General features: G+C 34.7%; 6 protein-coding genes across 6 annotated transcripts; 5 read left to right on the forward strand and 1 right to left on the reverse strand.

The window, feature by feature from the left end:
• Positions 1–29,283: 29,283 nt before the first annotated feature.
• On the reverse strand, positions 29,284–31,212 carry LOC146915501 (uncharacterized). The gene has a single exon (XM_085716438.1). The coding sequence runs from the start codon at positions 31,051–31,053 to the stop codon at positions 29,674–29,676; it is 1,380 nt and encodes a 459-aa protein (XP_085572564.1). The 5' UTR covers positions 31,054–31,212; the 3' UTR covers positions 29,284–29,673.
• A 5,128-nt stretch (positions 31,213–36,340) lies between these two features.
• LOC146915502 (zinc finger BED domain-containing protein RICESLEEPER 2-like) lies at positions 36,341–40,213 on the forward strand. Its single transcript, XM_085721362.1, has 2 exons — positions 36,341–38,041; positions 39,191–40,213. Exons 1-2 carry the CDS (start codon positions 36,341–36,343, stop codon positions 40,211–40,213), a joined length of 2,724 nt encoding a protein of 907 aa, XP_085577488.1.
• LOC146915503 (zinc finger BED domain-containing protein RICESLEEPER 2-like) lies at positions 40,201–42,030 on the forward strand. The gene is made up of 3 exons (XM_085717876.1): positions 40,201–40,913; positions 41,015–41,324; positions 41,828–42,030. The coding sequence occupies exons 1-3, from the start codon at positions 40,371–40,373 to the stop codon at positions 41,923–41,925; spliced, it is 951 nt and encodes a 316-aa protein (XP_085574002.1). The 5' UTR covers positions 40,201–40,370; the 3' UTR covers positions 41,926–42,030.
• A 587-nt stretch (positions 42,031–42,617) lies between these two features.
• Positions 42,618–43,748, forward strand: LOC146915504 (zinc finger BED domain-containing protein DAYSLEEPER-like). The gene is made up of 2 exons (XM_085717877.1): positions 42,618–42,956; positions 43,460–43,748. The coding sequence occupies exons 1-2, from the start codon at positions 42,725–42,727 to the stop codon at positions 43,555–43,557; spliced, it is 330 nt and encodes a 109-aa protein (XP_085574003.1). The 5' UTR covers positions 42,618–42,724; the 3' UTR covers positions 43,558–43,748.
• A 2,133-nt stretch (positions 43,749–45,881) lies between these two features.
• On the forward strand, positions 45,882–47,011 carry LOC146915505 (zinc finger BED domain-containing protein DAYSLEEPER-like). The gene is made up of 2 exons (XM_085716439.1): positions 45,882–46,219; positions 46,723–47,011. The coding sequence occupies exons 1-2, from the start codon at positions 45,988–45,990 to the stop codon at positions 46,818–46,820; spliced, it is 330 nt and encodes a 109-aa protein (XP_085572565.1). The 5' UTR covers positions 45,882–45,987; the 3' UTR covers positions 46,821–47,011.
• A 500-nt stretch (positions 47,012–47,511) lies between these two features.
• Positions 47,512–48,642, forward strand: LOC146915506 (zinc finger BED domain-containing protein DAYSLEEPER-like). The gene is made up of 2 exons (XM_085716440.1): positions 47,512–47,850; positions 48,354–48,642. Exons 1-2 carry the CDS (start codon positions 47,619–47,621, stop codon positions 48,449–48,451), a joined length of 330 nt encoding a protein of 109 aa, XP_085572566.1. The 5' UTR covers positions 47,512–47,618; the 3' UTR covers positions 48,452–48,642.
• Positions 48,643–71,680: the final 23,038 nt, after the last annotated feature.

Here is a 71,680-nt window from a genome sequence, read left to right on the forward strand (position 1 = left end):
ACAAGGAAATTAACCTAACCCCCATTTTGGCCGTTTTTGAAAATTCTAAAATCAACCATAGAGGTAATAGATATGCTCGTTAGGTTTCCTAGGAACTATTACATGCTTCGATTTGATAAGGCTAGGCCACTTTATGTCTTTTTTAGTGAAAGAAAAAGGGTCAAAAACGAGTAAAATCCGTAAATTAACAAGGAAATTAACTTAACCACCATTTTGGCCGTTTTTTAAAATTCTAATATAAATCATGGAAGTCGTAGATATGCTCGTTAAATTTCCTAGGAACTATTACATGCTCCGATTCGATAAGGCTAGGCCACTTTATACCCTTTTTAGTGAAAGAAAAGAATCAAAAACAAGCAAAATCCGTAAATTAACAAGGAAATACACTTTACCACCATTTTGGCCGTTTTTCAAATTTCTAAAATCAACCATGGAAGTTGTAGATATTCTCGTTAGATTTCCTAGGAAGTATTACATGCTTCGATTCGATAAGGCTAGACCACTTTATGCCCTTTTTAGTGAAAGAAAAAGAATCAAAAACAAGTAAAATCCGTAAATTAACAAGGAAATACACTTTACCACCATTTTGGCCGTTTTTCAAATTTCTAAAATCAACCATGGAAGTCGTAGATATTCTCGTTAGATTTCCTAGGATGTATTACATGCTTCAATTCGATAAGGCTAGGCCACTTTATGTCCTTTTTAGTGAAAGAAAAAGGGTGAAAAACAAGTAAAATCCGTAAATTAACAAGGAAATTCACTTTACCACCATTTTGGCCGTTTTTCAAATTTCTAAAATCAACCATGGAAGTCGTAGATATGCTCGTTAGAATTCCTAGGAACTATTACATGCTTCGATTTGATAAGGCTAGGCCACTTTATGCCCTTTTTAGTGAAAGAAAAAGGGTCAAAAACGAGTAAAATCCGTAAATTAACAAGGAAATTAACTTAACCACTATTTGGCCGTTTATTAAAATTCTAATATAAATCATGGAAGTCGTAGATATGCTCGTTAGATTTCCTAGGAACTATTACATGCTCCGATTCGATAAGGCTAGGCCACTTTATGCCCTTTTTAGTGAAAGAAAAAGAATCAAAAACAAGTAAAATCCTTAAATTAACAAGGAAATACACTTTACCACCATTTTGGCCGTTTTTCAAATTTCTAAAATCAACCATGGAAGTTGTAGATATTCTCGTTAGATTTCCTACGATGTTTTACATGCTTCGATTTGATAAGGCTAGACCACTTTATGCCCTTTTTAGTGAAAGAAAAAGAATAAAAAACAAGTAAAATCCGTAAATTAACAAGGAAATACACTTTACCACCATTTTGGCCGTTTTTCAAATTTCTAAAATCAACCATGGAAGTTGTAGATATTCTCGTTAGATTTCCTAGGATGTATTACATGCTTCAATTCGATAAGGCTAGGCCACTTTATTCCCTTTTTAGTGAAAGAAAAAGGGTCAAAAACAAGTGAAATCCGTAAATTAACAAGGAAATTCACTTAACCACCATTTTGGCCGTTTTTCAAATTTTTAAAATCAACCATGGAAGTCGTAGATATGCTCGTTATATTTCCTAGGAACTATTACATGCTTCGATTCGCTAAGGCTAGGCCACTTTATGCCCTTTTTACTGAAAGAAAAAGGGTCAAAAACAAGTAAAATCCGTAAATTAACCAGGAAATTCACTTTACCACCATTTTGGCCGTTTTTCCAATTTCTAAAATCAACCATGGAAGTCGTAGATATGCTCGTTAGATTACCTAGGAACTATTACATGCTTCGATTCGATAAGGCTAGGCCACTTTATGTCTTTTTTAGTGAAAGAAAAAGGGTCAAAAACGAGTAAAATTCGTAAATTAACAAGGAAATTAACTTAACCACCATTTTGGCCGTTTTAGAAAATTTTAATATAAATCATGGAAGTCGTAGATATGCTCGTTAGATTTCCTAGGAACTATTACATGTTCCGATTCGATAAGGCTAGACCACTTTATGCCCTTTTTACTGAAAAAAAAAGAATCAAAAACAAGTAAAATCCGTAAATTCACAAGGAAATACACTTTTCCACCATTTTGGCCGTTTTTAAAATTTCTAAAATCAACCATGGAAGTCGTAGATATTCTCGTTAGATTTCCTAGGATGTATTACATGCTTCAATTCGATAAGGCTAGGCCACTTTATGCCATTTTTAGTGAAAGAAAAAGGGTCAAAAACATGTAAAATCCGTAAATTAAAAAGGAAAGTCAGTTTACCACCATTTTGGCTGTTTTTCAAATTTCTAAAATCAACCATGGAAGTCGTAGATATTCTCGTTAGATTTCCTAGGAATTATTACATGCTTCGATTTGATAAGGCTAGACCACTTTATGCCCTTTTTAGTGAAAGAAAAAGGGTCAAAAACGAGTAAAATCCGTAACTTAACAAGGAAATTAACCTAACCCCCATTTTGGCCGTTTTTGAAAATTCTAAAATCAACCATAGAGGTAATAGATATGCTCGTTAGGTTTCCTAGGAACTATTACATGCTTCGATTTGATAAGGCTAGGCCACTTTATGTCTTTTTTAGTGAAAGAAAAAGGGTCAAAAACGAGTAAAATCCGTAAATTAACAAGGAAATTAACTTAACCACCATTTTGGCCGTTTTTTAAAATTCTAATATAAATCATGGAAGTCGTAGATATGCTCGTTAAATTTCCTAGGAACTATTACATGCTCCGATTCGATAAGGCTAGGCCACTTTATACCCTTTTTAGTGAAAGAAAAGAATCAAAAACAAGCAAAATCCGTAAATTAACAAGGAAATACACTTTACCACCATTTTGGCCGTTTTTCAAATTTCTAAAATCAACCATGGAAGTTGTAGATATTCTCGTTAGATTTCCTAGGAAGTATTACATGCTTCAATTCGATAAGGCTAGGCCACTTTATGTCCTTTTTAGTGAAAGAAAAAGGGTGAAAAACAAGTAAAATCCGTAAATTAACAAGGAAATTCACTTTACCACCATTTTGGCCGTTTTTCAGATTTCTAAAATCAACCATGGAAGTCGTAGATATGCTCGTTAGAATTCCTAGGAACTATTACATGCTTCGATTTGATAAGGCTAGGCCACTTTATGCCCTTTTTAGTGAAAGAAAAAGGGTCAAAAACGAGTAAAATCCGTAAATTAACAAGGAAATTAACTTAACCACTATTTGGCCGTTTATTAAAATTCTAATATAAATCATGGAAGTCGTAGATATGCTCGTTAGATTTCCTAGGAACTATTACATGCTCCGATTCGATAAGGCTAGGCCACTTTATGCCCTTTTTAGTGAAAGAAAAAGAATCAAAAACAAGTAAAATCCGTAAATTAACAAGGAAATACACTTTACCACCATTTTGGCCGTTTTTCAAATTTCTAAAATCAACCATGGAAGTCGTAGATATTCTCGTTAGATTTCCTAGGATGTATTACATGCTTCAATTCGATAAGGCTAGGCCACTTTATGTCCTTTTTAGTGAAAGAAAAAGGGTGAAAAACAAGTAAAATCCGTAAATTAACAAGGAAATTCACTTTACCACCATTTTGGCCGTTTTTCAAATTTCTAAAATCAACCATGGAAGTCGTAGATATGCTCGTTAGAATTCCTAGGAACTATTACATGCTTCGATTTGATAAGGCTAGGCCACTTTATGCCCTTTTTAGTGAAAGAAAAAGGGTCAAAAACGAGTAAAATCCGTAAATTAACAAGGAAATTAACTTAACCACTATTTGGCCGTTTATTAAAATTCTAATATAAATCATGGAAGTCGTAGATATGCTCGTTAGATTTCCTAGGAACTATTACATGCTCCGATTCGATAAGGCTAGGCCACTTTATGCCCTTTTTAGTGAAAGAAAAAGAATCAAAAACAAGTAAAATCCATAAATTAACAAGGAAATACACTTTACCACCATTTTGGTCGTTTTTCAAATTTCTAAAATCAACCATGGAAGTTGTAGATATTCTCGTTAGATTTCCTAGGAAGTATTACATGCTTCTATTCGATAAGGTTTGACCACGTTATGCCCTTTTTAGTGAAAGAAAAAGAATAAAAAACAAGTAAAATCCGTAAATTAACAAGGAAATACACTTTACCACCATTTTGGCCGTTTTTCAAATTTCTAAAATCAACCATGGAAGTTGTAGATATTCTCGTTAGATTTCCTAGGATGTATTACATGCTTCAATTCGATAAGGCTAGGCCACTTTATGCCCTTTTTAGTGAAAGAAAAAGGGTCAAAAACAAGTGAAATCCGTAAATTAACAAGGGAATTCACTTAACCACCATTTTGGCCGTTTTTCAAATTTTTAAAATCAACCATGGAAGTCGTAGATATGCTCGTTAGATTTCCTAGGAACTATTACATGCTTCGATTCGATAAGGCTAGGCCACTTTATGCCCTTTTTAGTGAAAGAAAAAGGGTCAAAAACAAGTGAAATCCGTAAATTAACAAGGGAATTCACTAAACCACCATTTTGGCCGTTTTTCAAATTTTTAAAATCAACCATGGAAGTCGTAGATATGCTCGTTAGATTTCCTAGGAACTATTACATGCTCCGATTCAATAAGGCTAGGCCACTTTCTGCCCTTTTTAGTGAAAGAAAAAGAATCAAAAACAAGTAAAATCCTTAAATTAACAAGGAAATACACTTTACCACCATTTTGGCCGTTTTTCAAATTTCTAAAATCAACCATGGAAGATGTAGATATTCTCGTTAGATTTCCTAGGATGTTTTACATGCTTCGATTTGATAAGGCTAGACCACTTTATGCCCTTTTTAGTGAAAGAAAAAGAATAAAAAACAAGTAAAATCCGTAAATTAACAAGGAAATACACTTTACCACCATTTTGGCCGTTTTTCAAATTTCTAAAATCAACCATGGAAGTTGTAGATATTCTCGTTAGATTTCCTAGGATGTATTACATGCTTCAATTCGATAAGGCTAGGCCACTTTATTCCCTTTTTAGTGAAAGAAAAAGGGTCAAAAACAAGTGAAATCCGTAAATTAATAAGGAAATTCACTTAACCACCATTTTGGCCGTTTTTCAAATTTTTAAAATCAACCATGGAAGTCGTAGATATGCTCGTTATATTTCCTAGGAACTATTACATGCTTCGATTCGCTAAGGCTAGGCCACTTTATGCCCTTTTTACTGAAAGAAAAAGGGTCAAAAACAAGTAAAATCCGTAAATTAACCAGGAAATTCACTTTACCACCATTTTGGCCGTTTTTCCAATTTCTAAAATCAACCATGGAAGTCGTAGATATGCTCGTTAGATTACCTAGGAAGTATTACATGCTTCGATTCGATAAGGCTAGGCCACTTTATGTCTTTTTTAGTGAAAGAAAAAGGGTCAAAAACGAGTAAAATTCGTAAATTAACAAGGAAATTAACTTAACCACCATTTTGGCCGTTTTAGAAAATTTTAATATAAATCATGGAAGTCGTAGATATGCTCGTTAGATTTCCTAGGAACTATTACATGTTCCGATTCGATAAGGCTAGACCACTTTATGCCCTTTTTACTGAAAAAAAAAAGAATCAAAAACAAGTAAAATCAGTAAATTCACAAGGAAATACACTTTACCACCATTTTGGCCGTTTTTAAAATTTCTAAAATCAACCATGGAAGTCGTAGATATTCTCGTTAGATTTCCTAGGATGTATTACATGCTTCAATTCGATAAGGCTAGGCCACTTTATGCCTTTTTTAGTGAAAGAAAAAGGGTCAAAAACAAGTAAAATCCATAAATTAACAAGGAAAGTCAGTTTACCACCATTTTGGCTGTTTTTCAAATTTCTAAAATCAACCATGGAAGTCGTAGATATTCTCGTTAGATTTCCTAGGAATTATTACATGCTTCGATTTGATAAGGCTAGACCACTTTATGCCCTTTTTAGTGAAAGAAAAAGGGTCAAAAACGAGTAAAATCCGTAACTTAACAAGGAAATTAACCTAACCCCCATTTTGGCCGTTTTTGAAAATTCTAAAATCAACCATAGAGGTAATAGATATGCTCGTTAGGTTTCCTAGGAACTATTACATGCTTCGATTCGCTAAGGCTAGGCCACTTTATGCCCTTTTTACTGAAAGAAAAAGGGTCAAAAACAAGTAAAATCCGTAAATTAACCAGGAAATTCACTTTACCACCATTTTGGCCGTTTTTCCAATTTCTAAAATCAACCATGGAAGTCGTAGATATGCTCGTTAGATTACCTAGGAAGTATTACATGCTTCGATTCGATAAGGCTAGGCCACTTTATGTCTTTTTTAGTGAAAGAAAAAGGGTCAAAAACGAGTAAAATTCGTAAATTAACAAGGAAATTAACTTAACCACCATTTTGGCCGTTTTAGAAAATTTTAATATAAATCATGGAAGTCGTAGATATGCTCGTTAGATTTCCTAGGAACTATTACATGTTCCGATTCGATAAGGCTAGACCACTTTATGCCCTTTTTACTGAAAAAAAAAAGAATCAAAAACAAGTAAAATCAGTAAATTCACAAGGAAATACACTTTACCACCATTTTGGCCGTTTTTAAAATTTCTAAAATCAACCATGGAAGTCGTAGATATTCTCGTTAGATTTCCTAGGATGTATTACATGCTTCAATTCGATAAGGCTAGGCCACTTTATGCCTTTTTTAGTGAAAGAAAAAGGGTCAAAAACAAGTAAAATCCATAAATTAACAAGGAAAGTCAGTTTACCACCATTTTGGCTGTTTTTCAAATTTCTAAAATCAACCATGGAAGTCGTAGATATTCTCGTTAGATTTCCTAGGAATTATTACATGCTTCGATTTGATAAGGCTAGACCACTTTATGCCCTTTTTAGTGAAAGAAAAAGGGTCAAAAACGAGTAAAATCCGTAACTTAACAAGGAAATTAACCTAACCCCCATTTTGGCCGTTTTTGAAAATTCTAAAATCAACCATAGAGGTAATAGATATGCTCGTTAGGTTTCCTAGGAACTATTACATGCTTCGATTTGATAAGGCTAGGCCACTTTATGTCTTTTTTAGTGAAAGAAAAAGGGTCAAAAACGAGTAAAATCCGTAAATTAACAAGGAAATTAACTTAACCACCATTTTGGCCGTTTTTTAAAATTCTAATATAAATCATGGAAGTCGTAGATATGCTCGTTAGATTTCCTAGGAACTATTACATGCTCCGATTCGATAAGGCTAGGCCACTTTATACCCTTTTTAGTGAAAGAAAAGAATCAAAAACAAGCAAAATCCGTAAATTAACAAGGAAATACACTTTACCACCATTTTGGCCGTTTTTCAAATTTCTAAAATCAACCATGGAAGTCGTAGATATGCTCGTTATATTTCCTAGGAACTATTACATGCTTCGATTCGCTAAGGCTAGGCCACTTTATGCCCTTTTTACTGAAAGAAAAAGGGTCAAAAACAAGTAAAATCCGTAAATTAACCAGGAAATTCACTTTACCACCATTTTGGCCGTTTTTCCAATTTCTAAAATCAACCATGGAAGTCGTAGATATGCTCGTTAGATTACCTAGGAACTATTACATGCTTCGATTCGATAAGGCTAGGCCACTTTATGTCTTTTTTAGTGAAAGAAAAAGGGTCAAAAACGAGTAAAATTCGTAAATTAACAAGGAAATTAACTTAACCACCATTTTGGCCGTTTTAGAAAATTTTAATATAAATCATGGAAGTCGTAGATATGCTCGTTAGATTTCCTAGGAACTATTACATGTTCCGATTCGATAAGGCTAGACCACTTTATGCCCTTTTTACTGAAAAAAAAAGAATCAAAAACAAGTAAAATCCGTAAATTCACAAGGAAATACACTTTACCACCATTTTGGCCGTTTTTAAAATTTCTAAAATCAACCATGGAAGTCGTAGATATTCTCGTTAGATTTCCTAGGATGTATTACATGCTTCAATTCGATAAGGCTAGGCCACTTTATGCCATTTTTAGTGAAAGAAAAAGGGTCAAAAACAAGTAAAATCCGTAAATTAACAAGGAAAGTCAGTTTACCACCATTTTGGCTGTTTTTCAAATTTCTAAAATCAACCATGGAAGTCGTAGATATTCTCGTTAGATTTCCTAGGAATTATTACATGCTTCGATTTGATAAGGCTAGACCACTTTATGCCCTTTTTAGTGAAAGAAAAAGGGTCAAAAACGAGTAAAATCCGTAACTTAACAAGGAAATTAACCTAACCCCCATTTTGGCCGTTTTTGAAAATTCTAAAATCAACCATAGAGGTAATAGATATGCTCGTTAGGTTTCCTAGGAACTATTACATGCTTCGATTTGATAAGGCTAGGCCACTTTATGTCTTTTTTAGTGAAAGAAAAAGGGTCAAAAACGAGTAAAATCCGTAAATTAACAAGGAAATTAACTTAACCACCATTTTGGCCGTTTTTTAAAATTCTAATATAAATCATGGAAGTCGTAGATATGCTCGTTAGATTTCCTAGGAACTATTACATGCTCCGATTCGATAAGGCTAGGCCACTTTATACCCTTTTTAGTGAAAGAAAAGAATCAAAAACAAGCAAAATCCGTAAATTAACAAGGAAATACACTTTACCACCATTTTGGCCGTTTTTCAAATTTCTAAAATCAACCATGGAAGTCGTAGATATGCTCGTTAGATTTCCTAAGAACTATTACATGCTTCGATTCGATAAGGCTAGGCCACTTTATACCCTTTTTTCTAAAAGAAAAAGAATCAAAAACAAGTAAAATCCGTAAATTAACCAGGAAATTCACTTTACCACCATTTTGGCCGTTTTTCAATTTTCTAAAATCAACCATGGAAGTCGTAGATATGCTCGTTAGATTTCCTAGGAACTATTACATGCTTCGATTCGATAAGGCTAGGCCACTTTATGCCCTTTTTACTGAAAGAAAAAGGGTCAAAAACAAGTAAAATCCGTAAATTAACCAGGAAATTCACTTTACCACCATTTTGGCCGTTTTTCCAATTTCTAAAATCAACCATGGAAGTCGTAGATATGCTCGTTAGATTTCCTAGGAACTATTACATGTTCCGATTCGATAAGGCTAGACCACTTTATGCCCTTTTTACTGAAAAAAAAAGAATCAAAAACAAGGAAAATCCGTAAATTCACAAGGAAATACACTTTACCACCATTTTGGCCGTTTTTAAAATTTCTAAAATCAACCATGGAAGTCGTAGATATTCTCGTTAGATTTCCTAGGATGTATTACATCCTTCAATTCGATAAGGCTAGGCCAATTTATGCCATTTTTAGTGAAAGAAAAAGGGTCAAAAACAAGTAAAATCCGTAAATTAACAAGGAAATTCAGTTTACCACCATCTTGGCCGTTTTTCAAATTTCTAAAATCAACCATGGAAGTCGTAGATATTCTCGTTAGATTTCCTAGGAACTATTACATGCTTCGATTTGATAAGGCTATACCACTTTATGCCCTTTTTAGTGAAAGAAAAAGGGTCAAAAACGAGTAAAATCCGTAACTTAACAAGGAAATTAACCTAACCCCCATTTTGGCCGTTTTTGAAAATTCTAAAATCAACCATAGAGGTAATAGATATGCTCGTTAGGTTTCCTAGGAACTATTACATGCTTCGATTTGATAAGGCTAGGCCACTTTATGTCTTTTTTAGTGAAAGAAAAAGGGTCAAAAACGAGTAAAATCCGTAAATTAACAAGGAAATTAACTTAACCACCATTTTGGCCGTTTTTTAAAATTCTAATATAAATCATGGAAGTCGTAGATATGCTCGTTAGATTTCCTAGGAACTATTACATGCTCCGATTCGATAAGGCTAGGCCACTTTATACCCTTTTTAGTGAAAGAAAAGAATCAAAAACAAGCAAAATCCGTAAATTAACAAGGAAATACACTTTACCACCATTTTGGCCGTTTTTCAAATTTCTAAAATCAACCATGGAAGTCGTAGATATGCTCGTTAGATTTCCTAAGAACTATTACATGCTTCGATTCGATAAGGCTAGGCCACTTTATGCCCTTTTTTCTAAAAGAAAAAGAATCAAAAACAAGTAAAATCCGTAAATTAACCAGGAAATTCACTTTACCACCATTTTGGCCGTTTTTCAATTTTCTAAAATCAACCATGGAAGTCGTAGATATGCTCGTTAGATTTCCTAGGAACTATTACATGCTTCGATTCGATAAGGCTAGGCCACTTTATGCCCTTTTTACTGAAAGAAAAAGGGTCAAAAACAAGTAAAATCCGTAAATTAACCAGGAAATTCACTTTACCACCATTTTGGCCGTTTTTCCAATTTCTAAAATCAACCATGGAAGTCGTAGATATGCTCGTTAGATTTCCTAGGAACTATTACATGTTCCGATTCGATAAGGCTAGACCACTTTATGCCCTTTTTACTGAAAAAAAAAGAATCAAAAACAAGGAAAATCCGTAAATTCACAAGGAAATACACTTTACCACCATTTTGGCCGTTTTTAAAATTTCTAAAATCAACCATGGAAGTCGTAGATATTCTCGTTAGATTTCCTAGGATGTATTACATCCTTCAATTCGATAAGGCTAGGCCAATTTATGCCATTTTTAGTGAAAGAAAAAGGGTCAAAAACAAGTAAAATCCGTAAATTAACAAGGAAATTCAGTTTACCACCATCTTGGCCGTTTTTCAAATTTCTAAAATCAACCATGGAAGTCGTAGATATTCTCGTTAGATTTCCTAGGAACTATTACATGCTTCGATTTGATAAGGCTATACCACTTTATGCCCTTTTTAGTGAAAGAAAAAGGGTCAAAAACGAGTAAAATCCGTAACTTAACAAGGAAATTAACCTAATCCCCATTTTGGCCGTTTTTGAAAATTCTAAAATCAACCATAGAGGTAATAGATATGCTCGTTAGATTTCCTAGGAACTATTACATGCTCCGATTCGATAAGGCTAGGCCACTTTATACCCTTTTTAGTGAAAGAAAAGAATCAAAAACAAGCAAAATCCGTAAATTAACAAGGAAATACACTTTTCCACCATTTTGGCCGTTTTTCAAATTTCTAAAATCAACCATGGAAGTCGTAGATATGCTCGTTATATTTCCTAGGAACTATTACATGCTTTGATTCGCTAAGGCTAGGCCACTTTATGCCCTTTTTACTGAAAGAAAAAGGGTCAAAAACAAGTAAAATCCGTAAATTAACCAGGAAATTCACTTTACCACCATTTTGGCCGTTTTTCCAATTTCTAAAATCAACCATGGAAGTCGTAGATATGCTCGTTAGATTACCTAGGAACTATTACATGCTTCGATTCGATAAGGCTAGGCCACTTTATGTCTTTTTTAGTGAAAGAAAAAGGGTCAAAAACGAGTAAAATTCGTAAATTAACAAGGAAATTAACTTAACCACCATTTTGGCCGTTTTAGAAAATTTTAATATAAATCATGGAAGTCGTAGATATGCTCGTTAGATTTCCTAGGAACTATTACATGTTCCGATTCGATAAGGCTAGACCACTTTATGCCCTTTTTACTGAAAAAAAAAAGAATCAAAAACAAGTAAAATCCGTAAATTCACAAGGAAATACACTTTACCACCATTTTGGCCGTTTTTAAAATTTCTAAAATCAACCATGGAAGTCGTAGATATTCTCGTTAGATTTCCTAGGATGTATTACATGCTTCAATTCGATAAGGCTAAGCCACTTTATGCCATTTTTAGTGAAAGAAAAAGGGTCAAAAACAAGTAAAATCCGTAAATTAACAAGGAAAGTCAGTTTACCACCATTTTGGCTGTTTTTCAAATTTCTAAAATCAACCATGGAAGTCGTAGATATTCTCGTTAGATTTCCTAGGAATTATTACATGCTTCGATTTGATAAGGCTAGACCACTTTATGCCCTTTTTAGTGAAAGAAAAAGGGTCAAAAACGAGTAAAATCCGTAACTTAACAAGGAAATTAACCTAACCCCCATTTTGGCCGTTTTTGAAAATTCTAAAATCAACCATAGAGGTAATAGATATGCTCGTTAGATTTCCTAGGAACTATTACATGTTCCGATTCGATAAGGCTAGACCACTTTATGCCCTTTTTACTGAAAAAAAAAGAATCAAAAACAAGTAAAATCCGTAAATTCACAAGGAAATACACTTTACCACCATTTTGGCCGTTTTTAAAATTTCTAAAATCAACCATGGAAGTCGTAGATATTCTCGTTAGATTTCCTAGGATGTATTACATGCTTCAATTCGATAAGGCTAGGCCACTTTATGCCATTTTTAGTGAAAGAAAAAGGGTCAAAAACAAGTAAAATCCGTAAATTAACAAGGAAAGTCAGTTTACCACCATTTTGGCTGTTTTTCAAATTTCTAAAATCAACCATGGAAGTCGTAGATATTCTCGTTAGATTTCCTAGGAATTATTACATGCTTCGATTTGATAAGGCTAGACCACTTTATGCCCTTTTTAGTGAAAGAAAAAGGGTCAAAAACGAGTAAAATCCGTAACTTAACAAGGAAATTAACCTAACCCCCATTTTGGCCGTTTTTGAAAATTCTAAAATCAACCATAGAGGTAATAGATATGCTCGTTAGGTTTCCTAGGAACTATTACATGCTTCGATTTGATAAGGCTAGGCCGCTTTATGTCTTTTTTAGTGAAAGAAAAAGGGTCAAAAACGAGTAAAATCCGTAAATTAACAAGGAAATTAACTTAACCACCATTTTGGCCGTTTTTTAAAATTCTAATATAAATCATGGAAGTCGTAGATATGCTCGTTAGATTTCCTAGGAACTATTACATGCTCCGATTCGATAAGGCTAGGCCACTTTATACCCTTTTTAGTGAAAGAAAAGAATCAAAAACAAGCAAAATCCGTAAATTAACAAGGAAATACACTTTACCACCATTTTGGCCGTTTTTCAAATTTCTAAAATCAACCATGGAAGTCGTAGATATGCTCGTTAGATTTCCTAAGAACTATTACATGCTTCGATTCGATAAGGCTAGGCCACTTTATGCCCTTTTTTCTAAAAGAAAAAGAATCAAAAACAAGTAAAATCCGTAAATTAACCAGGAAATTCACTTTACCACCATTTTGGCCGTTTTTCAATTTTTTAAAATCAACCATGGAAGTCGTAGATATGCTCGTTAGATTTCCTAGGAACTATTACATGCTTCGATTCGATAAGGCTAGGCCACTTTATGCCCTTTTTACTGAAAGAAAAAGGGTCAAAAACAAGTAAAATCCGTAAATTAACCAGGAAATTCACTTTACCACCATTTTGGCCGTTTTTCCAATTTCTAAAATCAACCATGGAAGTCGTAGATATGCTCGTTAGATTTCCTAGGAACTATTACATGTTCCGATTCGATAAGGCTAGACCACTTTATGCCCTTTTTACTGAAAAAAAAAGAATCAAAAACAAGGAAAATCCGTAAATTCACAAGGAAATACACTTTACCACCATTTTGGCCGTTTTTAAAATTTCTAAAATCAACCATGGAAGTCGTAGATATTCTCGTTAGATTTCCTAGGATGTATTACATCCTTCAATTCGATAAGGCTAGGCCAATTTATGCCATTTTTAGTGAAAGAAAAAGGGTCAAAAACAAGTAAAATCCGTAAATTAACAAGGAAATTCAGTTTACCACCATCTTGGCCGTTTTTCAAATTTCTAAAATCAACCATGGAAGTCGTAGATATTCTCGTTAGATTTCCTAGGAACTATTACATGCTTCGATTTGATAAGGCTATACCACTTTATGCCCTTTTTAGTGAAAGAAAAAGGGTCAAAAACGAGTAAAATCCGTAACTTAACAAGGAAATTAACCTAATCCCCATTTTGGCCGTTTTTGAAAATTCTAAAATCAACCATAGAGGTAATAGATATGCTCGTTAGATTTCCTAGGAACTATTACATGCTCCGATTCGATAAGGCTAGGCCACTTTATACCCTTTTTAGTGAAAGAAAAGAATCAAAAACAAGCAAAATCCGTAAATTAACAAGGAAATACACTTTACCACCATTTTGGCCGTTTTTCAAATTTCTAAAATCAACCATGGAAGTCGTAGATATGCTCGTTATATTTCCTAGGAACTATTACATGCTTCGATTCGCTAAGGCTAGGCCACTATATGCCCTTTTTACTGAAAGAAAAAGGGTCAAAAACAAGTAAAATCCGTAAATTAACCAGGAAATTCACTTTACCACCATTTTGGCCGTTTTTCCAATTTCTAAAATCAACCATGGAAGTCGTAGATATGCTCGTTAGATTACCTAGGAACTATTACATGCTTCGATTCGATAAGGCTAGGCCACTTTATGTCTTTTTTAGTGAAAGAAAAAGGGTCAAAAACGAGTAAAATTCGTAAATTAACAAGGAAATTAACTTAACCACCATTTTGGCCGTTTTAGAAAATTTTAATATAAATCATGGAAGTCGTAGATATGCTCGTTAGATTTCCTAGGAACTATTACATGTTCCGATTCGATAAGGCTAGACCACTTTATGCCCTTTTTACTGAAAAAAAAAGAATCAAAAACAAGGAAAATCCGTAAATTCACAAGGAAATACACTTTACCACCATTTTGGCCGTTTTTAAAATTTCTAAAATCAACCATGGAAGTCGTAGATATTCTCGTTAGATTTCCTAGGATGTATTACATCCTTCAATTCGATAAGGCTAGGCCAATTTATGCCATTTTTAGTGAAAGAAAAAGGGTCAAAAACAAGTAAAATCCGTAAATTAACAAGGAAATTCAGTTTACCACCATCTTGGCCGTTTTTCAAATTTCTAAAATCAACCATGGAAGTCGTAGATATTCTCGTTAGATTTCCTAGGAACTATTACATGCTTCGATTTGATAAGGCTATACCACTTTATGCCCTTTTTAGTGAAAGAAAAAGGGTCAAAAACGAGTAAAATCCGTAACTTAACAAGGAAATTAACCTAACCCCCATTTTGGCCGTTTTTGAAAATTCTAAAATCAACCATAGAGGTAATAGATATGCTCGTTAGGTTTCCTAGGAACTATTACATGCTTCGATTTGATAAGGCTAGGCCACTTTATGTCTTTTTTAGTGAAAGAAAAAGGGTCAAAAACGAGTAAAATCCGTAAATTAACAAGGAAATTAACTTAACCACCATTTTGGCCGTTTTTTAAAATTCTAATATAAATCATGGAAGTCGTAGATATGCTCGTTAGATTTCCTAGGAACTATTACATGCTCCGATTCGATAAGGCTAGGCCACTTTATACCCTTTTTAGTGAAAGAAAAGAATCAAAAACAAGCAAAATCCGTAAATTAACAAGGAAATACACTTTACCACCATTTTGGCCGTTTTTCAAATTTCTAAAATCAACCATGGAAGTCGTAGATATGCTCGTTAGATTTCCTAAGAACTATTACATGCTTCGATTCGATAAGGCTAGGCCACTTTATGCCCTTTTTTCTAAAAGAAAAAGAATCAAAAACAAGTAAAATCCGTAAATTAACCAGGAAATTCACTTTACCACCATTTTGGCCGTTTTTCAATTTTCTAAAATCAACCATGGAAGTCGTAGATATGCTCGTTAGATTTCCTAGGAACTATTACATGCTTCGATTCGATAAGGCTAGGCCACTTTATGCCCTTTTTACTGAAAGAAAAAGGGTCAAAAACAAGTAAAATCCGTAAATTAACCAGAAAATTCACTTTACCACCATTTTGGCCGTTTTTCCAATTTCTAAAATCAACCATGGAAGTCGTAGATATGCTCGTTAGATTTCCTAGGAACTATTACATGTTCCGATTCGATAAGGCTAGACCACTTTATGCCCTTTTTACTGAAAAAAAAGAATCAAAAACAAGGAAAATCCGTAAATTCACAAGGAAATACACTTTACCACCATTTTGGCCGTTTTTAAAATTTCTAAAATCAACCATGGAAGTCGTAGATATTCTCGTTAGATTTCCTAGGATGTATTACATCCTTCAATTCGATAAGGCTAGGCCAATTTATGCCATTTTTAGTGAAAGAAAAAGGGTCAAAAACAAGTAAAATCCGTAAATTAACAAGGAAATTCAGTTTACCACCATCTTGGCCGTTTTTCAAATTTCTAAAATCAACCATGGAAGTCGTAGATATTCTCGTTAGATTTCCTAGGAACTATTACATGCTTCGATTTGATAAGGCTATACCACTTTATGCCCTTTTTAGTGAAAGAAAAAGGGTCAAAAACGAGTAAAATCCGTAACTTAACAAGGAAATTAACCTAATCCCCATTTTGGCCGTTTTTGAAAATTCTAAAATCAACCATAGAGGTAATAGATATGCTCGTTAGGTTTCCTAGGAACTATTACATGCTTCGATTTGATAAGGCTAGGCCACTTTATGTCTTTTTTAGTGAAAGAAAAAGGGTCAAAAACGAGTAAAATCCGTAAATTAACAAGGAAATTAACTTAACCACCATTTTGGCCATTTTTTAAAATTCTAATATAAATCATGGAAGTCGTAGATATGCTCGTTAGATTTCCTAGGAACTATTACATGCTCCGATTCGATAAGGCTAGGCCACTTTATACCCTTTTTAGTGAAAGAAAAGAATCAAAAACAAGCAAAATCCGTAAATTAACAAGGAAATACACTTTACCAAAATTTTGGCCGTTTTTCAAATTTCTAAAATCAACCATGGAAGTCGTAGATATGCTCGTTAGATTTCCTAGGAACTATTACATGCTTCGATTCGATAAGGCTAGGCCACTTTATGCCCTTTTTTCTGAAAGAAAAAGAATCAAAAACAAGTAAAATCCGTAAATTAACCAGGAAATTCACTTTACCACCATTTTGGCCGTTTTTCAATTTTCTAAAATCAACCATGGAAGTCGTAGATATGCTCGTTAGATTTCCTAGGAACTATTACATGCTTCAATTCGATAAGGCTAGGCCACTTTATGCCCTTTTTACTGAAAAAAAAAAGAATCAAAAACAAGTAAAATCCGTAAATTCACAAGGAAATACACTTTACCACCATTTTGGCCGTTTTTAAAATTTCTAAAATCAACCATGGAAGTCGTAGATATTCTCGTTAGATTTCCTAGGATGTATTACATGCTTCAATTCGATAAGGCTAGGCCACTTTATGCCATTTTTAGTGAAAGAAAAAGGGTCAAAAACAAGTAAAATCCGTAAATTAACAAGGAAAGTCAGTTTACCACCATTTTGGCTGTTTTTCAAATTTCTAAAATCAACCATGGAAGTCGTAGATATTCTCGTTAGATTTCCTAGGAATTATTACATGCTTCGATTTGATAAGGCTAGACAACTTTATGCCCTTTTTAGTGAAAGAAAAAGGGTCAAAAACGAGTAAAATCCGTAACTTAACAAGGAAATTAACCTAACCCCCATTTTGGCCGTTTTTGAAAATTCTAAAATCAACCATAGAGGTAATAGATATGCTCGTTAGGTTTCCTAGGAACTATTACATGCTTCGATTTGATAAGGCTAGGCCACTTTATGTCTTTTTTAGTGAAAGAAAAAGGGTCAAAAACGAGTAAAATCCGTAAATTAACAAGGAAATTAACTTAACCACCATTTTGGCCGTTTCTTAAAATTCTAATATAAATCATGGAAGTCGTAGATATGCTCGTTAGATTTCCTAGGAACTACTACATGCTCCGATTCGATAAGGCTAGGCCACTTTATACCCTTTTTAGTGAAAGAAAAGAATCAAAAACAAGCAAAATCCGTAAATTAACAAGGAAATACACTTTACCACCATTTTGGCCGTTTTTCAAATTTCTAAAATCAACCATGGAAGTCGTAGATATGCTCGTTAGATTTCCTAAGAACTATTACATGCTTCGATTCGATAAGGCTAGGCCACTTTATGCCCTTTTTTCTAAAAGAAAAAGAATCAAAAACAAGTAAAATCCGTAAATTAACCAGGAAATTCACTTTACCACCATTTTGGCCGTTTTTCAATTTTCTAAAATCAACCATGGAAGTCGTAGATATGCTCGTTAGATTTCCTAGGAACTATTACATGCTTCGATTCGATAAGGCTAGGCCACTTTATGCCCTTTTTACTGAAAGAAAAAGGGTCAAAAACAAGTAAAATCCGTAAATTAACCAGGAAATTCACTTTACCACCATTTTGGCCGTTTTTCCAATTTCTAAAATCAACCATGGAAGTCGTAGATATGCTCGTTAGATTTCCTAGGAACTATTACATGTTCCGATTCGATAAGGCTAGACCACTTTATGCCCTTTTTACTGAAAAAAAAAGAAACAAAAACAAGGAAAATCCGTAAATTCACAAGGAAATACACTTTACCACCATTTTGGCCGTTTTTAAAATTTCTAAAATCAACCATGGAAGTCGTAGATATTCTCGTTAGATTTCCTAGGATGTATTACATCCTTCAATTCGATAAGGCTAGGCCACTTTATGCCATTTTTAGTGAAAGAAAAAGGGTCAAAAACAAGTAAAATCCGTAAATTAACAAGGAAATTCAGTTTACCACCATCTTGGCCGTTTTTCAAATTTCTAAAATCAACCATGGAAGTCGTAGATATTCTCGTTAGATTTCCTAGGAACTATTACATGCTTCGATTTGATAAGGCTATACCACTTTATGCCCTTTTTAGTGAAAGAAAAAGGGTCAAAAACGAGTAAAATTCGTAACTTAACAAGGAAATTAACCTAATCCCCATTTTGGCCGTTTTTGAAAATTCTAAAATCAACCATAGAGGTAATAGATATGCTCGTTAGGTTTCCTAGGAACTATTACATGCTTCGATTTGATAAGGCTAGGCCACTTTATGTCTTTTTTAGTGAAAGAAAAAGGGTCAAAAACGAGTAAAATCCGTAAATTAACAAGGAAATTAACTTAACCACCATTTTGGCCATTTTTTAAAATTCTAATATAAATCATGGAAGTCGTAGATATGCTCGTTAGATTTCCTAGGAACTATTACATGCTCCGATTCGATAAGGCTAGGCCACTTTATACCCTTTTTAGTGAAAGAAAAGAATCAAAAACAAGCAAAATCCGTAAATTAACAAGGAAATACACTTTACCAAAATTTTGGCCGTTTTTCAAATTTCTAAAATCAACCATGGAAGTCGTAGATATGCTCGTTAGATTTCCTAGGAACTATTACATGCTTCGATTCGATAAGGCTAGGCCACTTTATGCCCTTTTTTCTGAAAGAAAAAGAATCAAAAACAAGTAAAATCCGTAAATTAACCAGGAAATTCACTTTACCACCATTTTGGCCGTTTTTCAATTTTCTAAAATCAACCATGGAAGTCGTAGATATGCTCGTTAGATTTCCTAGGAACTATTACATGCTTCGATTCGATAAGGCTAGGCCACTTTATGCCCTTTTTACTGAAAAAAAAAAGAATCAAAAACAAGTAAAATCCGTAAATTCACAAGGAAATACACTTTACCACCATTTTGGCCGTTTTTAAAATTTCTAAAATCAACCATGGAAGTCGTAGATATTCTCGTTAGATTTCCTAGGATGTATTACATGCTTCAATTCGATAAGGCTAGGCCACTTTATGCCATTTTTAGTGAAAGAAAAAGGGTCAAAAACAAGTAAAATCCGTAAATTAACAAGGAAAGTCAGTTTACCACCATTTTGGCTGTTTTTCAAATTTCTAAAATCAACCATGGAAGTCGTAGATATTCTCGTTAGATTTCCTAGGAATTATTACATGCTTCGATTTGATAAGGCTAGACAACTTTATGCCCTTTTTAGTGAAAGAAAAAGGGTCAAAAACGAGTAAAATCCGTAACTTAACAAGGAAATTAACCTAACCCCCATTTTGGCCGTTTTTGAAAATTCTAAAATCAACCATAGAGGTAATAGATATGCTCGTTAGGTTTCCTAGGAACTATTACATGCTTCGATTTGATAAGGCTAGGCCACTTTATGTCTTTTTTAGTGAAAGAAAAAGGGTCAAAAACGAGTAAAATCCGTAAATTAACAAGGAAATTAACTTAACCACCATTTTGGCCGTTTCTTAAAATTCTAATATAAATCATGGAAGTCGTAGATATGCTCGTTAGATTTCCTAGGAACTACTACATGCTCCGATTCGATAAGGCTAGGCCACTTTATACCCTTTTTAGTGAAAGAAAAGAATCAAAAACAAGCAAAATCCGTAAATTAACAAGGAAATACACTTTACCACCATTTTGGCCGTTTTTCAAATTTCTAAAATCAACCATGGAAGTCGTAGATATGCTCGTTAGATTTCCTAAGAACTATTACATGCTTCGATTCGATAAGGCTAGGCCACTTTATGCCCTTTTTTCTAAAAGAAAAAGAATCAAAAACAAGTAAAATCCGTAAATTAACCAGGAAATTCACTTTACCACCATTTTGGCCGTTTTTCAATTTTCTAAAATCAACCATGGAAGTCGTAGATATGCTCGTTAGATTTCCTAGGAACTATTACATGCTTCGATTCGATAAGGCTAGGCCACTTTATGCCCTTTTTACTGAAAGAAAAAGGGTCAAAAACAAGTAAAATCCGTAAATTAACCAGGAAATTCACTTTACCACCATTTTGGCCGTTTTTCCAATTTCTAAAATCAACCATGGAAGTCGTAGATATGCTCGTTAGATTTCCTAGGAACTATTACATGTTCCGATTCGATAAGGCTAGACCACTTTATGCCCTTTTTACTGAAAAAAAAAGAAACAAAAACAAGGAAAATCCGTAAATTCACAAGGAAATACACTTTACCACCATTTTGGCCGTTTTTAAAATTTCTAAAATCAACCATGGAAGTCGTAGATATTCTCGTTAGATTTCCTAGGATGTATTACATCCTTCAATTCGATAAGGCTAGGCCAATTTATGCCATTTTTAGTGAAAGAAAAAGGGTCAAAAACAAGTAAAATCCGTAAATTAACAAGGAAATTCAGTTTACCACCATCTTGGCCGTTTTTCAAATTTCTAAAATCAACCATGGAAGTCGTAGATATTCTCGTTAGATTTCCTAGGAACTATTACATGCTTCGATTTGATAAGGCTATACCACTTTATGCCCTTTTTAGTGAAAGAAAAAGGGTCAAAAACGAGTAAAATCCGTAACTTAACAAGGAAATTAACCTAACCCCCATTTTGGCCGTTTTTGAAAATTCTAAAATCAACCATAGAGGTAATAGATATGCTCGTTAGGTTTCCTAGGAACTATTACATGCTTCGATTTGATAAGGCTAGGCCACTTTATGTCTTTTTTAGTGAAAGAAAAAGGGTCAAAAACGAGTAAAATCCGTAAATTAACAAGGAAATTAACTTAACCACCATTTTGGCCGTTTCTTAAAATTCTAATATAAATCATGGAAGTCGTAGATATGCTCGTTAGATTTCCTAGGAACTACTACATGCTCCGATTCGATAAGGCTAGGCCACTTTATACCCTTTTTAGTGAAAGAAAAGAATCAAAAACAAGCAAAATCCGTAAATTAACAAGGAAATACACTTTACCACCATTTTGGCCGTTTTTCAAATTTCTAAAATCAACCATGGAAGTCGTAGATATGCTCGTTAGATTTCCTAAGAACTATTACATGCTTCGATTCGATAAGGCTAGGCCACTTTATGCCCTTTTTTCTAAAAGAAAAAGAATCAAAAACAAGTAAAATCCGTAAATTAACCAGGAAATTCACTTTACCACCATTTTGGCCGTTTTTCAATTTTCTAAAATCAACCATGGAAGTCGTAGATATGCTCGTTAGATTTCCTAGGAACTATTACATGCTTCGATTCGATAAGGCTAGGCCACTTTATGCCCTTTTTACTGAAAGAAAAAGGGTCAAAAACAAGTAAAATCCGTAAATTAACCAGGAAATTCACTTTACCACCATTTTGGCCGTTTTTCCAATTTCTAAAATCAACCATGGAAGTCGTAGATATGCTCGTTAGATTTCCTAGGAACTATTACATGTTCCGATTCGATAAGGCTAGACCACTTTATGCCCTTTTTACTGAAAAAAAAAGAAACAAAAACAAGGAAAATCCGTAAATTCACAAGGAAATACACTTTACCACCATTTTGGCCGTTTTTAAAATTTCTAAAATCAACCATGGAAGTCGTAGATATTCTCGTTAGATTTCCTAGGATGTATTACATCCTTCAATTCGATAAGGCTAGGCCACTTTATGCCATTTTTAGTGAAAGAAAAAGGGTCAAAAACAAGTAAAATCCGTAAATTAACAAGGAAATTCAGTTTACCACCATCTTGGCCGTTTTTCAAATTTCTAAAATCAACCATGGAAGTCGTAGATATTCTCGTTAGATTTCCTAGGAACTATTACATGCTTCGATTTGATAAGGCTATACCACTTTATGCCCTTTTTAGTGAAAGAAAAAGGGTCAAAAACGAGTAAAATTCGTAACTTAACAAGGAAATTAACCTAATCCCCATTTTGGCCGTTTTTGAAAATTCTAAAATCAACCATAGAGGTAATAGATATGCTCGTTAGGTTTCCTAGGAACTATTACATGCTCCGATTCGATAAGGCTAGGCCACTTTATACCCTTTTTAGTGAAAGAAAAGAATCAAAAACAAGCAAAATCCGTAAATTAACAAGGAAATACACTTTACCACCATTTTGGCCGTTTTTCAAATTTCTAAAATCAACCATGGAAGTCGTAGATATGCTCGTTAGATTTCCTAGGAACTATTACATGCTTCGATTCGATAAGGCTAGGCCACTTTATGCCCTTTTTTCTGAAAGAAAAAGAATCAAAAACAAGTAAAATCCGTAAATTAACCAGGAAATTCACTTTACCACCATTTTGGCCGTTTTTCAATTTTCTAAAATCAACCATGGAAGTCGTAGATATGCTCGTTAGATTTCCTAGGAACTATTACATGCTTCGATTCGATAAGGCTAGGCCACTTTATGCCCTTTTTACTGAAAGAAAAAGGGTCAAAAACAAGTAAAATCTGTAAGTTAACCAGGAAATTCACTTTACCACCATTTTGGCCGTTTTTCCAATTTCTAAAATCAACCATGGAAGTCGTAGATATGCTCGTTAGATTTCCTAGGAACTATTACATGTTCCGATTCGATAAGGCTAGACCACTTTACGCCCTTTTTACTGAAAAAAAAAAGAATCAAAAACAAGTAAAATCCGTAAATTCACAAGGAAATACACTTTACCACCATTTTGGCCGTTTTTAAAATTTCTAAAATCAACCATGGAAGTCGTAGATATTCTCGTTAGATTTCCTAGGATGTATTACATCCTTCAATTCGATAAGGCTAGGCCACTTTATGCCATTTTTAGTGAAAGAAAAAGGGTCAAAAACAAGTAAAATCCGTAAATTAAGAAGGAAATTCAGTTTACCACCATTTTGGCCGTTTTTCAAATTTCTAAAATCAACCATGGAAGTTGTAGATATTCTCGTTAGATTTCCTAGGAACTATTACATGCTTCGATTTGATAAGGCTAGACCACTTTATGCCCTTTTTAGTGAAAGAAAAAGGGTCAAAAACGAGTAAAATCCGTAACTTAACAAGGAAATTAACCTAACCCCCATTTTGGCCGTTTTTGAAAATTCTAAAATCAACCATAGAGGTAATAGATATGCTCGTTAGGTTTCCTAGGAACTATTACATGCTTCGATTTGATAAGGCTAGACCACTTTATGTCTTTTTTAGTGAAAGAAAAAGGGTCAAAAACGAGTAAAATCCGTAAATTAACAAGGAAATTAACTTAACCACCATTTTGGCCGTTTTTTAAAATTCTAATATAAATCATGGAAGTCGTAGATATGCTCGTTAGATTTCCTAGGAACTATTACATGCTCCGATTCGATAAGGCTAGGCCACTTTATACCCTTTTTAGTGAAAGAAAAGAATCAAAAACAAGCAAAATCCGTAAATTAACAAGGAAATACACTTTACCACCATTTTGGCCGTTTTTCAAATTTCTAAAATCAACCATGGAAGTCGTAGATATGCTCGTTAGATTTCCTAGGAACTATTACATGCTTCGATTCGATAAGGCTAGGCCACTTTATGCCCTTTTTACTGATAGAAAAAGAATCAAAAACAAGTAAAATCCGTAAATTAACCAGGAAATTCACTTTACCACCATTTTGGCCGTTTTTCAATTTTCTAAAATCAACTATGGAAGTCGTAGATATGCTCGTTAGATTTCCTAGAAACTATTACATGCTTCGATTCGATAAGGCTAGGCCACTTTATGCCCTTTTTACTGAAAGAAAAAGGGTCAAAAACAAGTAAAATCCGTAAATTAACCAGGAAATTCACTTTACCACCATTTTGGCCGTTTTTCCAATTTCTAAAATCAACCATGGAAGTCGTAGATATGCTCGTTAGATTACCTAGGAACTATTACATGCTTCGATTCGATAAGGCTAGGCCACTTTATGTCTTTTTTAGTGAAAGAAAAAGGGTCAAAAACGAGTAAAATCCGTAAATTAACAAGGAAATTAACTTAACCACCATTTTGGCCGTTTTTGAAAATTTTAATATAAATCATGGAAGTCGTAGATATGCTCGTTAGATTTCCAAGGAACTATTACATGTTCCGATTCGATAAGGCTAGACCACTTTATGCCCTTTTTACTGAAAAAAAAAAAAAGAATCAAAAACAAGTAAAATCCGTAAATTCACAAGGAAATACACTTTACCACCATTTTGGCCGTTTTTAAAATTTCTAAAATCAACCATGGAAGTCGTAGATATTCTCGTTAGATTTCCTAGGATGTATTACATGCTTCAATTGGATAAGGCTAGGCCACTTTATGCCATTTTTAGTGAAAGAAAAAGGGTCAAAAACAAGTAAAATCCGTAAATTAACAAGGAAATTCAGTTTACCACCATCTTGGCCGTTTTTCAAATTTCTAAAATCAACCATGGAAGTCGTAGATATTCTCGTTAGATTTCCTAGGAACTATTACATGCTTCGATTTGATAAGGCTAGACCACTTTATGCCCTTTTTAGTGAAAGAAAAAGGGTCAAAAACGAGTAAAATCCGTAACTTAACAAGGAAATTAACCTAACCCCCATTTTGGCCGTTCTTGAAAATTCTAAAATCAACCATAGAGGTAATAGATATGCTCGTTAGGTTTCCTAGGAACTATTACATGCTTCGATTTGATGAGGCTAGGCCACTTTATGTCTTTTTTAGTGAAAGAAAAAGGGTCAAAAACGAGTAAAATCCGTAAATTAACAAGGAAATTAACTTAACCACCATTTTGGCCGTTTTTTAAAATTCTAATATAAATCATGGAAGTCGTAGATATGCTCGTTAGATTTCCTAGGAACTATTACATGCTCCGATTCGATAAGGCTAGGCCACTTTATACCCTTTTTAGTGAAAGAAAAGAATCAAAAACAAGCAAAATCCGTAAATTAACAAGGAAATACACTTTACCACCATTTTGGCCGTTTTTCAAATTTCTAAAATCAACCATGGAAGTCGTAGATATGCTCGTTAGATTTCCTAGGAACTATTACATGCTTCGATTCGATAAGGCTAGGCCACTTTATGCCCTTTATACAGAAAGAAAAAGAATCAAAAACAAGTAAAATCCGTAAATTAACCAGGAAATTCACTTTACCAACATTTTGGCCGTTTTTAAAATTTCTAAAATCAACCATGGAAGTCGTAGATATTCTCGTTAGATTTCCTAGGATGTATTACATGCTTCAATTCGATAAGGCTAGGCCACTTTATGCCCTTTTTAGTGAAAGAAAAAGGGTGAAAAACAAGTAAAATCCGTAAATTAACAAGGAAATTCACTTTACCACCATTTTGGCCGTTTTTCAAATTTCTAAAATCAACCATGGAAGTCGTAGATATGCTCGTTAGAATTCCTAGGAACTATTACATGCTTCGATTTGATAAGGCTAGGCCACTTTATGCCCTTTTTAGTGAAAGAAAAAGGGTCAAAAACGAGTAAAATCTGTAAATTAACAAGGAAATTAACGTAACCACCATTTTGGCCGTTTATGAAAATTCTAATATAAATCATGGAAGTCGTAGATATGCTCGTTAGATTTCCTAGGAACTATTACATGCTCCGATTCGATAAGGCTAGGCCACTTTATGCCCTTTTTAGTGAAAGAAAAAGAATCAAAAACAAGTAAAATCCTTAAATTAACAAGGAAATACACCTTACCACCATTTTGGCCGTTTTTCAAATTTCTAAAATCAACCATGGAAGTCGTAGATATGCTCGTTAGATTTCCTAGGAACTATTACATGCTTCGATTCGATAAGGCTAGGCCACTTTATGCCCTTTATACAGAAAGAAAAAGAATCAAAAACAAGTAAAATCCGTAAATTAACCAGGAAATTCACTTTACCAACATTTTGGCCGTTTTTAAAATTTCTAAAATCAACCATGGAAGTCGTAGATATTCTCGTTAGATTTCCTAGGATGTATTACATGCTTCAATTCGATAAGGCTAGGCCACTTTATGCCCTTTTTAGTGAAAGAAAAAGGGTGAAAAACAAGTAAAATCCGTAAATTAACAAGGAAATTCACTTTACCACCATTTTGGCCGTTTTTCAAATTTCTAAAATCAACCATGGAAGTCGTAGATATGCTCGTTAGAATTCCTAGGAACTATTACATGCTTTGATTTGATAAGGCTAGGCCACTTTATGCCCTTTTTAGTGAAAGAAAAACGGTCAAAAACGAGTAAAATCTGTAAATTAACAAGGAAATTAACGTAACCACCATTTTGGCCGTTTATGAAAATTCTAATATAAATCATGGAAGTCGTAGATATGCTCGTTAGATTTCCTAGGAACTATTACATGCTCCGATTCGATAAGGCTAGGCCACTTTATGCCCTTTTTAGTGAAAGAAAAAGAATCAAAAACAAGTAAAATCCTTAAATTAACAAGGAAATACACTTTACCACCATTTTGGCCGTTTTTCAAACTTCTAAAATCAACCATGGAAGTCGTAGATATGCTCGTTAGATTTCCTAGGAACTATTACATGCTTCGATTCGATAAGGCTAGGCCACTTTATGCCCTTTTTACTGAAAGAAAAAGAATCAAAAACAAGTAAAATCCGTAAATTAACCAGGAAATTCACTTTACCACCATTTTGGCCGTTTTTCAATTTTCTAAAATCAACCATGGAAGTCGTAGATATGCTCGTTAGATTTCCTAGGAACTATTACATGCTTTGATTCGATAAGGCTAGGCCACTTTATGCCATTTTTAGTGAAAGAAAAAGGGTCAAAAACAAGTAAAATCCGTAAATTAACAAGGAAATTCAGTTTACCACCATCTTGGCCGTTTTTCAAATTTCTAAAATCAACCATGGAAGTCGTAGATATGCTCGTTAGATTTCTTAGGAACTATTACATGCTTCGATTCGATAAGGCTAGGCCACTTTATGCCCTTTTTACTGAAAGAAAAAGGGTCAAAAACAAGTAAAATCCGTAAGTTAACCAGGAAATTCACTTTACCACCATTTTGGCCGTTTTTCCAATTTCTAAAATCAACCGTGGAAGTCGTAGATATGCTCGTTAGATTTCCTAGGAACTATTACATGTTCCGATTCGATAAGGCTAGACCACTTTACGCCCTTTTTACTGAAAAAAAAAGAATCAAAAACAAGTAAAATCCGTAAATTCACAAGGAAATACACTTTACCACCATTTTGGCCGTTTTTAAAATTTCTAAAATCAACCATGGAAGTCGTAGATATTCTCGTTAGATTTCCTAGGATGTATTACATCCTTCAATTCGATAAGGCTAGGCCACTTTATGCCATTTTTAGTGAAAGAAAAAGGGTCAAAAACAAGTAAAATCTGTAAATTAACAAGGAAATTCAGTTTACCACCATTTTGGCCGTTTTTCAAATTTCTAAAATCAACCATGGAAGTTGTAGATATTCTCGTTAGATTTCCTAGGAACTATTACATGCTTCGATTTGATAAGGCTAGACCACTTTATGCCCTTTTTAGTGAAAGAAAAAGGGTCAAAAACGAGTAAAATCCGTAACTTAACAAGGAAATTAACCTAACCCCCATTTTGGCCGTTTTTGAAAATTCTAAAATCAACCATAGAGGTAATAGATATGCTCGTTAGGTTTCCTTGGAACTATTACATGCTTCGATTTGATAAGGCTAGACCACTTTATGTCTTTTTTAGTGAAAGAAAAAGGGTCAAAAACGAGTAAAATCCGTAAATTAACAAGGAAATTAACTTAACCACCATTTTGGCCGTTTTTTAAAATTCTAATATAAATCATGGAAGTCGTAGATATGCTCGTTAAATTTCCTAGGAACTATTACATGCTCCGATTCGATAAGGCTAGGCCACTTTATACCCTTTTTAGTGAAAGAAAAGAATCAAAAACAAGCAAAATCCGTAAATTAACAAGGAAATACACTTTACCACCATTTTGGCCGTTTTTCAAATTTCTAAAATCAACCATGGAAGTCGTAGATATGCTCGTTAGATTTCCTAGGAACTATTACATGCTTCGATTCGATAAGGCTAGGCCACTTTATGCCCTTTTTACTGAAAGAAAAAGAATCAAAAACAAGTAAAATCCGTAAATTAACCAGGAAATTCACTTTACCACCATTTTGGCCGTTTTTCAATTTTCTAAAATCAACTATGGAAGTCGTAGATATGCTCGTTAGATTTCCTAGAAACTATTACATGCTTCGATTCGATAAGGCTAGGCCACTTTATGCCCTTTTTACTGAAAGAAAATGATGAGTCCCATATTCCAAAAATTGTTATTTTTCCTCCAAACTCACGAAATTGCTTGATAATGTGATTCAAAAATGCATTAAACAGAATGGAAAGTGGTTATTTGGGTTAAAATATGCAAATGGCAGAATTTTGACCCAAACAGATTTTGTGGATAAAATGGAGAAATGGAATAGAAAGAAAGGGACGCCACACTCTCTAATCCAAGAAAGTGATAAGTCTATGGGATTGAGGATCACCACAAGAAAGGATTCTTGATATGATCAAAATTGGTCCAATCCAGAACCAAAGAGCAATTGCTCAAAAACACACATAGTGTAGTTTTTCACTCAAAATAGTCTTGTTTTCATTCATAATTTTCGCCCCTTATATATATGAAAGAGGTCACATGCTGTAATACAAGGAATATCAAAGAAAATAACTCATGAAAACTCTAAGAATTCAGCCATTAGTCTAACATTAATGCCTAGTGCTGAATAATTGCAAAAATGGTTACAAATTGATTTAGAATGAAATTGTGCAGCCACAATTGATGGTGGGGCGTCTCCCATGATGCTTAAAACGTTTCCAATTGATTTCTTCAATGAATGGGCTGAAAGAAAACAATTTATTGTGCTTTAAAGTGTAGCAGCACCACTTCCTTCTTTCCCTTGATGTCATGTGCTATTTTCCTGCCTCCCATTAATGTTCTTGTTTTCTTTTCACTATACTTGATTCAGCATATTATTTTCTTTTTAAAATAAAGCAAGCACGCCATTTAAAGCTTTTGAAAGCTTTAAAATGGATAAAACACACTAGAAATTCAAACTTAGTGTTTTTGGCCAGAATTGGTCCCTTACACTTTTATTACAACATAAAAATAAAAAACATCAAAATGGCCAGCAAGCAAGCCCTCCCTCCATTCCATTGTGGCCCTCATCATACTCCCCTTCTTCGAAAGAATTCGTCCACGAATTTGGAAGCTATACAACCTCCAGGTTCAAACACAATTCTTTCAAATTTTTGTGGCACCTTCTTTGGGAATACATCTTCACATTCCTGCAAGAGAAATTTAGTACAACTTGGAAAATTTTGAGTGTTAGTCAACAAAGCCACCTTTTTGCAAAGTAGTAAATATAGGGGCTGTTTGTTCATGACTATTTCTTGAGACTCTCCTTTTTTTTCAAGCAAACTCTCTTTCTTTTCTTTTGATTTTTCTTTTTCTTTTTCTCTTTTTTCTTGCTCATATTTTTCTTTCATTTTCTTTTGATCATCTCTAACCTCACTAGGACTCAATGGTGCAAGAATAATCTTTTGACCAGAATGCATAAAAGAGTACTTGTTGGTTCGGCCATCGTGAAGAACACTTCTATCAAACTGCCAAGGTCTCCCTAACAACAAATGACTAGCCTCCATTGGTACTACATCACACAAAACAGCATCTTCATACTTACCAATTTTAAAACAAACCTCTACTTGTTTATCACAAAGCATTTCTACATGTTCATTAAGCCATTGAAGTTTGTAAGGCCTTGGGTGAGGTTTTGTTTCTAATTCCAATTTAGACACCAAACGTGTACTAGCAACATTAGTACAGCTACCTCCATCAATAATTAAAGAGCATACCTTCCCTTGAACAAGGCATCTTGTGTGGAAAAGAGTTTCCCTTTGATTTGATTCCTCCTCCTTAGCTTGATTTCCCAAAAACCTCCTAATCATGAAAAAGTCTCCACTTGGTATTTCTTCAGCCTCCTCTTCAACATACCCATCATGATTTTCCACCTCAACGTGTTCATTCTCCTCAATTATCATAGTTCTCTTTGTTGGACATTGAGAAGCTATGTGGCCTTGACCTTGACATTTGAAACACTTAACACTTTTGTTAGTAGAAGTACTTTGAGAAGGGTTTGTTTGTATACCTTTAGGATCAGCCATGGACTCCTTTGGAATTGATGATGATGCTCCCTCCTTCTCTATTTTATCCTTCCAACTTGAAGAGTTAGAAGAAGAACTGTTTCTTCTTACTTGGCCTTTTCTCTTGAGTTGTTGTTCCACTTTGACAGCTTGATGTACCAAGTCATCCATTTCAACATAGTGATGAAGTTCAACAATGTCACTAATGTCATGATTTAGACCATGAAGAAATCTAGCCATGGTTGCTTCATTGTCTTCTTCCACATTAGCTCTAATTTTCGCAATCTCCATCTCCTTGAAATATTCTTCAACACTTTTTGAACCTTGAGTAAGTCTTTGCAATTTGTTGTGCAAATCTCTATGGTAATAGGAAGGTACAAACCTTCTCCTCATGATTCTCTTCATCTCATCCCAAGTATCAATCGGTTGTTCTCCATACCTTCTTCTTTCTTTGATCAATTGATCCCACCATACTAAAGCATACTCCTTGAACTCAATGGAAGCAACCTGCACTTTTTCAACATTAGAGTAATTATGGCAATTAAAAATTTGTTCAATTTTAGTCTCCCATTCTAGGTATGCTTTTGGGTCACTCTTTCCAACAAAAGATGGGACTTTAATTTTTATGCCTCTTAAATGATTTTCCCTTGGTCTCCTTCTAGGCCTCCTCTCATCCTCATCACCACTGCCATCATTAGAATTTTGAGACCTTCTTTCTAACTCATCAACTCTTTGTTGGAATTGTTCAGCTTGTTCTCTTAACAGCCTCTCAAAATGCTCACGCATTGCTCTCATTTGAATCGTCATAGCTGCTGTTCTAGGTGAAATTTTGTGAAATTAGTAACAAGTGTTTAAAATGGTCCTTACCACTCAAATTGCTCTTTTAGTTCTTTAAAGAAACCAAAAACAATCAACAATCCCAAAGACTTAACACAAAGAAAGACACTAAAACAAGAAACAAAGGATAAAGGTTGACTAGAAACGAAAGAAATAAAAAAAAATTAGAGTGTGGCAAAAACACAAAAAGGAGCAATTTTTTTCTAATATATTTTTTTCGTTTTTTTTATATGAATATCAATATTGGACAGAAAAAGAAGAAAAAAAAAATAAGGAACAAGAAGAAAGACACTTTACCAAAGTTTGACCCTTTTTAGAACCTTGCTCTGATTACCACTTGATGAGTCCCATATTCCAAAAATTGTTATTTTTCCTCCAAACTCACGAAATTGCTTGATAATGTGATTCAAAAATGCATTAAACAGAATGGAAAGTGGTTATTTGGGTTAAAATATGCAAATGGCAGAATTTTGACCCAAACAGATTTTGTGGATAAAATGGAGAAATGGAATAGAAAGAAAGGGACGCCACACTCTCTAATCCAAGAAAGTGATAAGTCTATGGGATTGAGGATCACCACAAGAAAGGATTCTTGATATGATCAAAATTGGTCCAATCCAGAACCAAAGAGCAATTGCTCAAAAACACACATAGTGTAGTTTTTCACTCAAAATAGTCTTGTTTTCATTCATAATTTTCGCCCCTTATATATATGAAAGAGGTCACATGCTGTAATACAAGGAATATCAAAGAAAATAACTCATGAAAACTAGAGCTGTCAAAACGGGCCGGGCCGTACGGGCCGGCCCGAAAGCCCGAATAAAATTGAGGGCTTGGGCCGAATAATTGCAGCCCGAAATATGAAGAGGGCTTTTTAGCCCGGCCCGTAAAAACCCGCAACCCGTTAGGGCTAGCCCGTCCGGGCTCCGGGCTGCCCGGAAGCCCGCAAAAAAAATACAACTGTTTTTTTTTTGGTCTGTGTGTGGTGTGGACACAGCCCAAACCCAATTGCATTAAAGATCCGACCCGGCCCAACTCCTAATTGAATTGAAAAAGAGAAGAAACCCTAATTATTCACTCCATCACTCTCACTGACTAGTCATTTGCGGCGGCTCTTCTCTTCTCAGCCTCTCAGGTCTCACAACTCACAAGCTCAGCATCTTCAGAATTAGAAGCTCACTCACGTCTCACACTCACAACTCACGGGTTCGATTTCTTCCTTTCTTCGTTTTCTGTTTTCTGCAGTTTCTTTGATCCTCATTTTTTCTTGGTTTCTAATTCAGGCTCAGCGGCTATGTTTCTAATTCAGGCTTAACAGCTCTGTTTCTTAATCTTCATCTTTTTCCAGGTTCGTATTTCTTTTGTCATTGAAGTGAACTGTGTGCATGTAATAACTTGTTGTTTTCATTATCATGATTACCAGTAGCTATAGGATTCACTGATGAATAAGAATTCCTAATGAACCACTCCAAATTCCAATAGCTATGGCATTACGTGACAGTATATACATAAAGAAATTGACAGAACTAAATTTGTGATTTGAGAACATGAAATAAAGCACAATACTGGATCTGACTGAGTTGGGTATGGTGAAAACGAAGTAGGCTCCACAACTGTTTATTTATAAGTGTTAAATCTTGATGATGGCCACTATCATTTTGGCATTTGGATGACACTAAATATATATTCAATTAATTAATAGTGTAAATGTGGCATATAGTACATCAGTACACGTTTAAATTGAAGGCATGTTTGATATAATTACATTGCGCTACACGTTTGGAGCTTACTTGAAATCACAACATGAAATAAAGCACAATATTGTCATGGTTATTTTATATTTAATGAATTGATTATTTATGTAATCTTTAATGATTGATTTTCTGGTTTAGAAGTCGTTATTCTACATTTAATTTGGCTTATAACTTGGCATATAATATTGTAGGAATTACAATCTGTTTGTGCTTCAAAGATGATGGATAGTGATACTGATAGTAGTAAAAGTCATGAAAATATGTGCGTTGATGGGGAAATTGAGAGCCAAGCTAGGGAAATTCCACCGGTACCACAAATTGATCAAAATGCACAAGAAGTGGCTTCTGATCCAAAGGATAAGAAGCGTAAGCAGGGGAAGGCTAAGACCAAGGCCAAGAGAAAGGGCAAGGCCCTAACATCTGACGTGTGGCATTATCTTGTGAAAGTTGGTATTGTAGATGGAGTAGAGAAATGTAGATGCAAGGCGTGTCACAAATTATTGACTTGTGAATCAAGCAGCGGAACTAGTCATTTAAAGCGTCATGTAGATAGTTGTAACAAGACTATCAAAAATCATGATGTGGGTGAAATGATGATTGATACTGAAGGAAAATTGAGAAAGAAAAAGTTTGACCCTATGGCTAATCGAGAAATTTTAGCTAGAATCATGATTACACATGGTGCACCATTTAATATGGTCGAGTGGAGGGTGTTTAGAGAATACCAGAAGTTTTTGAATGATGATTGTGTTTTTGTTAGTAGAAATACTATAGCCAAAGAGATTTTGAAAGTTTATGGTGATGAGAAGCAAAAGTTGAAATCACAGTTGGCTCAAATTCGTGGGAGAGTTTGTTTAACTTCTGATTGCTGGACTGCATGCACCAATGAAGGTTATATTTCTTTAACTGCTCATTATGTTGATGTGAATTGGAAGTTACAAAGTAAGATTTTGGCATTTGCCCATATGGAACCCCCACATACTGGGAGAGAATTAGCATTGAAAGTGTTGGAAATGTTAGATGATTGGGGCATTGAAAAAAAAGTTTTTTCCATCACTTTAGATAATGCTTCTTCAAACAATAGTATGCAAAACTTTTTGAAAGAACATTTAGGGTTATCAAATAGTTTGTTGGCTGATGGAGAATTTTTTCATATAAGATGCTCAGCTCACATCTTGAACCTCGTTGTTCAAGATGGACTCAAAGTAGTTAGCGATGCATTACATAAGATTAGGCAAAGTGTGGCTTATGTGAGGGTAACAGAAAGTAGGACACTACTGTTTTTCGAATGTGTTAGAACTGTTGGTGATATTGATACAACCATCGGATTGAGATTAGATTGTGTTACTCGATGGAATTCCACTTTTATAATGCTTCAGACCGCGCTTATTTATCGTCGTGCTTTTTTTAGTTTAAGTTTGCGGGATTCAAATTTTAAGTGTTGTCCTACAAGTGAGGAGTGGAGAAGGGCTGAAATAATGTGTGATATTTTGAAACCATTTTACAATATTACAAACTTGATATCCGGCTCTTCATATCCTACTTCAAATTTGTACTTTGGTGAAATATGGAAGATAGAGTGCCTTATAAAATCTCATTTGACAAGTGAAGATCTTTTGATTCAAAAAATGGCTGGAAGTATGAAGGAGAAATTTGATAAGTATTGGAGTGACTATAATGTTGTTTTGGCATGTGGGGCTGTTCTTGATCCAACCAAAAAGCTTAACTTTTTGAAGTTTGCTTATGAAAAACTTGACCCACTCACTAGTGAGGAGAAGTTGAAAAATGTTAAGATGACTTTGGGGAAGCTTTTTTCCGAGTATATCAAGAATGGGATTCCTTCTGATCTAAGCTCTTCACAAGTCCAAACGAGCTATAGAGGAGGAACTCAAATTATTAGAGCTGTCAAAACGGGCCGGGCCGTACGGGCCGGCCCGAAAGCCCGAATAAAATTGAGGGCTTGGGCCGAATAATTGCAGCCCGAAATATGAAGAGGGCTTTTTAGCCCGGCCCGTAAAAACCCGCAACCCGTTAGGGCTAGCCCGTCCGGGCTCCGGGCTGCCCGGAAGCCCGCAAAAAAATACAACTGTTTTTTTTTTGGTCTGTGTGTGGTGTGGACACAGCCCAAACCCAATTGCATTAAAGATCCGACCCGGCCCAACTCCTAATTGAATTGAAAAAGAGAAGAAACCCTAATTATTCACTCCATCACTCTCACTGACTAGTCATTTGCGGCGGCTCTTCTCTTCTCAGCCTCTCAGGTCTCACAACTCACAAGCTCAGCATCTTCAGAATTAGAAGCTCACTCACGTCTCACACTCACAACTCACGGGTTCGATTTCTTCCTTTCTTCGTTTTCTGTTTTCTGCAGTTTCTTTGATCCTCATTTTTTCTTGGTTTCTAATTCAGGCTCAGCGGCTATGTTTCTAATTCAGGCTTAACAGCTCTGTTTCTTAATCTTCATCTTTTTCCAGGTTCGTATTTCTTTTGTCATTGAAGTGAACTGTGTGCATGTAATAACTTGTTGTTTTCATTATCATGATTACCAGTAGCTATAGGATTCACTGATGAATAAGAATTCCTAATGAACCACTCCAAATTCCAATAGCTATGGCATTACGTGACAGTATATACATAAAGAAATTGACAGAACTAAATTTGTGATTTGAGAACATGAAATAAAGCACAATACTGGATCTGACTGAGTTGGGTATGGTGAAAACGAAGTAGGCTCCACAACTGTTTATTTATAAGTGTTAAATCTTGATGATGGCCACTATCATTTTGGCATTTGGATGACACTAAATATATATTCAATTAATTAATAGTGTAAATGTGGCATATAGTACATCAGTACACGTTTAAATTGAAGGCATGTTTGATATAATTACATTGCGCTACACGTTTGGAGCTTACTTGAAATCACAACATGAAATAAAGCACAATATTGTCATGGTTATTCTATATTTAATGAATTGATTATTTATGTAATCTTTAATGATTGATTTTCTGGTTTAGAAGTCGTTATTCTACATTTAATTTGGCTTATAACTTGGCATATAATATTGTAGGAATTACAATCTGTTTGTGCTTCAAAGATGATGGATAGTGATACTGATAGTAGTAAAAGTCATGAAAATATGTGCGTTGATGGGGAAATTGAGAGCCAAGCTAGGGAAATTCCACCGGTACCACAAATTGATCAAAATGCACAAGAAGTGGCTTCTGATCCAAAGGATAAGAAGCGTAAGCAGGGGAAGGCTAAGACCAAGGCCAAGAAAAAGGGCAAGGCCCTAACATCTGACGTGTGGCATTATCTTGTGAAAGTTGGTATTGTAGATGGAGTAGAGAAATGTAGATGCAAGGCGTGTCACAAATTATTGACTTGTGAATCAAGCAGCGGAACTAGTCATTTAAAGCGTCATGTAGATAGTTGTAACAAGACTATCAAAAATCATGATGTGGGTGAAATGATGATTGATACTGAAGGAAAATTGAGAAAGAAAAAGTTTGACCCTATGGCTAATCGAGAAATTTTAGCTAGAATCATGATTACACATGGTGCACCATTTAATATGGTCGAGTGGAGGGTGTTTAGAGAATACCAGAAGTTTTTGAATGATGATTGTGTTTTTGTTAGTAGAAATACTATAGCCAAAGAGATTTTGAAAGTTTATGGTGATGAGAAGCAAAAGTTGAAATCACAGTTGGCTCAAATTCGTGGGAGAGTTTGTTTAACTTCTGATTGCTGGACTGCATGCACCAATGAAGGTTATATTTCTTTAACTGCTCATTATGTTGATGTGAATTGGAAGTTACAAAGTAAGATTTTGGCATTTGCCCATATGGAACCCCCACATACTGGGAGAGAATTAGCATTGAAAGTGTTGGAAATGTTAGATGATTGGGGCATTGAAAAAAAAGTTTTTTCCATCACTTTAGATAATGCTTCTTCAAACAATAGTATGCAAAACTTTTTGAAAGAACATTTAGGGTTATCAAATAGTTTGTTGGCTGATGGAGAATTTTTTCATATAAGATGCTCAGCTCACATCTTGAACCTCGTTGTTCAAGATGGACTCAAAGTAGTTAGCGATGCATTACATAAGATTAGGCAAAGTGTGGCTTATGTGAGGGTAACAGAAAGTAGGACACTACTGTTTTTCGAATGTGTTAGAACTGTTGGTGATATTGATACAACCATCGGATTGAGATTAGATTGTGTTACTCGATGGAATTCCACTTTTATAATGCTTCAGACCGCGCTTATTTATCGTCGTGCTTTTTTTAGTTTAAGTTTGCGGGATTCAAATTTTAAGTGTTGTCCTACAAGTGAGGAGTGGAGAAGGGCTGAAATAATGTGTGATATTTTGAAACCATTTTACAATATTACAAACTTGATATCCGGCTCTTCATATCCTACTTCAAATTTGTACTTTGGTGAAATATGGAAGATAGAGTGCCTTATAAAATCTCATTTGACAAGTGAAGATCTTTTGATTCAAAAAATGGCTGGAAGTATGAAGGAGAAATTTGATAAGTATTGGAGTGACTATAATGTTGTTTTGGCATGTGGGGCTGTTCTTGATCCAACCAAAAAGCTTAACTTTTTGAAGTTTGCTTATGAAAAACTTGACCCACTCACTAGTGAGGAGAAGTTGAAAAATGTTAAGATGACTTTGGGGAAGCTTTTTTCCGAGTATATCAAGAATGGGATTCCTTCTGATCTAAGCTCTTCACAAGTCCAAACGAGCTATAGAGGAGGAACTCAAATTATTAGAGCTGTCAAAACGGGCCGGGCCGTACGGGCCGGCCCGAAAGCCCGAATAAAATTGAGGGCTTGGGCCGAATAATTGCAGCCCGAAATATGAAGAGGGCTTTTTAGCCCGGCCCGTAAAAACCCGCAACCCGTTAGGGCTAGCCCGTCCGGGCTCCGGGCTGCCCGGAAGCCCGCAAAAAAATACAACTGTTTTTTTTTTGGTCTGTGTGTGGTGTGGACACAGCCCAAACCCAATTGCATTAAAGATCCGACCCGGCCCAACTCCTAATTGAATTGAAAAAGAGAAGAAACCCTAATTATTCACTCCATCACTCTCACTGACTAGTCATTTGCGGCGGCTCTTCTCTTCTCAGCCTCTCAGGTCTCACAACTCACAAGCTCAGCATCTTCAGAATTAGAAGCTCACTCACGTCTCACACTCACAACTCACGGGTTCGATTTCTTCCTTTCTTCGTTTTCTGTTTTCTGCAGTTTCTTTGATCCTCATTTTTTCTTGGTTTCTAATTCAGGCTCAGCGGCTATGTTTCTAATTCAGGCTTAACAGCTCTGTTTCTTAATCTTCATCTTTTTCCAGGTTCGTATTTCTTTTGTCATTGAAGTGAACTGTGTGCATGTAATAACTTGTTGTTTTCATTATCATGATTACCAGTAGCTATAGGATTCACTGATGAATAAGAATTCCTAATGAACCACTCCAAATTCCAATAGCTATGGCATTACGTGACAGTATATACATAAAGAAATTGACAGAACTAAATTTGTGATTTGAGAACATGAAATAAAGCACAATACTGGATCTGACTGAGTTGGGTATGGTGAAAACGAAGTAGGCTCCACAACTGTTTATTTATAAGTGTTAAATCTTGATGATGGCCACTATCATTTTGGCATTTGGATGACACTAAATATATATTCAATTAATTAATAGTGTAAATGTGGCATATAGTACATCAGTACACGTTTAAATTGAAGGCATGTTTGATATAATTACATTGCGCTACACGTTTGGAGCTTACTTGAAATCACAACATGAAATAAAGCACAATATTGTCATGGTTATTCTATATTTAATGAATTGATTATTTATGTAATCTTTAATGATTGATTTTCTGGTTTAGAAGTCGTTATTCTACATTTAATTTGGCTTATAACTTGGCATATAATATTGTAGGAATTACAATCTGTTTGTGCTTCAAAGATGATGGATAGTGATACTGATAGTAGTAAAAGTCATGAAAATATGTGCGTTGATGGGGAAATTGAGAGCCAAGCTAGGGAAATTCCACCGGTACCACAAATTGATCAAAATGCACAAGAAGTGGCTTCTGATCCAAAGGATAAGAAGCGTAAGCAGGGGAAGGCTAAGACCAAGGCCAAGAGAAAGGGCAAGGCCCTAACATCTGACGTGTGGCATTATCTTGTGAAAGTTGGTATTGTAGATGGAGTAGAGAAATGTAGATGCAAGGCGTGTCACAAATTATTGACTTGTGAATCAAGCAGCGGAACTAGTCATTTAAAGCGTCATGTAGATAGTTGTAACAAGACTATCAAAAATCATGATGTGGGTGAAATGATGATTGATACTGAAGGAAAATTGAGAAAGAAAAAGTTTGACCCTATGGCTAATCGAGAAATTTTAGCTAGAATCATGATTACACATGGTGCACCATTTAATATGGTCGAGTGGAGGGTGTTTAGAGAATACCAGAAGTTTTTGAATGATGATTGTGTTTTTGTTAGTAGAAATACTATAGCCAAAGAGATTTTGAAAGTTTATGGTGATGAGAAGCAAAAGTTGAAATCACAGTTGGCTCAAATTCGTGGGAGAGTTTGTTTAACTTCTGATTGCTGGACTGCATGCACCAATGAAGGTTATATTTCTTTAACTGCTCATTATGTTGATGTGAATTGGAAGTTACAAAGTAAGATTTTGGCATTTGCCCATATGGAACCCCCACATACTGGGAGAGAATTAGCATTGAAAGTGTTGGAAATGTTAGATGATTGGGGCATTGAAAAAAAAGTTTTTTCCATCACTTTAGATAATGCTTCTTCAAACAATAGTATGCAAAACTTTTTGAAAGAACATTTAGGGTTATCAAATAGTTTGTTGGCTGATGGAGAATTTTTTTCATATAAGATGCTCAGCTCACATCTTGAACCTCGTTGTTCAAGATGGACTCAAAGTAGTTAGCGATGCATTACATAAGATTAGGCAAAGTGTGGCTTATGTGAGGGTAACAGAAAGTAGGACACTATTGTTTTTCGAATGTGTTAGAACTGTTGGTGATATTGATACAACCATCGGATTGAGATTAGATTGTGTTACTCGATGGAATTCCACTTTTATAATGCTTCAGACCGCGCTTATTTATCGTCGTGCTTTTTTTAGTTTAAGTTTGCGGGATTCAAATTTTAAGTGTTGTCCTACAAGTGAGGAGTGGAGAAGGGCTGAAATAATGTGTGATATTTTGAAACCATTTTACAATATTACAAACTTGATATCCGGCTCTTCATATCCTACTTCAAATTTGTACTTTGGTGAAATATGGAAGATAGAGTGCCTTATAAAATCTCATTTGACAAGTGAAGATCTTTTGATTCAAAAAATGACTGGAAGTATGAAGGAGAAATTTGATAAGTATTGGAGTGACTATAATGTTGTTTTGGCATGTGGGGCTGTTCTTGATCCAACCAAAAAGCTTAACTTTTTGAAGTTTGCTTATGAAAAACTTGACCCACTCACTAGTGAGGAGAAGTTGAAAAATGTTAAGATGACTTTGGGGAAGCTTTTTTCCGAGTATATCAAGAATGGGATTCCTTCTGATCTAAGCTCTTCACAAGTCCAAACGAGCTATAGAGGAGGAACTCAAATTATGTCATCTTCATATGATGTAAGTTTATATATTCTTTATTTATTTTATTCTTTTATTAATTATTTTGTTTTTTTTTTGTATGAATATTTTGTAACTTGGTTAGGTTGGGTGATTTGTAGGAATTTGAAGAATATGAAAGCCAATCAAGTAACAACACCGGAAAATCTGAACTTGATACTTATTTAGACGAGTCTCGGATGCCTCAATCTGCAGAATTTGATGTCTTAGCTTTTTGGAAGGAAAGAAGTCGTAGAAGTCCAAATCTTGCAAAGATGGCTTGCGATATATTGAGTATTCCAATAACAACGGTGGCATCAGAATCTGCGTTTAGTATTGGCGCCCGAGTTGTGAATAAGTATAGAAGTTCAATGAAAGATGATTCTGTTCAGGCTCTCTTGTGCGCACGTAGCTGGCTACATGGTTTTGAAGGTATGTTTTTCCTATGTTGATGCTGCTGCGTTTAAAGTTCTATCATTTATTGCCTATTTTGCTATGTTGCTGCTGCTGTGTTGCTGATGTGTTTATTTATTGCCTATTTTTAGTTTATATAAATGCTTAAGCTAGAGCCAAAACAGTAGAGAAATTGAACTTTTATCTCTTGAAATTACTACTGAATTGCATATGAAAAATTGTCTTGAAATTTTTGCTATTGAATTGCCACTAAACAAGTAGTGCCACAAAACAGCAATAACAAACAATACAACAGGGATCACCAACATTGTGATCAAGTTCCACAACTACCTATTGATGCAACAGACTTTGCAAATACCACCACATCAGACCCAATTTGCCAAACAAAAAGCTAGGGACACTGATGCACCTCCCACAACCAATTTTGTTATTCTTATGTCTCTCTTTATACTTTAAGCGTTTAATTAAACGGTCATGCTTTTATGCTTCTATATTTAACAATCAAATTTCTTAATTTGTAGAATTATATGATGACAACAATGATGTTCGAGAAGATGAAACTAATGGAAGTGGACAAGCATCAAACAGTGTGGAAGTTGTGAACCTTACTGAAGATTAAGTGACTTTGTTTGGGAGTGACTTTTTGGATCTCATTAAAACTTTTGTTATGTTATTTTGGATAATTGGTATTTTGAATTTAGAATCTTAATCATTCTGGATAATTGGTGACATATGATAATGTTACTTTGGACAATTGTTATTCTGCAATGTTACTATTACTATGGATAATTGTTATTCTGCTTGTTGATTTGTGTTTTTTGTTGTGCTGTTCTTGTTCCTCCTTCTTAGTTAGTGATTCATTGTTTGCACTTTAGTGGCTTTTTGGTTGGGAGGCAATGAGGCACTCTTTTATTTCTTTCTGCCAATGTTACTCTTTGTTGTTGTAACTTGTAGGCTTGTAGCAACTTGGCTTTTGCAAATCTTCTTAATTTAATGAATATGCCGTTAAACAAAATGTGTTTAAACTAAAGAATGAAAAAAAAAAAAAAAGTATGTCCGGGCTGGCCCGTTAGCCCGGGAGCCCGTATAGGGCCGGGCTCGGGCTCCATTTTTCGAGCCCATATTCAAACAGGGCTTTTTAGCCCGGCCCTAAAAAGCCCGTTGCCCGACTGGGCCGGGCCTAAACGGGCCGGGCCGCCCGTTTTGACAGCTCTACAAATTATGTCATCTTCATATGATGTAAGTTTATATATTCTTTATTTATTTTATTCTTTTATTAATTATTTTGTTTTTTTTTTGTATGAATATTTTGTAACTTGGTTAGGTTGGGTGATTTGTAGGAATTTGAAGAATATGAAAGCCAATCAAGTAACAACACCGGAAAATCTGAACTTGATACTTATTTAGACGAGTCTCGGATGCCTCAATCTGCAGAATTTGATGTCTTAGCTTTTTGGAAGGAAAGAAGTCGTAGAAGTCCAAATCTTGCAAAGATGGCTTGCGATATATTGAGTATTCCAATAACAACGGTGGCATCAGAATCTGCGTTTAGTATTGGCGCCCGAGTTGTGAATAAGTATAGAAGTTCAATGAAAGATGATTCTGTTCAGGCTCTCTTGTGCGCACGTAGCTGGCTACATGGTTTTGAAGGTATGTTTTTCCTATGTTGATGCTGCTGCGTTTAAAGTTCTATCATTTATTGCCTATTTTGCTATGTTGCTGCTGCTGTGTTGCTGATGTGTTTATTTATTGCCTATTTTTAGTTTATATAAATGCTTAAGATAGAGCCAAAACAGTAGAGAAATTGAACTTTTATCTCTTTAAATTACTACTGAATTGCATATGAAAACTTGTCTTGAAATTTTTGCTATTGAATTGCCACTAAACAAGTAGTGCCACAAAACAGCAATAACAAACAATACAACAGGGATCACCAACATTGTGATCAAGTTCCACAACTACCTATTGATGCAACAGACTTTGCAAATACCACCACATCAGACCCAATTTGCCAAACAAAAAGCTAGGGACACTGATGCACCTCCCACAACCAATTTTGTTATTCTTATGTCTCTCTTTATACTTTAAGCGTTTAATTAAACGGTCATGCTTTTATGCTTCTATATTTAACAATCAAATTTCTTAATTTGTAGAATTATATGATGACAACAATGATGTTCGAGAAGATGAAACTAATGGAAGTGGACAAGCATCAAACAGTGTGGAAGTTGTGAACCTTACTGAAGATTAAGTGACTTTGTTTGGGAGTGACTTTTTGGATCTCATTAAAACTTTTGTTATGTTATTTTGGATAATTGGTATTTTGAATTTAGAATCTTAATCATTCTGGATAATTGGTGACTTATGATAATGTTACTTTGGACAATTGTTATTCTGCAATGTTACTATTACTATGGATAATTGTTATTCTGCTTGTTGATTTGTGTTTTTTGTTGTGCTGTTCTTGTTCCTCCTTCTTAGTTAGTGATTCATTGTTTGCACTTTAGTGGCTTTTTGGTTGGGAGGCAATGAGGCACTCTTTTATTTCTTTCTGCCAATGTTACTCTTTGTTGTTGTAACTTGTAGGCTTGTAGCAACTTGGCTTTTGCAAATCTTCTTAATTTAATGAATATGCCGTTAAACAAAATGTGTTTAAACTAAAGAATGAAAAAAAAAAAAAAAGTATGTCCGGGCTGGCCCGTTAGCCCGGGAGCCCGTATAGGGCCGGGCTCGGGCTCCATTTTTCGAGCCCATATTCAAACAGGGCTTTTTAGCCCGGCCCTAAAAAGCCCGTTGCCCGACTGGGCCGGGCCTAAACGGGCCGGGCCGCCCGTTTTGACAGCTCTACAAATTATGTCATCTTCATATGATGTAAGTTTATATATTCTTTATTTATTTTATTCTTTTATTAATTATTTTGTTTTTTTTTTGTATGAATATTTTGTAACTTGGTTAGGTTGGGTGATTTGTAGGAATTTGAAGAATATGAAAGCCAATCAAGTAACAACACCGGAAAATCTGAACTTGATACTTATTTAGACGAGTCTCGGATGCCTCAATCTGCAGAATTTGATGTCTTAGCTTTTTGGAAGGAAAGAAGTCGTAGAAGTCCAAATCTTGCAAAGATGGCTTGCGATATATTGAGTATTCCAATAACAACGGTGGCATCAGAATCTGCGTTTAGTATTGGCGCCCGAGTTGTGAATAAGTATAGAAGTTCAATGAAAGATGATTCTGTTCAGGCTCTCTTGTGCACACGTAGCTGGCTACATGGTTTTGAAGGTATGTTTTTCCTATGTTGATGCTGCTGCGTTTAAAGTTCTATCATTTATTGCCTATTTTGCTATGTTGCTGCTGCTGTGTTGCTGATGTGTTTATTTATTGCCTATTTTTAGTTTATATAAATGCTTAAGATAGAGCCAAAACAGTAGAGAAATTGAACTTTTATCTCTTTAAATTACTACTGAATTGCATATGAAAACTTGTCTTGAAATTTTTGCTATTGAATTGCCACTAAACAAGTAGTGCCACAAAACAGCAATAACAAACAATACAACAGGGATCACCAACATTGTGATCAAGTTCCACAACTACCTATTGATGCAACAGACTTTGCAAATACCACCACATCAGACCCAATTTGCCAAACAAAAAGCTAGGGACACTGATGCACCTCCCACAACCAATTTTGTTATTCTTATGTCTCTCTTTATACTTTAAGCGTTTAATTAAACGGTCATGCTTTTATGCTTCTATATTTAACAATCAAATTTCTTAATTTGTAGAATTATATGATGACAACAATGATGTTCGAGAAGATGAAACTAATGGAAGTGGACAAGCATCAAACAGTGTGGAAGTTGTGAACCTTACTGAAGATTAAGTGACTTTGTTTGGGAGTGACTTTTTGGATCTCATTAAAACTTTTGTTATGTTATTTTGGATAATTGGTATTTTGAATTTAGAATCTTAATCATTCTGGATAATTGGTGACTTATGATAATGTTACTTTGGACAATTGTTATTCTGCAATGTTACTATTACTATGGATAATTGTTATTCTGCTTGTTGATTTGTGTTTTTTGTTGTGCTGTTCTTGTTCCTCCTTCTTAGTTAGTGATTCATTGTTTGCACTTTAGTGGCTTTTTGGTTGGGAGGCAATGAGGCACTCTTTTATTTCTTTCTGCCAATGTTACTCTTTGTTGTTGTAACTTGTAGGCTTGTAGCAACTTGGCTTTTGCAAATCTTCTTAATTTAATGAATATGCCGTTAAACAAAATGTGTTTAAACTAAAGAATGAAAAAAAAAAAAAAGTATGTCCGGGCTGGCCCGTTAGCCCGGGAGCCCGTATAGGGCCGGGCTCGGGCTCCATTTTTCGAGCCCATATTCAAACAGGGCTTTTTAGCCCGGCCCTAAAAAGCCCGTTGCCCGACCGGGCCGGGCCTAAATGGGCCGGGCCGCCCGTTTTGACAGCTCTACAAATTATGTCATCTTCATATGATGTAAGTTTATATATTCTTTATTTATTTTATTCTTTTATTAATTATTTTGTTTTTTTTTTGTATGAATATTTTGTAACTTGGTTAGGTTGGGTGATTTGTAGGAATTTGAAGAATATGAAAGCCAATCAAGTAACAACACCGGAAAATCTGAACTTGATACTTATTTAGACGAGTCTCGGATGCCTCAATCTGCAGAATTTGATGTCTTAGCTTTTTGGAAGGAAAGAAGTCGTAGAAGTCCAAATCTTGCAAAGATGGCTTGCGATATATTGAGTATTCCAATAACAACGGTGGCATCAGAATCTGCGTTTAGTATTGGCGCCCGAGTTGTGAATAAGTATAGAAGTTCAATGAAAGATGATTCTGTTCAGGCTCTCTTGTGCGCACGTAGCTGGCTACATGGTTTTGAAGGTATGTTTTTCCTATGTTGATGCTGCTGCGTTTAAAGTTCTATCATTTATTGCCTATTTTGCTATGTTGCTGCTGCTGTGTTGCTGATGTGTTTATTTATTGCCTATTTTTAGTTTATATAAATGCTTAAGATAGAGCCAAAACAGTAGAGAAATTGAACTTTTATCTCTTTAAATTACTACTGAATTGCATATGAAAACTTGTCTTGAAATTTTTGCTATTGAATTGCCACTAAACAAGTAGTGCCACAAAACAGCAATAACAAACAATACAACAGGGATCACCAACATTGTGATCAAGTTCCACAACTACCTATTGATGCAACAGACTTTGCAAATACCACCACATCAGACCCAATTTGCCAAACAAAAAGCTAGGGACACTGATGCACCTCCCACAACCAATTTTGTTATTCTTATGTCTCTCTTTATACTTTAAGCGTTTAATTAAACGGTCATGCTTTTATGCTTCTATATTTAACAATCAAATTTCTTAATTTGTAGAATTATATGATGACAACAATGATGTTCGAGAAGATGAAACTAATGGAAGTGGACAAGCATCAAACAGTGTGGAAGTTGTGAACCTTACTGAAGATTAAGTGACTTTGTTTGGGAGTGACTTTTTGGATCTCATTAAAACTTTTGTTATGTTATTTTGGATAATTGGTATTTTGAATTTAGAATCTTAATCATTCTGGATAATTGGTGACTTATGATAATGTTACTTTGGACAATTGTTATTCTGCAATGTTACTATTACTATGGATAATTGTTATTCTGCTTGTTGATTTGTGTTTTTTGTTGTGCTGTTCTTGTTCCTCCTTCTTAGTTAGTGATTCATTGTTTGCACTTTAGTGGCTTTTTGGTTGGGAGGCAATGAGGCACTCTTTTATTTCTTTCTGCCAATGTTACTCTTTGTTGTTGTAACTTGTAGGCTTGTAGCAACTTGGCTTTTGCAAATCTTCTTAATTTAATGAATATGCCGTTAAACAAAATGTGTTTAAACTAAAGAATGAAAAAAAAAAAAAAGTATGTCCGGGCTGGCCCGTTAGCCCGGGAGCCCGTATAGGGCCGGGCTCGGGCTCCATTTTTCGAGCCCATATTCAAACAGGGCTTTTTAGCCCGGCCCTAAAAAGCCCGTTGCCCGACCGGGCCGGGCCTAAACGGGCCGGGCCGCCCGTTTTGACAGCTCTACAAATTATGTCATCTTCATATGATGTAAGTTTATATATTCTTTATTTATTTTATTCTTTTATTAATTATTTTGTTTTTTTTTTGTATGAATATTTTGTAACTTGGTTAGGTTGGGTGATTTGTAGGAATTTGAAGAATATGAAAGCCAATCAAGTAACAACACCGGAAAATCTGAACTTGATACTTATTTAGACGAGTCTCGGATGCCTCAATCTGCAGAATTTGATGTCTTAGCTTTTTGGAAGGAAAGAAGTCGTAGAAGTCCAAATCTTGCAAAGATGGCTTGCGATATATTGAGTATTCCAATAACAACGGTGGCATCAGAATCTGCGTTTAGTATTGGCGCCCGAGTTGTGAATAAGTATAGAAGTTCAATGAAAGATGATTCTGTTCAGGCTCTCTTGTGCGCACGTAGCTGGCTACATGGTTTTGAAGGTATGTTTTTCCTATGTTGATGCTGCTGCGTTTAAAGTTCTATCATTTATTGCCTATTTTGCTATGTTGCTGCTGCTGTGTTGCTGATGTGTTTATTTATTGCCTATTTTTAGTTTATATAAATGCTTAAGCTAGAGCCAAAACAGTAGAGAAATTGAACTTTTATCTCTTGAAATTACTACTGAATTGCATATGAAAACTTGTCTTGAAATTTTTGCTATTGAATTGCCACTAAATAAGTAGTGCCACAAAACAGCAATAACAAACAATACAACAGGGATCACCAACATTGTGATCAAGTTCCACAACTACCTATTGATGCAACAGACTTTGCAAATACCACCACATCAGACCCAATTTGCCAAACAAAAAGCTAGGGACACTGATGCACCTCCCACAACCAATTTTGTTATTCTTATGTCTCTCTTTATACTTTAAGCGTTTAATTAAACGGTCATGCTTTTATGCTTCTATATTTAACAATCAAATTTCTTAATTTGTAGAATTATATGATGACAACAATGATGTTCGAGAAGATGAAACTAATGGAAGTGGACAAGCATCAAACAGTGTGGAAGTTGTGAACCTTACTGAAGATTAAGTGACTTTGTTTGGGAGTGACTTTTTGGATCTCATTAAAACTTTTGTTATGTTATTTTGGATAATTGGTATTTTGAATTTAGAATCTTAATCATTCTGGATAATTGGTGACTTATGATAATGTTACTTTGGACAATTGTTATTCTGCAATGTTACTATTACTATGGATAATTGTTATTCTGCTTGTTGATTTGTGTTTTTTGTTGTGCTGTTCTTGTTCCTCCTTCTTAGTTAGTGATTCATTGTTTGCACTTTAGTGGCTTTTTGGTTGGGAGGCAATGAGGCACTCTTTTATTTCTTTCTGCCAATGTTACTCTTTGTTGTTGTAACTTGTAGGCTTGTAGCAACTTGGCTTTTGCAAATCTTCTTAATTTAATGAATATGCCGTTAAACAAAATGTGTTTAAACTAAAGAATGAAAAAAAAAAAAAAGTATGTCCGGGCTGGCCCGTTAGCCCGGGAGCCCGTATAGGGCCGGGCTCGGGCTCCATTTTTCGAGCCCATATTCAAACAGGGCTTTTTAGCCCGGCCCTAAAAAGCCCGTTGCCCGACCGGGCCGGGCCTAAACAGGCCGGGCCGCCCGTTTTGACAGCTCTAATGAAAACTCTAAGAATTCAGCCATTAGTCTAACATTAATGCCTAGTGCTGAATAATTGCAAAAATGGTTACAAATTGATTTAGAATGAAATTGTGCAGCCACAATTGATGGTGGGGCGTCTCCCATGATGCTTAAAACGTTTCCAATTGATTTCTTCAATGAATGGGCTGAAAGAAAACAATTTATTGTGCTTTAAAGTGTAGCAGCACCACTTCCTTCTTTCCCTTGATGTCATGTGCTATTTTCCTGCCTCCCATTAATGTTCTTGTTTTCTTTTCACTATACTTGATTCAGCATATTATTTTCTTTTTAAAATAAAGCAAGCACGCCATTTAAAGCTTTTGAAAGCTTTAAAATGGATAAAACACACTAGAAATTCAAACTTAGTGTTTTTGGCCAGAATTGGTCCCTTACACTTTTATTACAACATAAAAATAAAAAACATCAAAATGGCCAGCAAGCAAGCCCTCCCTCCATTCCATTGTGGCCCTCATCAGAAAAAGGGTCAAAAACAAGTAAAATCCGTAAATTAACCAGGAAATTCACTTTACCACCATTTTGGCCGTTTTTCCAATTTCTAAAATCAACCATGGGAGTCGTAGATATGCTCGTTAGATTACCTAGGAACTATTACATGCTTCGATTCGATAAGGCTAGGCCACTTTATGTCTTTTTTAGTGAAAGAAAAAGGGTCAAAAACGAGTAAAATCCGTAAATTAACAAGGAAATTAACTTAACCACCATTTTGGCCGTTTTTTAAAATTCTAATATAAATCATGGAAGTCGTAGATATGCTCGTTAGATTTCCTAGGAACTATTACATGCTCCGATTCGATAAGGCTAGGCCACTTTATACCCTTTTTAGTGAAAGAAAAGAATCAAAAACAAGCAAAATCCGTAAATTAACAAGGAAATACACTTTACCACCATTTTGGCCGTTTTTCAAATTTCTAAAATCAACCATGGAAGTCGTAGATATGCTCGTTAGATTTCCTAGGAACTATTACATGCTTCGATTCGATAAGGCTAGGCCACTTTATGCCCTTTATACAGAAAGAAAAAGAATCAAAAACAAGTAAAATCCGTAAATTAACCAGGAAATTCACTTTACCAACATTTTGGCCGTTTTTAAAATTTCTAAAATCAACCATGGAAGTCGTAGATATTCTCGTTAGATTTCCTAGGATGTATTACATGCTTCAATTCGATAAGGCTAGGCCACTTTATGCCCTTTTTAGTGAAAGAAAAAGGGTGAAAAACAAGTAAAATCCGTAAATTAACAAGGAAATTCACTTTACCACCATTTTGGCCGTTTTTCAAATTTCTAAAATCAACCATGGAAGTCGTAGATATGCTCGTTAGAATTCCTAGGAACTATTACATGCTTCGATTTGATAAGGCTAGGCCACTTTATGCCCTTTTTAGTGAAAGAAAAAGGGTCAAAAACGAGTAAAATCCGTAAATTAACAAGGAAATTAACGTAACCACCATTTTGGCCGTTTATGAAAATTCTAATATAAATCATGGAAGTCGTAGATATGCTCGTTAGATTTCCTAGGAACTATTACATGCTCCGATTCGATAAGGCTAGGCCACTTTATGCCCTTTTTAGTGAAAGAAAAAGAATCAAAAACAAGTAAAATCCTTAAATTAACAAGGAAATACACTTTACCACCATTTTGGCCGTTTTTCAAATTTCTAAAATCAACCATGGAAGTCGTAGATATGCTCGTTAGATTTCCTAGGAACTATTACATGCTTCGATTCGATAAGGCTAGGCCACTTTATGCCCTTTTTACTGAAAGAAAAAGAATCAAAAACAAGTAAAATCCGTAAATTAACCAGGAAATTCACTTTACCACCATTTTGGCCGTTTTTCAATTTTCTAAAATCAACCATGGAAGTCGTAGATATGCTCGTTAGATTTCCTAGGAACTATTACATGCTTTGATTCGATAAGGCTAGGCCACTTTATGCCATTTTTAGTGAAAGAAAAAGGGTCAAAAACAAGTAAAATCCGTAAATTAACAAGGAAATTCAGTTTACCACCATCTTGGCCGTTTTTCAAATTTCTAAAATCAACCATGGAAGTCGTAGATATTCTCGTTAGATTTCCTAGGAACTATTACATGCTTCGATTTGATAAGGCTAGACCACTTTATGCCCTTTTTAGTGAAAGAGAAAGGGTCAAAAACGAGTAAAATCCGTAACTTAACAAGGAAATTAACCTAACCCCCATTTTGGCCGTTTTTGAAAATTCTAAAATCAACCATAGAGGTAATAGATATGCTCGTTAGGTTTCCTAGGAACTATTACATGCTTCGATTTGATAAGGCTAGGCCACTTTATGTCTTTTTTAGTGAAAGAAAAAGGGTCAAAAACGAGTAAAATCCGTAAATTAACAAGGAAATTAACTTAACCACCATTTTGGCCATTTTTTAAAATTCTAATATAAATCATGGAAGTCGTAGATATGCTCGTTAGATTTCCTAGGAACTATTACATGCTCCGATTCGATAAGGCTAGGCCACTTTATACCCTTTTTAGTGAAAGAAAAGAATCAAAAACAAGCAAAATCCGTAAATTAACAAGGAAATACACTTTACCACCATTTTGGCCGTTTTTCAAATTTCTAAAATCAACCATGGAAGTCGTAGATATGCTCGTTAGATTTCCTAGGAACTATTACATGCTTCGATTCGATAAGGCTAGGCCACTTTATGCCCTTTATACAGAAAGAAAAAGAATCAAAAACAAGTAAAATCCGTAAATTAACCAGGAAATTCACTTTACCAACATTTTGGCCGTTTTTAAAATTTCTAAAATCAACCATGGAAGTCGTAGATATTCTCGTTAGATTTCCTAGGATGTATTACATGCTTCAATTCGATAAGGCTAGGCCACTTTATGCCCTTTTTAGTGAAAGAAAAAGGGTGAAAAACAAGTAAAATCCGTAAATTAACAAGGAAATTCACTTTACCACCATTTTGGCCGTTTTTCAAATTTCTAAAATCAACCATGGAAGTCGTAGATATGCTCGTTAGAATTCCTAGGAACTATTACATGCTTCGATTTGATAAGGCTAGGCCACTTTATGCCCTTTTTAGTGAAAGAAAAAGGGTCAAAAACGAGTAAAATCCGTAAATTAACAAGGAAATTAACGTAACCACCATTTTGGCCGTTTATGAAAATTCTAATATAAATCATGGAAGTCGTAGATATGCTCGTTAGATTTCCTAGGAACTATTACATGCTCCGATTCGATAAGGCTAGGCCACTTTATGCCCTTTTTAGTGAAAGAAAAAGAATCAAAAACAAGTAAAATCCTTAAATTAACAAGGAAATACACTTTACCACCATTTTGGCCGTTTTTCAAATTTCTAAAATCAACCATGGAAGTCGTAGATATGCTCGTTAGATTTCCTAGGAACTATTACATGCTTCGATTCGATAAGGCTAGGCCACTTTATGCCGTTTTTACTGAAAGAAAAAGAATCAAAAACAAGTAAAATCCGTAAATTAACCAGGAAATTCACTTTACCACCATTTTGGCCGTTTTTCAATTTTCTAAAATCAACCATGGAAGTCGTAGATATGCTCGTTAGATTTCCTAGGAACTATTACATGCTTTGATTCGATAAGGCTAGGCCACTTTATGCCATTTTTAGTGAAAGAAAAAGGGTCAAAAACAAGTAAAATCCGTAAATTAACAAGGAAATTCAGTTTACCACCATCTTGGCCGTTTTTCAAATTTCTAAAATCAACCATGGAAGTCGTAGATATTCTCGTTAGATTTCCTAGGAACTATTACATGCTTCGATTTGATAAGGCTAGACCACTTTATGCCCTTTTTAGTGAAAGAAAAAGGGTCAAAAACGAGTAAAATCCGTAACTTAACAAGGAAATTAACCTAACCCCCATTTTGGCCGTTTTTGAAAATTCTAAAATCAACCATAGAGGTAATAGATATGCTCGTTAGGTTTCCTAGGAACTATTACATGCTTCGATTTGATAAGGCTAGGCCACTTTATGTCTTTTTTAGTGAAAGAAAAAGGGTCAAAAACGAGTAAAATCCGTAAATTAACAAGGAAATTAACTTAACCACCATTTTGGCCATTTTTTAAAATTCTAATATAAATCATGGAAGTCGTAGATATGCTCGTTAGATTTCCTAGGAACTATTACATGCTCCGATTCGATAAGGCTAGGCCACTTTATACCCTTTTTAGTGAAAGAAAAGAATCAAAAACAAGCAAAATCCGTAAATTAACAAGGAAATACACTTTACCACCATTTTGGCCGTTTTTCAAATTTCTAAAATCAACCATGGAAGTCGTAGATATGCTCGTTAGATTTCCTAGGAACTATTACATGCTTCGATTCGATAAGGCTAGGCCACTTTATGCCCTTTATACAGAAAGAAAAAGAATCAAAAACAAGTAAAATCCGTAAATTAACCAGGAAATTCACTTTACCAACATTTTGGCCGTTTTTAAAATTTCTAAAATCAACCATGGAAGTCGTAGATATTCTCGTTAGATTTCCTAGGATGTATTACATGCTTCAATTCGATAAGGCTAGGCCACTTTATGCCCTTTTTAGTGAAAGAAAAAGGGTGAAAAACAAGTAAAATCCGTAAATTAACAAGGAAATTCACTTTACCACCATTTTGGCCGTTTTTCAAATTTCTAAAATCAACCATGGAAGTCGTAGATATGCTCGTTAGAATTACTAGGAACTATTACATGCTTCGATTTGATAAGGCTAGGCCACTTTATGCCCTTTTTAGTGAAAGAAAAAGGGTCAAAAACGAGTAAAATCCGTAAATTAACAAGGAAATTAACGTAACCACCATTTTGGCCGTTTATGAAAATTCTAATATAAATCATGGAAGTCGTAGATATGCTCGTTAGATTTCCTAGGAACTATTACATGCTCCGATTCGATAAGGCTAGGCCACTTTATGCCCTTTTTAGTGAAAGAAAAAGAATCAAAAACAAGTAAAATCCTTAAATTAACAAGGAAATACACTTTACCACCATTTTGGCCGTTTTTCAAATTTCTAAAATCAACCATGGAAGTCGTAGATATGCTCGTTAGATTTCCTAGGAACTATTACATGCTTCGATTCGATAAGGCTTGGCCACTTTATGCCCTTTTTACTGAAAGAAAAAGAATCAAAAACAAGTAAAATCCGTAAATTAACCAGGAAATTCACTTTACCACCATTTTGGCCGTTTTTCAATTTTCTAAAATCAACCATGGAAGTCGTAGATATGCTCGTTAGATTTCCTAGGAACTATTACATGCTTTGATTCGATAAGGCTAGGCCACTTTATGCCATTTTTAGTGAAAGAAAAAGGGTCAAAAACAAGTAAAATCCGTAAATTAACAAGGAAATTCAGTTTACCACCATCTTGGCCGTTTTTCAAATTTCTAAAATCAACCATGGAAGTCGTAGATATTCTCGTTAGATTTCCTAGGAACTATTACATGCTTCGATTTGATAAGGCTAGACCACTTTATGCCCTTTTTAGTGAAAGAAAAAGGGTCAAAAACGAGTAAAATCCGTAACTTAACAAGGAAATTAACCTAACCCCCATTTTGGCCGTTTTTGAAAATTCTAAAATCAACCATAGAGGTAATAGATATGCTCGTTAGGTTTCCTAGGAACTATTACATGCTTCGATTTGATAAGGCTAGGCCACTTTATGTCTTTTTTAGTGAAAGAAAAAGGGTCAAAAACGAGTAAAATCCGTAAATTAACAAGGAAATTAACTTAACCACCATTTTGGCCATTTTTTAAAATTCTAATATAAATCATGGAAGTCGTAGATATGCTCGTTAGATTTCCTAGGAACTATTACATGCTCCGATTCGATAAGGCTAGGCCACTTTATACCCTTTTTAGTGAAAGAAAAGAATCAAAAACAAGCAAAATCCGTAAATTAACAAGGAAATACACTTTACCACCATTTTGGCCGTTTTTCAAATTTCTAAAATCAACCATGGAAGTCGTAGATATGCTCGTTAGATTTCCTAGGAACTATTACATGCTTCGATTCGATAAGGCTAGGCCACTTTATGCCCTTTATACAGAAAGAAAAAGAATCAAAAACAAGTAAAATCCGTAAATTAACCAGGAAATTCACTTTACCAACATTTTGGCCGTTTTTAAAATTTCTAAAATCAACCATGGAAGTCGTAGATATTCTCGTTAGATTTCCTAGGATGTATTACATGCTTCAATTCGATAAGGCTAGGCCACTTTATGCCCTTTTTAGTGAAAGAAAAAGGGTGAAAAACAAGTAAAATCCGTAAATTAACAAGGAAATTCACTTTACCACCATTTTGGCCGTTTTTCAAATTTCTAAAATCAACCATGGAAGTCGTAGATATGCTCGTTAGAATTCCTAGGAACTATTACATGCTTCGATTTGATAAGGCTAGGCCACTTTATGCCCTTTTTAGTGAAAGAAAAAGGGTCAAAAACGAGTAAAATCCGTAAATTAACAAGGAAATTAACGTAACCACCATTTTGGCCGTTTATGAAAATTCTAATATAAATCATGGAAGTCGTAGATATGCTCGTTAGATTTCCTAGGAACTATTACATGCTCCGATTCGATAAGGCTAGGCCACTTTATGCCCTTTTTAGTGAAAGAAAAAGAATCAAAAACAAGTAAAATCCTTAAATTAACAAGGAAATACACTTTACCACCATTTTGGCCGTTTTTCAAATTTCTAAAATCAACCATGGAAGTCGTAGATATGCTCGTTAGATTTCCTAGGAACTATTACATGCTTCGATTCGATAAGGCTAGGCCACTTTATGCCGTTTTTACTGAAAGAAAAAGAATCAAAAACAAGTAAAATCCGTAAATTAACCAGGAAATTCACTTTACCACCATTTTGGCCGTTTTTCAATTTTCTAAAATCAACCATGGAAGTCGTAGATATGCTCGTTAGATTTCCTAGGAACTATTACATGCTTTGATTCGATAAGGCTAGGCCACTTTATGCCATTTTTAGTGAAAGAAAAAGGGTCAAAAACAAGTAAAATCCGTAAATTAACAAGGAAATTCAGTTTACCACCATCTTGGCCGTTTTTCAAATTTCTAAAATCAACCATGGAAGTCGTAGATATTCTCGTTAGATTTCCTAGGAACTATTACATGCTTCGATTTGATAAGGCTAGACCACTTTATGCCCTTTTTAGTGAAAGAAAAAGGGTCAAAAACGAGTAAAATCCGTAACTTAACAAGGAAATTAACCTAACCCCCATTTTGGCCGTTTTTGAAAATTCTAAAATCAACCATAGAGGTAATAGATATGCTCGTTAGGTTTCCTAGGAACTATTACATGCTTCGATTTGATAAGGCTAGGCCACTTTATGTCTTTTTTAGTGAAAGAAAAAGGGTCAAAAACGAGTAAAATCCGTAAATTAACAAGGAAATTAACTTAACCACCATTTTGGCCATTTTTTAAAATTCTAATATAAATCATGGAAGTCGTAGATATGCTCGTTAGATTTCCTAGGAACTATTACATGCTCCGATTCGATAAGGCTAGGCCACTTTATACCCTTTTTAGTGAAAGAAAAGAATCAAAAACAAGCAAAATCCGTAAATTAACAAGGAAATACACTTTACCACCATTTTGGCCGTTTTTCAAATTTCTAAAATCAACCATGGAAGTCGTAGATATGCTCGTTAGATTTCCTAGGAACTATTACATGCTTCGATTCGATAAGGCTAGGCCACTTTATGCCCTTTATACAGAAAGAAAAAGAATCAAAAACAAGTAAAATCCGTAAATTAACCAGGAAATTCACTTTACCAACATTTTGGCCGTTTTTAAAATTTCTAAAATCAACCATGGAAGTCGTAGATATTCTCGTTAGATTTCCTAGGATGTATTACATGCTTCAATTCGATAAGGCTAGGCCACTTTATGCCCTTTTTAGTGAAAGAAAAAGGGTGAAAAACAAGTAAAATCCGTAAATTAACAAGGAAATTCACTTTACCACCATTTTGGCCGTTTTTCAAATTTCTAAAATCAACCATGGAAGTCGTAGATATGCTCGTTAGAATTACTAGGAACTATTACATGCTTCGATTTGATAAGGCTAGGCCACTTTATGCCCTTTTTAGTGAAAGAAAAAGGGTCAAAAACGAGTAAAATCCGTAAATTAACAAGGAAATTAACGTAACCACCATTTTGGCCGTTTATGAAAATTCTAATATAAATCATGGAAGTCGTAGATATGCTCGTTAGATTTCCTAGGAACTATTACATGCTCCGATTCGATAAGGCTAGGCCACTTTATGCCCTTTTTAGTGAAAGAAAAAGAATCAAAAACAAGTAAAATCCTTAAATTAACAAGGAAATACACTTTACCACCATTTTGGCCGTTTTTCAAATTTCTAAAATCAACCATGGAAGTCGTAGATATGCTCGTTAGATTTCCTAGGAACTATTACATGCTTCGATTCGATAAGGCTTGGCCACTTTATGCCCTTTTTACTGAAAGAAAAAGAATCAAAAACAAGTAAAATCCGTAAATTAACCAGGAAATTCACTTTACCACCATTTTGGCCGTTTTTCAATTTTCTAAAATCAACCATGGAAGTCGTAGATATGCTCGTTAGATTTCCTAGGAACTATTACATGCTTTGATTCGATAAGGCTAGGCCACTTTATGCCATTTTTAGTGAAAGAAAAAGGGTCAAAAACAAGTAAAATCCGTAAATTAACAAGGAAATTCAGTTTACCACCATCTTGGCCGTTTTTCAAATTTCTAAAATCAACCATGGAAGTCGTAGATATTCTCGTTAGATTTCCTAGGAACTATTACATGCTTCGATTTGATAAGGCTAGACCACTTTATGCCCTTTTTAGTGAAAGAAAAAGGGTCAAAAACGAGTAAAATCCGTAACTTAACAAGGAAATTAACCTAACCCCCATTTTGGCCGTTTTTGAAAATTCTAAAATCAACCATAGAGGTAATAGATATGCTCGTTAGGTTTCCTAGGAACTATTACATGCTTCGATTTGATAAGGCTAGGCCACTTTATGTCTTTTTTAGTGAAAGAAAAAGGGTCAAAAACGAGTAAAATCCGTAAATTAACAAGGAAATTAACTTAACCACCATTTTGGCCATTTTTTAAAATTCTAATATAAATCATGGAAGTCGTAGATATGCTCGTTAGATTTCCTAGGAACTATTACATGCTCCGATTCGATAAGGCTAGGCCACTTTATACCCTTTTTAGTGAAAGAAAAGAATCAAAAACAAGCAAAATCCGTAAATTAACAAGGAAATACACTTTACCACCATTTTGGCCGTTTTTCAAATTTCTAAAATCAACCATGGAAGTCGTAGATATGCTCGTTAGATTTCCTAGGAACTATTACATGCTTCGATTCGATAAGGCTAGGCCACTTTATGCCCTTTATACAGAAAGAAAAAGAATCAAAAACAAGTAAAATCCGTAAATTAACCAGGAAATTCACTTTACCAACATTTTGGCCGTTTTTAAAATTTCTAAAATCAACCATGGAAGTCGTAGATATTCTCGTTAGATTTCCTAGGATGTATTACATGCTTCAATTCGATAAGGCTAGGCCACTTTATGCCCTTTTTAGTGAAAGAAAAAGGGTGAAAAACAAGTAAAATCCGTAAATTAACAAGGAAATTCACTTTACCACCATTTTGGCCGTTTTTCAAATTTCTAAAATCAACCATGGAAGTCGTAGATATGCTCGTTAGAATTCCTAGGAACTATTACATGCTTCGATTTGATAAGGCTAGGCCACTTTATGCCCTTTTTAGTGAAAGAAAAAGGGTCAAAAACGAGTAAAATCCGTAAATTAACAAGGAAATTAACGTAACCACCATTTTGGCCGTTTATGAAAATTCTAATATAAATCATGGAAGTCGTAGATATGCTCGTTAGATTTCCTAGGAACTATTACATGCTCCGATTCGATAAGGCTAGGCCACTTTATGCCCTTTTTAGTGAAAGAAAAAGAATCAAAAACAAGTAAAATCCTTAAATTAACAAGGAAATACACTTTACCACCATTTTGGCCGTTTTTCAAATTTCTAAAATCAACCATGGAAGTCGTAGATATGCTCGTTAGATTTCCTAGGAACTATTACATGCTTCGATTCGATAAGGCTAGGCCACTTTATGCCGTTTTTACTGAAAGAAAAAGAATCAAAAACAAGTAAAATCCGTAAATTAACCAGGAAATTCACTTTACCACCATTTTGGCCGTTTTTCAATTTTCTAAAATCAACCATGGAAGTCGTAGATATGCTCGTTAGATTTCCTAGGAACTATTACATGCTTTGATTCGATAAGGCTAGGCCACTTTATGCCATTTTTAGTGAAAGAAAAAGGGTCAAAAACAAGTAAAATCCGTAAATTAACAAGGAAATTCAGTTTACCACCATCTTGGCCGTTTTTCAAATTTCTAAAATCAACCATGGAAGTCGTAGATATTCTCGTTAGATTTCCTAGGAACTATTACATGCTTCGATTTGATAAGGCTAGGCCACTTTATGCCCTTTTTAGTGAAAGAAAAAGGGTCAAAAACAAGTAAAATCCGTAAATTAACAAGGAAATTCAGTTTACCACCATCTTGGCCGTTTTTCAAATTTCTAAAATCAACCATGGAAGTCGTAGATATTCTCGTTAGATTTCCTAGGAACTATTACATGCTTCGATTTGATAAGGCTAGACCACTTTATGCCCTTTTTAGTGAAAGAAAAAGGGTCAAAAACGAGTAAAATCCGTAACTTAACAAGGAAATTAACCTAACCCCCATTTTGGCCGTTTTTGAAAATTCTAAAATCAACCATAGAGGTAATAGATATGCTCGTTAGGTTTCCTAGGAACTATTACATGCTTCGATTTGATAAGGCTAGGCCACTTTATGTCTTTTTTAGTGAAAGAAAAAGGGTCAAAAACGAGTAAAATCCGTAAATTAACAAGGAAATTAACTTAACCACCATTTTGGCCATTTTTTAAAATTCTAATATAAATCATGGAAGTCGTAGATATGCTCGTTAGATTTCCTAGGAACTATTACATGCTCCGATTCGATAAGGCTAGGCCACTTTATACCCTTTTTAGTGAAAGAAAAGAATCAAAAACAAGCAAAATCCGTAAATTAACAAGGAAATACACTTTACCACCATTTTGGCCGTTTTTCAAATTTCTAAAATCAACCATGGAAGTCGTAGATATGCTCGTTAGATTTCCTAGGAACTATTACATGCTTCGATTCGATAAGGCTAGGCCACTTTATGCCCTTTATACAGAAAGAAAAAGAATCAAAAACAAGTAAAATCCGTAAATTAACCAGGAAATTCACTTTACCAACATTTTGGCCGTTTTTAAAATTTCTAAAATCAACCATGGAAGTCGTAGATATTCTCGTTAGATTTCCTAGGATGTATTACATGCTTCAATTCGATAAGGCTAGGCCACTTTATGCCCTTTTTAGTGAAAGAAAAAGGGTGAAAAACAAGTAAAATCCGTAAATTAACAAGGAAATTCACTTTACCACCATTTTGGCCGTTTTTCAAATTTCTAAAATCAACCATGGAAGTCGTAGATATGCTCGTTAGAATTCCTAGGAACTATTACATGCTTCGATTTGATAAGGCTAGGCCACTTTATGCCCTTTTTAGTGAAAGAAAAAGGGTCAAAAACGAGTAAAATCCGTAAATTAACAAGGAAATTAACGTAACCACCATTTTGGCCGTTTATGAAAATTCTAATATAAATCATGGAAGTCGTAGATATGCTCGTTAGATTTCCTAGGAACTATTACATGCTCCGATTCGATAAGGCTAGGCCACTTTATGCCCTTTTTAGTGAAAGAAAAAGAATCAAAAACAAGTAAAATCCTTAAATTAACAAGGAAATACACTTTACCACCATTTTGGCCGTTTTTCAAATTTCTAAAATCAACCATGGAAGTCGTAGATATGCTCGTTAGATTTCCTAGGAACTATTACATGCTTCGATTCGATAAGGCTAGGCCACTTTATGCCCTTTTTACTGAAAGAAAAAGAATCAAAAACAAGTAAAATCCGTAAATTAACCAGGAAATTCACTTTACCACCATTTTGGCCGTTTTTCAATTTTCTAAAATCAACCATGGAAGTCGTAGATATGCTCGTTAGATTTCCTAGGAACTATTACATGCTTTGATTCGATAAGGCTAGGCCACTTTATGCCATTTTTAGTGAAAGAAAAAGGGTCAAAAACAAGTAAAATCCGTAAATTAACAAGGAAATTCAGTTTACCACCATCTTGGCCGTTTTTCAAATTTCTAAAATCAACCATGGAAGTCGTAGATATTCTCGTTAGATTTCCTAGGAACTATTACATGCTTCGATTCGATAAGGCTAGGCCACTTTATGCCCTTTATACAGAAAGAAAAAGAATCAAAAACAAGTAAAATCCGTAAATTAACCAGGAAATTCACTTTACCAACATTTTGGCCGTTTTTAAAATTTCTAAAATCAACCATGGAAGTCGTAGATATTCTCGTTAGATTTCCTAGGATGTATTACATGCTTCAATTCGATAAGGCTAGGCCACTTTATGCCCTTTTTAGTGAAAGAAAAAGGGTGAAAAACAAGTAAAATCCGTAAATTAACAAGGAAATTCACTTTACCACCATTTTGGCCGTTTTTCAAATTTCTAAAATCAACCATGGAAGTCGTAGATATGCTCGTTAGAATTCCTAGGAACTATTACATGCTTCGATTTGATAAGGCTAGGCCACTTTATGCCCTTTTTAGTGAAAGAAAAAGGGTCAAAAACGAGTAAAATCCGTAAATTAACAAGGAAATTAACGTAACCACCATTTTGGCCGTTTATGAAAATTCTAATATAAATCATGGAAGTCGTAGATATGCTCGTTAGATTTCCTAGGAACTATTACATGCTCCGATTCGATAAGGCTAGGCCACTTTATGCCCTTTTTAGTGAAAGAAAAAGAATCAAAAACAAGTAAAATCCTTAAATTAACAAGGAAATACACTTTACCACCATTTTGGCCGTTTTTCAAATTTCTAAAATCAACCATGGAAGTCGTAGATATGCTCGTTAGATTTCCTAGGAACTATTACATGCTTCGATTCGATAAGGCTAGGCCACTTTATGCCCTTTTTACTGAAAGAAAAAGAATCAAAAACAAGTAAAATCCGTAAATTAACCAGGAAATTCACTTTACCACCATTTTGGCCGTTTTTCAATTTTCTAAAATCAACCATGGAAGTCGTAGATATGCTCGTTAGATTTCCTAGGAACTATTACATGCTTTGATTCGATAAGGCTAGGCCACTTTATGCCATTTTTAGTGAAAGAAAAAGGGTCAAAAACAAGTAAAATCCGTAAATTAACAAGGAAATTCAGTTTACCACCATCTTGGCCGTTTTTCAAATTTCTAAAATCAACCATGGAAGTCGTAGATATTCTCGTTAGATTTCCTAGGAACTATTACATGCTTCGATTTGATAAGGCTAGACCACTTTATGCCCTTTTTAGTGAAAGAAAAAGGGTCAAAAACGAGTAAAATCCGTAACATAACAAGGAAATTAACCTAACCCCCATTTTGGCCGTTTTTGAAAATTCTAAAATCAACCATAGAGGTAATAGATATGCTCGTTAGGTTTCCTAGGAACTATTACATGCTTCGATTTGATAAGGCTAGGCCACTTTATGTCTTTTTTAGTGAAAGAAAAAGGGTCAAAAACGAGTAAAATTCGTAAATTAACAAGGAAATTAACTTAACCACCATTTTGGCCGTTTTTTAAAATTCTAATATAAATCATGGAAGTCGTAGATATGCTCGTTAGATTTCCTAGGAACTATTACATGCTCCGATTCGATAAGGCTAGGCCACTTTATACCCTTTTTAGTGAAAGAAAAGAATCAAAAACAAGCAAAATCCGTAAATTAACAAGGAAATACACTTTACCACCATTTTGGCCGTTTTTCAAATTTCTAAAATCAACCATGGAAGTCGTAGATATGCTCGTTAGATTTCCTAGGAACTATTACATGCTTCGATTTGATAAGGCTAGGCCACTTTATGCCCTTTTTAGTGAAAGAAAAAGGGTCAAAAACAAGTAAAATCCGTAAATTAACAAGGAAATTCAGTTTACCACCATCTTGGCCGTTTTTCAAATTTCTAAAATCAACCATGGAAGTCGTAGATATTCTCGTTAGATTTCCTAGGAACTATTACATGCTTCGATTTGATAAGGCTAGACCACTTTATGCCCTTTTTAGTGAAAGAAAAAGGGTCAAAAACGAGTAAAATCCGTAACTTAACAAGGAAATTAACCTAACCCCCATTTTGGCCGTTTTTGAAAATTCTAAAATCAACCATAGAGGTAATAGATATGCTCGTTAGGTTTCCTAGGAACTATTACATGCTTCGATTTGATAAGGCTAGGCCACTTTATGTCTTTTTTAGTGAAAGAAAAAGGGTCAAAAACGAGTAAAATCCGTAAATTAACAAGGAAATTAACTTAACCACCATTTTGGCCATTTTTTAAAATTCTAATATAAATCATGGAAGTCGTAGATATGCTCGTTAGATTTCCTAGGAACTATTACATGCTCCGATTCGATAAGGCTAGGCCACTTTATACCCTTTTTAGTGAAAGAAAAGAATCAAAAACAAGCAAAATCCGTAAATTAACAAGGAAATACACTTTACCACCATTTTGGCCGTTTTTCAAATTTCTAAAATCAACCATGGAAGTCGTAGATATGCTCGTTAGATTTCCTAGGAACTATTACATGCTTCGATTCGATAAGGCTAGGCCACTTTATGCCCTTTATACAGAAAGAAAAAGAATCAAAAACAAGTAAAATCCGTAAATTAACCAGGAAATTCACTTTACCAACATTTTGGCCGTTTTTAAAATTTCTAAAATCAACCATGGAAGTCGTAGATATTCTCGTTAGATTTCCTAGGATGTATTACATGCTTCAATTCGATAAGGCTAGGCCACTTTATGCCCTTTTTAGTGAAAGAAAAAGGGTGAAAAACAAGTAAAATCCGTAAATTAACAAGGAAATTCACTTTACCACCATTTTGGCCGTTTTTCAAATTTCTAAAATCAACCATGGAAGTCGTAGATATGCTCGTTAGAATTCCTAGGAACTATTACATGCTTCGATTTGATAAGGCTAGGCCACTTTATGCCCTTTTTAGTGAAAGAAAAAGGGTCAAAAACGAGTAAAATCCGTAAATTAACAAGGAAATTAACGTAACCACCATTTTGGCCGTTTATGAAAATTCTAATATAAATCATGGAAGTCGTAGATATGCTCGTTAGATTTCCTAGGAACTATTACATGCTCCGATTCGATAAGGCTAGGCCACTTTATGCCCTTTTTAGTGAAAGAAAAAGAATCAAAAACAAGTAAAATCCTTAAATTAACAAGGAAATACACTTTACCACCATTTTGGCCGTTTTTCAAATTTCTAAAATCAACCATGGAAGTCGTAGATATGCTCGTTAGATTTCCTAGGAACTATTACATGCTTCGATTCGATAAGGCTAGGCCACTTTATGCCCTTTTTACTGAAAGAAAAAGAATCAAAAACAAGTAAAATCCGTAAATTAACCAGGAAATTCACTTTACCACCATTTTGGCCGTTTTTCAATTTTCTAAAATCAACCATGGAAGTCGTAGATATGCTCGTTAGATTTCCTAGGAACTATTACATGCTTTGATTCGATAAGGCTAGGCCACTTTATGCCATTTTTAGTGAAAGAAAAAGGGTCAAAAACAAGTAAAATCCGTAAATTAACAAGGAAATTCAGTTTACCACCATCTTGGCCGTTTTTCAAATTTCTAAAATCAACCATGGAAGTCGTAGATATTCTCGTTAGATTTCCTAGGAACTATTACATGCTTCGATTCGATAAGGCTAGGCCACTTTATGCCCTTTATACAGAAAGAAAAAGAATCAAAAACAAGTAAAATCCGTAAATTAACCAGGAAATTCACTTTACCAACATTTTGGCCGTTTTTAAAATTTCTAAAATCAACCATGGAAGTCGTAGATATTCTCGTTAGATTTCCTAGGATGTATTACATGCTTCAATTCGATAAGGCTAGGCCACTTTATGCCCTTTTTAGTGAAAGAAAAAGGGTGAAAAACAAGTAAAATCCGTAAATTAACAAGGAAATTCACTTTACCACCATTTTGGCCGTTTTTCAAATTTCTAAAATCAACCATGGAAGTCGTAGATATGCTCGTTAGAATTCCTAGGAACTATTACATGCTTCGATTTGATAAGGCTAGGCCACTTTATGCCCTTTTTAGTGAAAGAAAAAGGGTCAAAAACGAGTAAAATCCGTAAATTAACAAGGAAATTAACGTAACCACCATTTTGGCCGTTTATGAAAATTCTAATATAAATCATGGAAGTCGTAGATATGCTCGTTAGATTTCCTAGGAACTATTACATGCTCCGATTCGATAAGGCTAGGCCACTTTATGCCCTTTTTAGTGAAAGAAAAAGAATCAAAAACAAGTAAAATCCTTAAATTAACAAGGAAATACACTTTACCACCATTTTGGCCGTTTTTCAAATTTCTAAAATCAACCATGGAAGTCGTAGATATGCTCGTTAGATTTCCTAGGAACTATTACATGCTTCGATTCGATAAGGCTAGGCCACTTTATGCCCTTTTTACTGAAAGAAAAAGAATCAAAAACAAGTAAAATCCGTAAATTAACCAGGAAATTCACTTTACCACCATTTTGGCCGTTTTTCAATTTTCTAAAATCAACCATGGAAGTCGTAGATATGCTCGTTAGATTTCCTAGGAACTATTACATGCTTTGATTCGATAAGGCTAGGCCACTTTATGCCATTTTTAGTGAAAGAAAAAGGGTCAAAAACAAGTAAAATCCGTAAATTAACAAGGAAATTCAGTTTACCACCATCTTGGCCGTTTTTCAAATTTCTAAAATCAACCATGGAAGTCGTAGATATTCTCGTTAGATTTCCTAGGAACTATTACATGCTTCGATTTGATAAGGCTAGACCACTTTATGCCCTTTTTAGTGAAAGAAAAAGGGTCAAAAACGAGTAAAATCCGTAACATAACAAGGAAATTAACCTAACCCCCATTTTGGCCGTTTTTGAAAATTCTAAAATCAACCATAGAGGTAATAGATATGCTCGTTAGGTTTCCTAGGAACTATTACATGCTTCGATTTGATAAGGCTAGGCCACTTTATGTCTTTTTTAGTGAAAGAAAAAGGGTCAAAAACGAGTAAAATCCGTAAATTAACAAGGAAATTAACTTAACCACCATTTTGGCCGTTTTTTAAAATTCTAATATAAATCATGGAAGTCGTAGATATGCTCGTTAGATTTCCTAGGAACTATTACATGCTCCGATTCGATAAGGCTAGGCCACTTTATACCCTTTTTAGTGAAAGAAAAGAATCAAAAACAAGCAAAATCCGTAAATTAACAAGGAAATACACTTTACCACCATTTTGGCCGTTTTTCAAATTTCTAAAATCAACCATGGAAGTCGTAGATATGCTCGTTAGATTTCCTAGGAACTATTACATGCTTCGATTCGATAAGGCTAGGCCACTTTATGCCCTTTATACAGAAAGAAAAAGAATCAAAAACAAGTAAAATCCGTAAATTAACCAGGAAATTCACTTTACCAACATTTTGGCCGTTTTTAAAATTTCTAAAATCAACCATGGAAGTCGTAGATATTCTCGTTAGATTTCCTAGGATGTATTACATGCTTCAATTCGATAAGGCTAGGCCACTTTATGCCCTTTTTAGTGAAAGAAAAAGGGTGAAAAACAAGTAAAATCCGTAAATTAACAAGGAAATTCACTTTACCACCATTTTGGCCGTTTTTCAAATTTCTAAAATCAACCATGGAAGTCGTAGATATGCTCGTTAGAATTCCTAGGAACTATTACATGCTTCGATTTGATAAGGCTAGGCCACTTTATGCCCTTTTTAGTGAAAGAAAAAGGGTCAAAAACGAGTAAAATCCGTAAATTAACAAGGAAATTAACGTAACCACCATTTTGGCCGTTTATGAAAATTCTAATATAAATCATGGAAGTCGTAGATATGCTCGTTAGATTTCCTAGGAACTATTACATGCTCCGATTCGATAAGGCTAGGCCACTTTATGCCCTTTTTAGTGAAAGAAAAAGAATCAAAAACAAGTAAAATCCTTAAATTAACAAGGAAATACACTTTACCACCATTTTGGCCGTTTTTCAAATTTCTAAAATCAACCATGGAAGTCGTAGATATGCTCGTTAGATTTCCTAGGAACTATTACATGCTTCGATTCGATAAGGCTAGGCCACTTTATGCCCTTTTTACGGAAAGAAAAAGAATCAAAAACAAGTAAAATCCGTAAATTAACCAGGAAATTCACTTTACCACCATTTTGGCCGTTTTTCAATTTTCTAAAATCAACCATGGAAGTCGTAGATATGCTCGTTAGATTTCCTAGGAACTATTACATGCTTTGATTCGATAAGGCTAGGCCACTTTATGCCATTTTTAGTGAAAGAAAAAGGGTCAAAAACAAGTAAAATCCGTAAATTAACAAGGAAATTCAGTTTACCACCATCTTGGCCGTTTTTCAAATTTCTAAAATCAACCATGGAAGTCGTAGATATTCTCGTTAGATTTCCTAGGAACTATTACATGCTTCGATTTGATAAGGCTAGACCACTTTATGCCCTTTTTAGTGAAAGAAAAAGGGTCAAAAACGAGTAAAATCCGTAACATAACAAGGAAATTAACCTAACCCCCATTTTGGCCGTTTTTGAAAATTCTAAAATCAACCATAGAGGTAATAGATATGCTCGTTAGGTTTCCTAGGAACTATTACATGCTTCGATTTGATAAGGCTAGGCCACTTTATGTCTTTTTTAGTGAAAGAAAAAGGGTCAAAAACGAGTAAAATCCGTAAATTAACAAGGAAATTAACTTAACCACCATTTTGGCCGTTTTTTAAAATTCTAATATAAATCATGGAAGTCGTAGATATGCTCGTTAGATTTCCTAGGAACTATTACATGCTCCGATTCGATAAGGCTAGGCCACTTTATACCCTTTTTAGTGAAAGAAAAGAATCAAAAACAAGCAAAATCCGTAAATTAACAAGGAAATACACTTTACCACCATTTTGGCCGTTTTTCAAATTTCTAAAATCAACCATGGAAGTCGTAGATATGCTCGTTAGATTTCCTAGGAACTATTACATGCTTCGATTCGATAAGGCTAGGCCACTTTATGCCCTTTTTACAGAAAGAAAATGAATCAAAAACAAGTAAAATCCGTAAATTAACCAGGAAATTCACTTTACCACCATTTTGGCCGTTTTTAAAATTTCTAAAATCAACCATGGAAGTCGTAGATATTCTCGTTAGATTTCCTAGGATGTATTACATGCTTCAATTCGATAAGGCTACCACTTTATGCCCTTTTTAGTGAAAGAAAAAGGGTGAAAAACAAGTAAAATCCGTAAATTAACAAGGAAATTCACTTTACCACCATTTTGGCCGTTTTTCAAATTTCTAAAATCAACCATGGAAGTCGTAGATATGCTCGTTAGAATTCCTAGGAACTATTACATGCTTCGATTTGATAAGGCTAGGCCACTTTATGCCCTTTTTAGTGAAAGAAAAAGGGTCAAAAACGAGTAAAATCCGTAAATTAACAAGGAAATTAACATAACCACCATTTTGGCCGTTTATGAAAATTCTAATATAAATCATGGAAGTCGTAGATATGCTCGTTAGATTTCCTAAGAACTATTACATGCTTCGATTCGATAAGGCTAGGCAACTTTATGCCCTTTTTAGTGAAAGAAAAAGAATCAAAAACAAGTAAAATCCTTAAATTAACAAGGAAATACACTTTACCACCATTTTGGCTGTTTTTCAAATTTCTAAAATCAACCATGGAAGTTGTAGATATTCTCGTTAGATTTCCTAGGAAGTATTACATGCTTCGATTCGATAAGGCTAGACCACTTTATGCCCTTTTTAGTGAAAGAAAAAGAATCAAAAACAAGTAAAATCCGTAAATTAACAAGGAAATACCCTTTACCACCATTTTGGCCGTTTTTCCAATTTCTAAAATCAACCATTGAAGTCGTAGATATGATCGTTAGATTACCTAGGAACCATTACATGCTTCGATTCGATAAGGCTAGGCCACTTTATGTCTTTTTTAGTGAAAGAAAAATGGTCAAAAACGAGTAAAATTCGTAACTTAACAAGGAAATTAACTTAAACACCATTTTTGCCGTTTTTGAAAATTCTAATATAAATCATGGAAGTCGTAGATATGCTCGTTAGATTTCCTGAGAACTATTACATGTTCCGATTCGATAAGGCTAGACCACTTTATGCCCTTTTTAGTGAAAGAAAAAGAATCAAAAACAAGTAAAATCCGTAAATTAACAAGGAAATACACTTTACCACCATTTTGGCCGTTTTTCAAATTTCTAAAATCAACCATGGAAGTCGTAGATATGCTCGTTAGATTTCCTAAGAACTATTACATGCTTCGATTCGATAAGGCTAGGCCACTTTATGCCATTTTAACTGAAAGAAAAAGGGACAAAAACAAGTAAAATCCGTAAATTAACAAGGAAATACACTTTACCACCATTTTGGCCGTTTTTCCAATTTCTAAAATCAACCATGGAAGTCGTCGATATGCTCGTTAGATTACCTAGGAAATATTACATGCTTCGATTCGATAAGGCTAGGCCACTTTTTGTCTTTTTTAGTGAAAGAAAAATGGTCAAAAACGAGTAAAATCCGTAAATTAACAAGGAAATTAACGTAACCACCATTTTGGCCGTTTATGAAAATTCTAATATAAATCATGGAAGTCGTAGATATGCTCGTTAGATTTCCTAGGAACTATTACATGCTCCGATTCGATAAGGCTAGGCCACTTTATGCCCTTTTTAGTGAAAGAAAAAGAATCAAAAACAAGTAAAATCCTTAAATTAACAAGGAAATACACTTTACCACCATTTTGGCCGTTTTTCAAATTTCTAAAATCAACCATGGAAGTCGTAGATATGCTCGTTAGATTTCCTAGGAACTATTACATGCTTCGATTCGATAAGGCTTGGCCACTTTATGCCCTTTTTACTGAAAGAAAAAGAATCAAAAACAAGTAAAATCCGTAAATTAACCAGGAAATTCACTTTACCACCATTTTGGCCGTTTTTCAATTTTCTAAAATCAACCATGGAAGTCGTAGATATGCTCGTTAGATTTCCTAGGAACTATTACATGCTTTGATTCGATAAGGCTAGGCCACTTTATGCCATTTTTAGTGAAAGAAAAAGGGTCAAAAACAAGTAAAATCCGTAAATTAACAAGGAAATTCAGTTTACCACCATCTTGGCCGTTTTTCAAATTTCTAAAATCAACCATGGAAGTCGTAGATATTCTCGTTAGATTTCCTAGGAACTATTACATGCTTCGATTTGATAAGGCTAGACCACTTTATGCCCTTTTTAGTGAAAGAAAAAGGGTCAAAAACGAGTAAAATCCGTAACTTAACAAGGAAATTAACCTAACCCCCATTTTGGCCGTTTTTGAAAATTCTAAAATCAACCATAGAGGTAATAGATATGCTCGTTAGGTTTCCTAGGAACTATTACATGCTTCGATTTGATAAGGCTAGGCCACTTTATGTCTTTTTTAGTGAAAGAAAAAGGGTCAAAAACGAGTAAAATCCGTAAATTAACAAGGAAATTAACTTAACCACCATTTTGGCCGTTTTTTAAAATTCTAATATAAATCATGGAAGTCGTAGATATGCTCGTTAGATTTCCTAGGAACTATTACATGCTCCGATTCGATAAGGCTAGGCCACTTTATACCCTTTTTAGTGAAATAAAAGAATCAAAAACAAGCAAAATCCGTAAATTAACAAGGAAATACACTTTACCACCATTTTGGCCGTTTTTCAAATTTCTAAAATCAACCATGGAAGTCGTAGATATGCTCGTTAGAATTCCTAGGAACTATTACATGCTTCGATTTGATAAGGCTAGGCCACTTTATGCCCTTTTTAGTGAAAGAAAAAGGGTCAAAAACGAGTAAAATCCGTAAATTAACAAGGAAATTAACATAACCACCATTTTGGCCGTTTATGAAAATTCTAATATAAATCATGGAAGTCGTAGATATGCTCGTTAGATTTCCTAAGAACTATTACATGCTTCGATTCGATAAGGCTAGGCAACTTTATGCCCTTTTTAGTGAAAGAAAAAGAATCAAAAACAAGTAAAATCCTTAAATTAACAAGGAAATACACTTTACCACCATTTTGGCTGTTTTTCAAATTTCTAAAATCAACCATGGAAGTTGTAGATATTCTCGTTAGATTTCCTAGGAAGTATTACATGCTTCGATATGATAAGGCTAGACCACTTTATGCCCTTTTTAGTGAAAGAAAAAGAATCAAAAACAAGTAAAATCCGTAAATTAACAAGGAAATACCCTTTACCACCATTTTGGCCGTTTTTCCAATTTCTAA

Source organism: Medicago sativa, chromosome 6 (assembly GCF_051527215.1).
Source record: "Medicago sativa cultivar Bolivia chromosome 6, Bolivia_mono, whole genome shotgun sequence".
Classification (NCBI taxonomy): Eukaryota; Viridiplantae; Streptophyta; class Magnoliopsida; order Fabales; family Fabaceae; genus Medicago; species Medicago sativa.

Excerpts from the sequence above, each read along its gene's own strand:
- LOC146915501 (XM_085716438.1), bottom strand. The coding sequence starts at position 31,053 with ATGAAGAGAATCATGAGGAGAAGGTTTGTACCTTCCTATTACCATAGA.
- LOC146915502 (XM_085721362.1), top strand. The coding sequence starts at position 36,341 with ATGGATAGTGATACTGATAGTAGTAAAAGTCATGAAAATATGTGCGTT. Across the intron at positions 38,042-39,190 it reads CTGTCAAAACGGGCCGGGCC|GAATTACAATCTGTTTGTGC; the intron begins GTACGGGCCGGC and ends ATAATATTGTAG.
- LOC146915503 (XM_085717876.1), top strand. The coding sequence starts at position 40,371 with ATGCTTCAGACCGCGCTTATTTATCGTCGTGCTTTTTTTAGTTTAAGT. Across the intron at positions 40,914-41,014 it reads TTATGTCATCTTCATATGAT|GAATTTGAAGAATATGAAAG; the intron begins GTAAGTTTATAT and ends GGTGATTTGTAG. Across the intron at positions 41,325-41,827 it reads CTGGCTACATGGTTTTGAAG|AATTATATGATGACAACAAT; the intron begins GTATGTTTTTCC and ends CTTAATTTGTAG.
- LOC146915504 (XM_085717877.1), top strand. The coding sequence starts at position 42,725 with ATGCCTCAATCTGCAGAATTTGATGTCTTAGCTTTTTGGAAGGAAAGA. Across the intron at positions 42,957-43,459 it reads CTGGCTACATGGTTTTGAAG|AATTATATGATGACAACAAT; the intron begins GTATGTTTTTCC and ends CTTAATTTGTAG.
- LOC146915505 (XM_085716439.1), top strand. The coding sequence starts at position 45,988 with ATGCCTCAATCTGCAGAATTTGATGTCTTAGCTTTTTGGAAGGAAAGA. Across the intron at positions 46,220-46,722 it reads CTGGCTACATGGTTTTGAAG|AATTATATGATGACAACAAT; the intron begins GTATGTTTTTCC and ends CTTAATTTGTAG.
- LOC146915506 (XM_085716440.1), top strand. The coding sequence starts at position 47,619 with ATGCCTCAATCTGCAGAATTTGATGTCTTAGCTTTTTGGAAGGAAAGA. Across the intron at positions 47,851-48,353 it reads CTGGCTACATGGTTTTGAAG|AATTATATGATGACAACAAT; the intron begins GTATGTTTTTCC and ends CTTAATTTGTAG.